Genomic DNA, 72,089 nt, shown 5'->3' on the forward strand with positions numbered 1-72,089 from the left:
GTTGCTGGAAATGACCAGGTTCTCACAAATGTTGCTAATTAGCAAAGGCATTGAAGTTGTTTGACAATGAGTTGTTATCTGCATGATTGTATCACAACTTTTAATACCTACAATGTGATATGCTTTCTAAAATGTTGTTAAACTAATAAGCATTTGAATACATTTACTTCAAAAGAAACAGACTTTACATTTTAACTATTCTGTTTAGGAAAAAAATGTGTGTGTGTTTGGGGGGGGCATTTGAAAAATAGCAACCATACATGATACATAAAAATTTCTATTCATAAATGGTGAATAAATTTTATATATGCTAATTATCCCTTAATTAATTCAATATAACCCAACTAACCCTGTCATAAATGTTACTTTAAGAAGCAGAATAAACTGAGTCATTATCTGCTTACAGCTTATCTTATTATATCTTCATATTATGAAAAATATACATGACAGAAACTATGGGAAATGAATAAAAAAATAAATTTTAAAATAATTGCCCTTCTTCCACCAAGTAAAACAAACCTTTCTAGACATTTTGGATTATCTGTGTCTAGTAATTTTTTGCCCTTAAACTCTATCATGTTGTAACTATCCATTGTATGAAATTTGGTATTTCTGATAACAGTAGGTCACACCCATTTTCTCTCACATATGAAATAACATTTTGTTTGACACAAATTATTCTCAAAGAAAGATATCTTCCATTTTGCTTAACAATTCTCATAAGATTGTAGTAATAAACTTTAAAAAATAATGGCACAGTAAAGTATCAGAAGCAGTTAAATAAGAATTTTAGATTCTAAAGTGTTTTTGTATTTGGATCCTATTTCAAAATTACTTACACCCAACACTGGTAGGTTGTCAGATTTAACAAATAAAAATTTGAATTTGAACTTCAAATAAATAACAATTTTAGCATAGCCATACCCCATGCAATATTTAAGATATACTTATAATCCATAGAAGATGGTTATAACCCTCCCCCCAATATTGCTTATCTGAAATTCAGATTTATTTGAGCATTCTATTAACTGGCAGCTTGCAATCAAGATGCTTTCTATATATGGTAGTAGGCAGAGTAATGGACCCCATGAAAGAAGTTTGTGTCCTAATCCCTAGAACCTGAAAGGAAAACAATGTTGGAGATGAGGTTAAGTTTGCTGATATACTAATTCTGATATGGGAAAATTCTGATTATATATTCTGGATTGCTGGGTGGGCTTCATGTAGTCATAAAAGTCCTGTCTGTGAAAGACTGGGGCAGAAGAGAGAGTCAGACAGATAGCATCATGAGAAGGACTTAGCCCAAAGCTTCTAGATGGAAGAAAGCATCATAAACCAGGGGAAGTTAGTGATGTTTAGAAGCTGGACAAGGAAAGATCACAGATTCTCCTCCAGAGCCTGCAGGGAGGAGTGCAGCACTTCCAACATTTACATTCTAAATCAGTGACACCTCCTTAGACTCTGACCCCTAGAAGTACAATATACTACACTTGAGATGTTGCTAAGACACTTGTTTTGTGGGGACTTTTAATAGTGGCTATAGAAGACATACATATATTTTCATGAAGATATTGATGGCCATGGAAGGTAGACTGAATCCCTTGAATCTTGAAATTTGGTTGTTTTATAGAATAGGGTAAAAAATTCAAACCATGAACTAAAAAGTCTGTTCTTGGAAGCTTTCTGGGTTAAGTATCTTCCTTTGTCACTCCCAGTCATTCCTTATTTAAGCCAAACCTGGAACAGTGCATAGGGTGATTTTAAGTCTTGGAAAGCTAACATTGTTTTGTTCTTTTGTTAGTGATTGCGTGTGAATGGTTTGAGGAGCAAAGAGACTGTAATTCAAGCAATCAGCAGCATCTTAGAGCATTAGTCATGAAATAAACTCAAATCAGAAGATTCCACAGGGAGTCAAGCTACAGATTAAATCAAAGACAGCTGAGATAAGCAGATATTCTTCACAACAAACGAAACTGAGGTGAAGGTAGGGACTATCCAAGACCCTACTTTTAGATGCAGAATATTTACATGTATCGATTATAGTGTGGAATATAACCTGAAAAAAATATTGCTTTCCTGCAGGGCTATGAAATACAAGGGAGGATTCTCACTCAGTCTGTAGTCAGGCTGCTTTTCTGAAAGTGCTTCACAGCTGACAAATGTGTAATTAGGGGAGGGAGGATTTTGCAATGCATTTAAAATGTGCATGTTTCTGATCAGATGTAGCATTGTAGTAATGGTTAAGACAGAGCCCTCAAACTCAAGAGGTTTAAAGTCTACAGGGTGACACAGACTCAGGACCAAATAATGGCTGTATAAGTTATACATGTCCATATAAAGGAAGGCACAAAATGATGGGGAGCCCACTAAGAAGGTAACATTTAACATACAAGTTGAAAAATGAGCTGGCGTTGTTCAGGCACATCTACAGCCTGGGTTAGGAAGTAGGAAATTTTGCGATAGGGCCTGGAGAGTTTCTTCTTTGTTTTTCCAGTTGCTAAGGTTTAGATGTGAGGTGTCACCTAAAAGCTCATGTGTGAAACAATGTAAGAATGTTTAGAGATAAGTGATTAGGTTATAAGAGGTTTAACCTAATTAGTGCATTAATCCCCTGAGAGGGGTTAACTTTGTCATAACTGTAGAAAGGTAGGGTGTGGCTAGAGGAGGTGGGTCCCTGGGGACATGACTTTGGGACTTAAATGTTGTTCTGGTGAGGGGAGTGTTCTCTTTCTCTATCTCTCTCTCTCCCCACCTCCTTGTGCCATTTACCCAGCTGCTTACCTTGCCACACACTTTCACCATGATGTTCTACTTCTTATTAGGCCCCAAGAAAGGGAGTCAGCCATCTAGGAATTGAGATCTCTGAAACCCTGAGCCCCCAAATAAACTTTTTCTCCTCTAACTATTCTTGTATGGTCTTTTGGTCAAAGCAAAGAGAAAGCTGACTAAGACACTAAGAAAAGACTAAGACAGAGCAGCATGATCCTATTTATCTGATATACAAGTTGAATGTTATGCATACCACAATTTCTTAAAATGCGTTTTATTTTTAAAATGGGTATTTATACTGAGAGTGGCAGTAAGAAGGCAACCTATTTATTAAAATTTGGTATAAATTTCATTCCAATAGAACATGTTTTTGTTGCCTGTTCTTTGTGGAATATTGTGGGTCAAGCAGTGTTCTAGGTAATTTCTGTATGCTATTTCATTCTCAGAATAGCCCTGGAAGTTTAATCATCACGGGGATACCAGTATCCAGGTTTGAACACAGGTGGCTTGCGGCATTCTTTGCTGAGATGGAAACAAAGAGAGTAGAGTGAAAATCAGAAAGATTATGCTGAGGTCAGTTTTGTACATGTTGAGTCTGTGGTCTTTTTGTACATGCCTGAGTCTGTGAAATAAGAGGTCTGTTGAAAAAAAATACACACACACACACACAAGAAATATATATATATTTAAATATAGAAAGATAAAAAAATAAATACACGTTTGTGTATATATAGATAAATATTATATATATGTATATACATACATACATATATATATATATATATATATATATATATATATATATATATTTAAAGTCAAGTGTGTGGCAGAAAATATTGGCTTAGAAATTATTAAGACTGTGTGACAAATGGAACCCTGAAAATGCCTGGGATGGCCTAGAGAGAAAGAACTCTTCCAAGTAGAGTGCCACAGGAAGCAATAATATAGAGAGACATAAAGATGAACAACATCCAAGAGAGGGAGACAGTCATCAGAGAGGCACATGGAAAACCAAGTCAGAATACTGTTTGGGTTTTGTGAGAAGAGCTCAATGGTACGGAGTGTGCAAGGCATGCGAGGCTCTGCATTTAGTGCTAGCACCAAAAACAAAAGGGAATTGAGCAAGATCTGAGTAGTGTTCATTTGATTTTCTCACAAGTTCATCAATAATGATTTCAGTAGAAATAACTTCAGAGTTTACCTGTAAACGCACAAGTCAGATCGACATGGAAGTAGCTTTTGGAATGTAGGGGAGTAGACAATAGTGACAAACAGCTTCATCAAAGTGTTAGTGAAAAGGAAGACAGAGAGTAACAGCTCATGGTTGAGGATATGTCTGAGGGAGCCGATTGATTTAGTTTTTAGGAGTCTTGAGCATACCCATGTCATGGAAAGAAGGAGTCGGTAGAATGGGCACGAATTCTGGACTCTTCTGATGCAGGCCATAGTAATTCATAGCAAATGATGTCTAAAAGAAGAGTTTGCCTATAATCCCAGCAGCTCAGGAGACTAAGGCAGGAGGGTTGTGAATTCAAAGCCAGCCTCAGCAAAACCAAGGCATCAGTGAGACCCTGTCTCTAAATAAAATACAAAATAGGGCTGGGAATGAGGCTCAGAGGTTGAATGCCCCTGAATTCAATCCCAGTATCACACAAAAAATAAACAAATAAATAAATACTGACCCAGAATCAGTGATATCCTGAAATGGGGCTGACTCAAATGATTTTGTTTCACAAGTCACATAAATAAAATAAATTCTTTCAGCATCAGCATGTACAATCTCAGAGAAAGACTTTGACCAGATTTGGACTCATTGCCCATTTATGGCCCTTCAATGTTACTAGAGGATTTTAAAACATAACTGACCAGGTCTTCAGTAGCCACTACTAAGGGGACATGCATGACTTGGAATCCCAAGGTGCAATTAGAGATGGTAGCTGAATGGGTCTTAGTAGTGGCTGAGGTTTCCAGAGACGGAAAAGAAAGAGGGTGCACAGCAAAAATAACAGAAGTATAGTGGAGAAGAGGAGTGAAAAGGTGCAACTCAGAAAAAAATAAGCCTATGGATGAAGAGCTCGGATAGAGCTGGAAGAGATCCAATGAACAGGTAGAAGGATCAGCTTTAAATAGGAGGCTGTAAATTCCTCCCACTATCACCTCAGTAAGAGGCCGTCTCTGTCTATCCACCCAATATCCTTACAGCCTTCAGGAACTTTTCCATCCCTTGACTCTTTTATTCTCTTCCCAATACCTAAAATTATCTAAATTTATTGTACCTATAAATTGTTTACTTGTTAAGATTTGAGCTTCTCTGCCTTTCAAATTAAGTTCCATTGTATATCAGGGACCCTATTTGTATTGTTTCTTATTCAAACTCCATCATCTGAAATCTAAATGACTACTAGCACATGCTTAAGGCTCAATTAACTGTTGAGTAAAATGAGAGAGAATGTTTGACACATTTCACTCCTAACAACAGACCTTTGTGTTTTCTTTTATACTTTTGAAATGGCAAATGAGGTATCATATTCCCATGTGTGTATATGTATATTTCTTTTTAATTTAAAATATATATTTGTTTGGGGATCATCGAATACAAAATATCAAAGGTGAGCTAAAATGTATTTCACTGAGTACAGAACACATCCAATGAGATTTTATGTTGTTTGTTGGTCCTGTTTTATTGCCTGTTTACAGTGAAGAATGTAGTAGTAGTAGTAGTAATAGCAAATTTTACTATAAAATGAAGATAAAATAATATGCTCTAAAATTTCATCACAGGCCTAGACCTGAAATATCTAGATTTTATTAGTAAAAAGATTCTCTTAAGTTAAAATATAGATCGCATGAATTGACTTTCAAAAACTTCTTGAATAAAATTGTTCCCCAAATTTCTCCGAAGTGAAATTGAATAAAACTGCCTTCCAGTGACAGCTCTGGCAACTCAATGTGTTCTTGTCTCCAAGTTAGCAGTAAGCTGTAAGTTTAACACATGTGGAAACAATACATTAGGTGAACTTGCAAAAGGCCTTTGACAGCTACTCTCCTTGAATATCTAATAGGAGGAAAACTTTTCTGAAAACCAGAAACGATTGTCTGTTTTCATTTAATTCTCTGTTGATAATGTAGGTCATGCATAGAAATACACAAGAAGCTTTTCCTCACGGACACTGTTTATGTGTCCATATCTTAGGAACTAGTGTGAGTGTGTGTGTGTGTGTGTGTGTATGTGTTTTAACATGCAAGAAAGTTTATATTTTGGAAAAAAATCTGAAATAAAGTTTTGTTACATAATGCATTATCACAGTCATTTTAAAACAAATTAAAATGGTGAAACATTTACCAATCTTGTAATACATGTCTGAACAGTAACATAAAGAAATAACAGCAATATTTCCTTATAAAATAATACAGATTTTCATGCAATATAATATATAGATAGATAAAGGTGAATTCTTAATTATGTATGGCATAGAAATAAAATGTGAATAATAACTTAAACCAAGAAAACAATCTTATCTTGTTAATAGTAAGTGGAGATATCTAAAAATCAGATTTTTGCTGTTGAATGTCAAACAGCTCAATCATAATGGGAAATAATATGGACAGATGGAAGGGTACATTTGATTTAAATCCTAAAAGAAAGACTTTTAGCCTGTATAGAAGTGTTATGTTTGGATATGAGGTGTCACCCAAAAGCACAGTGTGAGAAAATGCAGGAATCTTTATGGTGAAATGATTAGATTATAAGAACTGTAACCTAATCAGTGGATTGACCCATTTGATGGATTAATAATTTGAATGGATTAATGTGTACTGACTGTAGGCTGCTACAGTGTGGCTAGAGAAAGTAGATCACTAGGGACGTTCCCTTGAGGATTATGTTATTCCTGCATGCTTGCACTCAAGCTTTCTGCTTCCTGGCTGTTATGAACTGAGTCCTTTTCCTCTGCTATGCTGTTCAGCTTCTCCTGGGGTCCAGAGCAATGGAGTTACCCAACTATGATTGAACTCTGAAACCATAAGCCAAAAGAAACTTTTCAACCTCTACGTTGTTCCTATCAGGTATATTGGTCACAGTGTTGAAAAGCTGACTAACACTGAAATTGGTACCTAGATGTGGGGTTCTTGTTGTGACTAACCTGACCAAGTGACTCAGAAGCATTTGGAACTGGTTTGCAGGAAGGGTTTGGAAAAGTTTAAACATTCAGGCCAGAGAAGGCTCAGAATGTTGTAAATGGGGCTTAATGAGTGATTCTGGTGGGCGATCAGGAGACCAGAGCGTCAAAAGGATAGTGGATAGTAAACACAGGGCTCATGATATTTTAGAGATCAATTGGCACTCTATTGGAGCAGAGTAATAACTCTCACCTCTTTTACTCTTATGCTCTTGAAGAAAAAAGCAAATGCATCTGAATTCTGTGAATGTTTGTGCCTGTTCTGCTTCTAATGTTTGAGAGGAATGTTACTTTGGAGTCCATGGAGGATTTGACAGTGTGCAGTTTAAATAGAAGTGAAAATAACCTGTTTAACTTGTCAGATTATTTTTCTGAAATAACATGTGTACAACTTATTCTTGAATATAGAAACCTGTTCAATTTCTTTTATATCCAAAGTATCACAGTATGTGGTTCATAAATACTTTTGTACCCATATATAATACATAATATTACTTCAATATCATAATTTTACATAGATTATTAGTCTAATAATTGGATTATATTCTAATGTGAATAGAATTCAAAATTAAATGGAATGTTAACTTTGTTTAATATAAAATTGATATTAATTAGATAAACTTTGTATTTAGCTTTTTAATTTGATAACTTTTTAAATATTTCCAAGGAAAATCTTTTTGGAAAACATAAAACCGTCTGAATTCTTTTTATTTTCAAGACAGTTTATGTTATTTGTGAATATATATATATATATATATATATATATTCTGAATATATATAAACTGAATATATATATATATATATATATATATATATATATGTATGTATTCAGTTTGTAGATATGTTGACACAATTATACTTAATCCATTAAATTATGATCACTAGTTCAATACACATTGTGAGAATATCCTGATAATAGCTACATAATTAGAAATTTCACTGAAATAAAGAAAACACAGGCTACTACATGTGTATATATATTTTCATATGTGTATGTACACATATATGTATATATCTAAATTTCCAATGCTTTTTAATATCATGCTTTTTCAAATATCTACAGACTGTTGGTGGAAGACCAATAAACTTTTAATAATTTATTAATTTTTAGCAGTATTTTAAACTTTGGTTTTGCAAATCTAGAGGTTTAAGTGTATCAAAGTAAGCAAATAGATATTTCTATTAAGATTTGTTAAGGTGAAAAATCAGTCTTATGATTTGAATCTCATGTCCTCCAAAGCTCATGTGGCTTAGTTCTCAGCTGATGGTGCTATTGAGAGGTGGTAAAAACTTCAGGTGTTGGGGCATTATTGGAGAAAATAAGTCATTGTGGATATAGTCTAGAAAAGAACACTGGCACCCCAGTCCTTTCCTTTCTCTGTCTGCTCCCAGCTGTCATGAGGTGGGCATCATTGCTCTCCCATGTGCTCCTTGCCATGGTGCTTTGCCTTGTCAAAGGCCCCAAAGCAATGAAGCCACCCGACTATAGATGGAAACTTCTGAAACTGTGACCCAAATTAAATATCTCCTCTTTTAATACTGTTTATCTCAGGTATTCCTTCACAATAATGTGAAGCTAGCATAGTGACTTCTCTGTTAGTGAGGGTCTTAATTTGAATTTATGTTTGAAGCCATAAGAATGTTGTATGCTACCCCTATAAGATTTATCTATTTTTTTTAAATTTAACAAATAAATATTAAGGGAAATTATTATATTATTCCAGGCAGTGTATTTCAGCACTGAGGATATAATGGAAAAAAATAAATATGGACTCTGCTTTCGAAGTAGTTACTATTTTGCCAGAAGAGGAGGGAAGTAGGTAATTGTAAGTCAATTTGGTGGTGCATTATGGGAAAAAGATAGGGGTACACCATCTGACAAGATTCAGGGCATGCTTTCTAGTGCCAGTTGTTGAGTTGGATAATTGAAGGATGAGTACAAGAGTCAAGAGAAGGAAGGGGGAGGTAAAAATATAGTTCTGGATGGAAAGGAAAAGATATTGGAGTCCTGGATGTAGGAATACTTCTCTCTATATAAGAGGAAATAGAGAATGTCCATTTGTATCTGGGTACTGAATAATATCCATTCAAATTCTTCACCAACCAGGGTTCTCTTTTGCACTGTGTTAGACTGCAATTTAGTAAGAAAAGAATGAAAAATTCAAATAATGACCCTCTGTATTCTAATTAAGAGCAATAGCAGTACTTGGTTGCTCTTAGATGGTATTGCTCTGTGCCAGGCCTTTAAGTATGAATAGATTTTACACCCTAGCCCACTCCATCCATACAGTCTCAGTGCTATTTTTATTCCTATTTAAAGATGATGTATCAAATTTGCAAACGGTTTATCAACTTATATTCTGTAACCAATAAGTTGTAGAGTCAGGATGATTTAGAACTAGAAAGTCTGACTTCAAATAACAAAAATAATGATAAAATAATAGTAACAATATAAGCACCTCAAAATATTATAATTATGCTATTATAATATTCTATGTATCAATTATATAATTTAAATTATTTTTTAATTATTATATTAATAATTATATATGTATTGATATATAATTATCACAATTTACTATTATAAAATTAACAACTTATAACATGCATTTGGTATTTTTTATTTTATTATCAATACTATATAACTGGCACTGTACTAAGTAATTATCATTCCTTAGTGCATTTAATCTTTAAATTGTTATCATCTTTCTACAGATGACAACACTGAGTTTTACAGAGATCAAGCAATTTATTCATTATTACACAGTTACAGTGTGGGATAGCTGGGAATCACACCCTTTTATTCTAATCATAAAAAGCTGATACTTTGCCAGGCAAACTGTCATCTAAGAGAAAAATATTTTTTAAGTATTGTTCACAGTGTTATTATGCAGATTAATAGAATTCTCAGAAAATCAAAAAGGTCTTCTGATTTGCTAATAAGGAAGACTGTGGCATTCCTCTTAATTTTTGTTCCTAAAAAAGTAAAGATAATTTCAAGACAAAAATAAAACTAGATATAGTTTCTTTGGCTTTCTTTTTCATCACATATTGCAGAGCTGAGAGCAAAACAAAGTCTTATCTATGACACAGTTAACTAAGAAAAGAGAAACTGAGTGCCCTGGTGCAGGCCTGCAGTCCTAGCTACTCAGGAGGCTGAGACAGGAGGGTCCTGAGTTCAAAGTCACTCTGGACAATTTAGTGAGGCCCTTTCTCAAAATACATTATAAAAAGGGCTAGGAATGTAGCTCATGGTGAATTGCCCCTGAGTTCATTCTCCAGTAGGAAAACAAAACAAAACAGAGAAAGAATGGAGAAACTGTAGATTTTCCTATTTTATTAGGGACACCATATGTTTTGCTTTTAATAACAATGTTTATTTCAGCTACTGCTATGAAGTCCTGACAGTCAAAAAAATCTCTATGACTCAAGCCTTTCCATTATCCTTTTCATTATAAAATGTAAGCAAGCTAGTGTCATTTCCAGCCTCCCCTTTCCAAATTTCATAATACACTTTTTTTTTTCATTTGAACCATAATCTCTGTTTAATTTCCCATAAGCACAATTGTGGACTGTCATGAATTCTGTAGAAAAGAAGTAACACAAACTATTTTAACGAGTTTTTGGTCAAAGGACTGAATTAATGAAGCTTGGCCTCTTAGAAGCCAAGTCTCAGAACACATCCAATTGTTCCTCCAGAATTGGTTTTATTGGTGGAAAAAAAAATACTCCATAAACAGCCTTCCTACTGTTATGAAATTTATAAGTTTCCACCTCACCTCAATTTTCTCGGTTCTCTGTCAAATCTTGATTGAAACAAGCTGAATGATTCAAATTTGTCTAAGGAAGTATTAAGATTGGCACACAGAAAAATGCATAGGTTATGGCTTTACATTAAAACTAGCTGGTTTATTATTAATGGGTGAATTGCTCAAGTGCAAAAAAAAGAGCAGTTGCAATCTCGACTTCACTATGACAGCATTATGAAAAGTGAACAAGGTTTATGGAGGTATCTATGTGTTAATCACTATGAAAAGGGTATAAGACTACCACTGTCTTTAAAATCCAAAAATGCATTATACAACAGATTTTTATCCCATAATACTAATGAGGGAAAGACCTAGCAAGTATGATAAATGCACTGAAATTCACATATCCAACAAGTATGGTGAGAATTGAAGTCAAAGTCCAGGTCTAAACCATTGGAATTGATGAAGGGAGTATCTGATGTTTCACATTAGTTTTCCATAAGAGTTCCAGAGACAATATTGTCATTTTTTATCTTTGGGATTGTCTATTCCATTCACTAGTCTATCACAAATTACCTATTTGTCCTAGTCAATAAGAATTTTTCAACTAATTAATGTTTGAGACCCAAAAATTAAGTGTACAGGTGAAATTTTAAACTCTATCAAATCCTGCAATAGCAAAATATTTTTCTTTTGCTTGTGCTTTTTTTTTGGTACTGTGAATTTAATTCAGATGTGCTTTATACCTGAGCTCCATCCCCAACTCTATTAATTAATTAATCTATTTATTTATTTATTTATTTATTTATTTATTTGAGACATGTTCCCTCTAAGTTGTTAAAGTCTTTGCTAAGTTGCTGAAGTTGGCCTCCGACTTGTGGTCCTCTTGCCTAAGCCTCCCAAGTCAATGGGATCATGCACACCATGTCTGGCAAGCAAAATATTTTTTGAACAAATAAAGACAGCTATTATTTATAACAGTTACTAGATCATGACTAGTTTTCCAGCACTCTGACCAACTCAGCATCTATTAAATACTTACTTTTTAGAAACACATTCTATATTTCCAATAAAATGGATGATTCATCAAATAAAACTTTACAGATTTGTTAATGACTGCAAAAGCTGATGTCACATAATTATTTTTTTTCAGACTTTCAAAGAAAATATTTATTTTATATACTTTAAAGTAGAGATAAAGAAATAATAATTCCAACAAATTTCAAGGGAAAAATGCTAACTGAAAAAATTTTTGGAACTCAGAAATTAAGGATAGATTTCAGGAAATCAAAATTATTAAAAATAAATCATATCAAATCATCATTTTTCTTTTCATAATATGAATAGGTTATTCAATCAATAGCTGTTTTTCTTTCTCTTTCTTGCTTCCTTTCTTTCTCCCTGATAGTCTCAAGCCTTGCGCTGTCATCTACATACAATTTGCGCTACCCTTGCAAATAGGAAACACCATGTAGGATTAGCTGACAATAGGAAAGAATAATTTTAAGTGCAGATGATTCTGAAATGCATGGGGATTTGAGAAAAGGTTCCTTGGTCCTTGGGTGTTCAGTAGTGGATTTCCTCCAGCAACCTCTTCCTCACTGCCCTGTGTGACCTCTAGCAAGCATGCAAGAGTGGCTTATACTTTGGAAAATTCAAAGCCATCTCAACAGGTTTGATCATTAGATCAGAAAATATAAGATGATATTTAACAAAATAACAATCAAATCACAATATAGTAAAAAATGTCCATGGTATACACTTGTTGGGGAGGAAATATATGAAAAGTTATATGACATGATGGGAATTAGTGGCTTACAAATTAAATATGCTGCATTGATTCATGACATGCTGCTCAGAGAGAAAAGAGAAAGTATGATTCACAGATGCACTAACACTAGTGCATCTAGATTAAAGGAACATCTAGATTAAATGAACAGGTGGAATCGATGTACTCTGTACTGGTTAGATTATATTCAGAATCAGGTATTTATTTTGGACATTGCACTTACAGGAGGATATTCACAAGTTGTGTTGTTAGTCATTTGGGCATTTACTTAGTAGATACGAAGGGCCTTGTATGTCTTAGGAACAGTACTAAGCACTGGGTTTAATAATGAAAAATATGTTTAATGCTTTTCCAATTCCTAATGTTTAGTATATAAGAAAACTTGGCAATAAATATATAAACAAATACATCTATCCATAAAATCCAACAGTTTTTGTATGGATGTTGTGATATTTTTAAAAACAGCTAGGAAAAATTACCACAAAATAGGAGGATATATATTAGATGATATCCTTTTAAATTGAAGATATACAACATATGAAAAATTTTAAGATTTTTCCAGACCTGAAAAATTAAGACATAACAACAGGCCCATACAAGACACTTAACAGACACTCAGATTCCATGAATAAGTAAACTAGAGGCTATTTCTAATGAGATCCCCCAAATTCCTACTGGTTGAATTATAGATGCTGACCTTAATTTACTTATCACACAGAAAACTAACTACACAGCAGGACCAGAATGAAATCCCACCCCCACCCTAAGGACACAAGTTAATCTAGCTAGTGAATATTTAAGAGCAAAAGAGTAGTTAGGAAATCATGCCAGGACTTGATGGGTCATGCCCAGAAATGGAGGATGATGAGCTCTCAGAGCCAATTTCAGGGACAGAAAATGGGATACTTGTAAGCAGCGAGGAAGGAAAGGGGACTAGCTCAAGTCAAAGCCAACGTATGTTCTTCTTTTAACAAAATATGGTTCATTATTTTTGTTTCATGAGCAACTATTATGGGTGGATGATTACCTTCTAATTCAGTAAAGTCACTTTTTAAAAAAGCTGAATTGTGTAGAAAGAAGTCAGCTTGTAGTTTGTAATGGCATAGACGTCCTGTGACTTGAAGATAGAATTCCAGTTCACACTCTCACCAAGGCAGGAAGTACCCAGTACATTTTTTTTTTCTTCAAGTTGATTATATATTTTCTTTCTTTAAAGCTGTAGTTTCTCACTCCATTGCTTTCTTCTGCTTTTATTTTCTCTCTCAAGGACCAAGGTCATGTGGCCTGTAGAGTTTCTCAGAGTCTGCATTTTGTTATTGCATGTCTGCGGTGTGATCCACTGTGGTCCTGTGATCTCTGCATTTACTGCAAAGGGACTGCTGAGTTCAGACACTTGACTCAAGTTCTGGCCTGACTATGAAACGTGAGGTGGCTCTGTCCTTTTGCATCCTAATATCTGGGATTTACTATTATGTGTTGTTAGCAGTTACTGATATTCAATGTCAAAATTCATTCATTTGTCAAGAATTATAAAAGGTTGATAGTATAACTTTTTGATTTAATTTTTATCTTAACAGATAATTTTATAAAAAGTCATTTTACGTAGCCACTATTTGGTTTCGGATTTGTTGTTTTTTCGCACAGTAGACAGGAAAAGTGACTTCCTGACTTCTTTCAAGATAATAAATTGGTGCTCCGTCATCTTCAGAAATTACCAGTTTTGTTAAATGTCATTATTTGTACATAAATTAAAATAGATTTTGTGGATTTCCATCCATTGCCATTCTCATCCTGCCCGAGTTCAATTTTTCCCAGATGATCTGGTGTTGACCTCTTGAAGTTTGCTTCTGACCTACTGATGAGAACTGGGTAGCCTCTGACACCCTGTAGTATATAAAAATGTTCATGTTCACTGCACATTCCTAGCAGCAGTATTGGAATCAACTCGATTTTACAAGCAGCATCTAATTCTTTTAATAAGAAATAGTAGTTCAAGACCAAAATGAGGATGATCTTGATAGGGGGTTATTCGTTGTTGATAAGTAACATATACTCAGTTCAACTGATATTTGTGACTCAAATTCCAGGAACAGTGTTTTTATTTAATCTATTCTGTATTACATCTTTATTTCCCTTCTTCCACACTGAGAAATTCTGTTTCACAAGGGTACAGAGAATAGTGTTTGGAAAAAAATTGTGTTTTAGTAATACTAAAAACTGTTAAAAATCATTTATGTATACTATTCCTGATCCCCCTTTTTAGTATTTGCCTTTACTCTATTGTCAGAAAACAGTCATTGCACTTTTCAAAATCCCCTACTTAATCCTCAATTGTCCTCAATTCTAGAAAATACTACATATTTAATGATCACCAGTAGTCTTAATGTACTTTGCCTCTAATCATCTTGGCCGCTTCTAATCATTCTTGGCTCAGTCGCCAGTGACCAGTGTTATTTTTGTTCAGTTCAACAAACCTATCACAAGTAGAGTTTTAAAGGACTCAGACTTTCCTGGAGATTCACATGCTGACCAAGATTTATTTATGCTCTTTATACAGTTTTGTTAAATATGAACTGTTTGTTTCATTTTTTTATTGAACATTTTACTCTATTATCTTCTGGCATATATTTCTGTCAAGATCTCTTATCTAAACATGTTCTTTGCCTTAAATATCATGGGCCATTTTTGTCTCATTCAGAGGATTTTCTTTGGCTTTATCATGAGTTTACTAGACTGTGTCTTGGAGTTGATTTTTCTAAGTTGATACATAATGTATGCTTTGGACATACGGTGGTGTTCTCTCTCTTTCTCCATCTTTAATTTTAGAAAACTTTTTCTGAACTGTTACAGTCAATATTTCTTCTCTTCTCCTTCCCCTTCTTTTCTCTTTTTTGGGAAACTTTTATTGGGTATAATTTGCATTTTCTTTTTCTACTTTTAATATTTTCTCCTCTCTTGAATACTTTTAGTTCCTTTCTCTTCTTGTTGTTTTCTTTTTAACCTTCCATTTCTCTGGGGTCATTACTTATAGTGTTTTTTTTTCTCCTCCCTAACTTTCATTCTAGTTTTTTTTTTGTTTATTTCTGAAAAGAAAGTTTTATTTTTAATTCGTTTTGACTAAATTCCACTCATTTCTAGGGTTCCTTTTTGTAAAAATTAAGATTCATATTTTTTTTATCCTTGTATGAATTCATAATGTGTTCTAGCTTGTTTTGACACTATACCTTACATTATTGATGTTTTCTAGCATTTTTATCCAATATGCTTTCTTGATTTCTAGAGATGTTATTTTGTTCTTATTCATTTTTCCTCTCATAACTTTGTGTGAGGAATTGAATAGATTGGCTTACACAACCAGAAATTGGATAGTTACACAATTGCCCTCTGCAGATGGGAGAGCTAGAGTAATCAGCAGCTGTGCAGTTCAAGAAGCCAAAGCCTCAGAACAAAAGGGATCAATGCTGAAGCTTCAGTCTGGGACCAGAGGCCTAGAAATGCCCCCTGGAGAATCACAGGACAGAGTAACCTTTGAAAGACTGAAGGAGCTATTTTCTTATGTCCTCAGATGTTTCCAAAAGCAATCAAGAACCCCCTCAAGAAGAATGGAACTTATATCAGCTGCTGCTCTCTTGTCCTTCCAAATTTGTTCCATCCAAGCCTCCAAGCCATTAGACAGTGCTGCCCACACTCAGGTTGGGTCTCTACCTCCGTTTGCTGTCCCACATACCAATCACTCCTAGAAACATCCACTTTGACACACCCAGAAGTCTCTTAATCATAGATGTCCCTTAATCCAATCAAGTTAAGAATTCAGATTAACCATAACCATGGAGTTATAGTTCAGTTAGATTTTCCCCTTTTTGTTTGGTTCATAGATTCATCTAAAATATGATGTCTTGGTTTTCTGAATTTTCTCGGCTCTCTTCCCTTCTTCCACTCTTACATGGGTCATTTATATTTTTCATCTATCTTCATCCCGCCCAGTTCAGGTTTTCTTCACTTCATAGCATGTTCCTCAGTGTAAGGCTGTATCTTGAAACAACTCCCCATCTTCTCAGCATATAGAGGCCACCGGGTAGAGACAACCTCAGTCCACAAATTCTACAACAAAGGATCCTGGTGCTCACCTGTATCTTGAGCAGGCAAAGTGCCTCCTGCACTTAGCTGCTGTGGTCAAGTGCCCTGCCAGTGTGTACAGTCACAACATGAGAGTTTCACAGCTATTGGTGGTTTCTTGGTATCTTCTCATATTTTGAGTTTTATGACAATAACTTATGATTATTTTCTTAAACATTCTAGAGGTTTCTAGATTTTCTATCCATTCAATCTCTTTATTTTATGTGAGGATTTGTGAAAATCTAAAATCTATGCTGCCACCCTAGTGTTCATTAGCACTTAAAAATACACACACACACACACACACACATTTAGGTCAAAACCTTATGCCTTAAGATTTAAAAATTATTTGGGGATTTTTAGAATCATAATTAGTTGTTAGAGATAGATTCTGGGCTTTCTGTTTTAGAACAACAATTTCACGTTGAAATACCCGATCTCCTTTCTGTATTAGCAAGATTAGTCACAGAATAATGGCTTTGACATTTGTAAAATGGCAATCCCTATATCTCTCCATAGAAAGGTTCAATTTAGAAAAGTTAGCATTGGTTATTGTAATCATATCACATCCTAACCAAACAAAATGTCTTACTATGATTTACCAGTCTCTATTATGTAAAATAAACAATGAATTTCAAAGTAATCCAATTATCAGATTTAGGTGAACATTTCTCATCTTAAAAACAAGGACCTCCATCGACAGTCCATGTCAAGAACTCATATTCTTGGACCTAGAACAACGTATGGTTCTGTGTTGCCAAGAGTCCTCCCACTATGTAGGGATATCTTAAGATTTGAGGCACATATGAGTGAGGTGAATATCTGATGGACTCATTCCATTTATCAGACCAAGTTTTTGTAAGACAGAAACAGCCAAGGCCCAGAATATTTCCTGGCCTTGGCCAACATAGCCAGTTTCTTCCCAAACATGAGTTCCATGTGTACTATGAGGCAGCAGAGAGGGGCTTCCGTAGATCACATTTTCTATGTTAGAAACTTCTCTTCCAGATCAAAGGTGTAAGGGCACAGGTTGCTATTCAAATGCCCACAGATATATGGAAGGCACATCCTACATAAACAAGTGAAGTGATCAAGAATAATGAAAGTTTCTATTTTCAGCCTTGACACATTTTGCTTACGAAAGACAACAAACTCTCCTCTTCCATGTATCAGTGTCCTTTCTCACATTTTGTTTGAATCACAAGAACTTTTTGTGCCCACTTTTTACAGAGACACAGGTGACAGCAATATTTGGTGTTCCTCTGACCTCAACCACATAGCAGACAGCATGACTGGACAACACTGCCAACCCCTGATGGCACTGGACACCTGACTTCACAACACAATAGCAGGGGCTATGGGGATGTTTAAAACTCCGCTCCAGCTGACTTCTGTCCTGCATTCATTACAAACCCAATATTGCTAGCTCTTCCATTTTTTTTCAAAAGTAGCAGGAAACACGGATTATTGTGTGAAATGTTCCAGGATTTAAATGTTGACAACTAATTCAATTAATTTTTAAACATCGTGTAGGCAAATATGGCGTGAGCCAAACAAAACACATCTGCAGGCCATGGATATGTGCATTACCTCAGCTCGCGAAGTCCAACGAGGTTTCTGTCCTTCCTTCCTGTATTCTCATTCTCCTATTTCAAGACCAAGCTCCAGACCTAGCTTCCATGTGAACCCTTTTTTGAATTCCCTCCATTGGGCATATGTTTTACTTCTTTTTGTCCCCACTCCTCCCTGAGCAGACAGCTGCCATCGTATACTTACCGTGCTGGTCCACCTGTGTTTGCCTGCTAATCCCTCATATTGCACTGTAAACTTCTTCAGATTAGATACCATCCTGGATTGCTAGTGTGGCATTCCTCCAAAGCACACCAGTTTTCAATCATGTGAAGTGATCTAATTTGGATAGGAAAGGGTTTTTACAGATGCAATTAAGTCAAGATCCAAAGATAAGATCATCCTGAATTATCTGAGTGGTCTCTATACCCAATGAGTCATATCCTTATAACAGACAATGAGAAAAGACACAGAGGAGAAAGCCATTAAAACCAGGGACAGAGATGAGACCAATGTGCCCACAAGCCAAGGAAAGACTGGAGTCCCAAGAAGCTGGGAGAGGAGAGTGGGATCTTTCTCCTGTTGCCTTCAGAGTAAGGTGCTGTTTATACATTGATTTCTGATTTATTTCCTGCAAAACTGGGATAAAAGATGTCTGTGGTTTTAAGCCATATCATGTATGGTGATTTGCTACAGCAGCCTTAGAAAGTTAGCACAGAGTCTCTGTTTATATAATTTAATAGCCCAATACCTAGCATACAGTCTGGCATACTGAAGGCAAGCAGGAAATGGATGTTAATTCTTTGGAATCAAAAGTGTAAGTTGTCACCCCTTCTGAGCTTATGAGTTTCCTTGCACATTCCGTGCACTATAACAGAATAATATCATTTCATGCCTCATAAAAAAAAGATTATTGAATGGACTCATTTAGGCTTAGTAATCAAACCAGTAGCACTTCATTAGTGTTAGGAATCTCTAGGACCTGTTCCTCTTAGCAGAGGTATATAAAGTGCACCTCCATAGATAAGAAAAGGAGAATTACTTCTTCCATCTCAGATGTTGCTGTGCTGCACCCACGTGCAGTAGGAAAGATCATTGTCCCTTTCCTAAGTAGTTCACTGTCATGGAAGGCAGGATAGCAGGCCAGAGCTGGTGGGCTGGCAGTGATGAGAAAAGGACTTGGATTTGAACCACAGTGCTACTGGCTACAAGCTTTAAGACCCTGTGTAAATGACTTCATTCGCCTAACTGAGGGGTAGTGATGGTGGTGGGAGGCCATGAGCACTCTAAGTATTAACAGAATTAAGTCTGTTAAACTTCTTACTGGGTATCTGGACTCAGGGAGAGTTGAAATTGTTACCTGCTTTCCACAGATTTCCAGAATGCTGTTTTCTCTTGATTGAGGAATTAAAGTTTGGGAAAATGGATTCCCTTATACTACTGGTTTGAATTTAAGGGTATTAAGTTGGATTTCCTACTCTTAAAATGCAATCCAGATTTCCCTAATTCCTAAAGAGCTGCTTGGAGGGTGAAACTCTTCGTACCACAGATCCACGAAAACCTGGAATTGTTATTTTCCTTACTGAAAGTGAAAAGGAAAATCCTTGTTCTGCCTTGGCTTTACATTAAACACCTCTCTTGCTGTTGATTATTAATTGATGCTCATCCTCAGCATTATGATTCAGACTAAAAAGGTCACAAGGATGAAGTCATGTACCTGCAACTAGCATCACTTCAATGTCAAGACTTTTTGTGAGAAAGCAGGTCTTGCCAATTATGTTTAGCTTGATCAACTCAATTTTCTCAGTTGGCAAAACATTCAGCATCATACTAGAGATGTTGGAATTATGCAAGCTTGCCTATCATTCTTTGTAAAATAACACCCACCCACAACACAACCTGTTGAGAACAATGGTTTTTATTCCACTTCTTGTGAACCAGTCCAAAGGCTTATGCAAGCAGCAAGCTGCTGGCCAAAGGGAAACGTCTTTGGGCTTGTCAGTTCTGACAAATACGCAAAGAGTAATTAGGTTATGTAAGTAATTTGTTTAAATTGGTGCTTCTCAGTTGGGGGTGATCTTACCTCCTGTCTGTCATTTGAGAATGTCTGGGGAACATTTTTGACTGTCACAAATGGGGGAGGTCTGAAGTTCCTGGCACCTAGTGGGTAGAGGTCCAGGATGCTTTTGAACACCTGGAAGTGCATAGGACAGTCTCCAAGATAGCAAACTACATGCCTGTAATGTGAGTACTGTTATGGATGAGAAATCATGGACAGAGAAACATAAGAGTCAATTAATAAAACGCTCATTTCAATTTAGTGCTGAAATTGGTGTGATGGGGCATACCAACCCCAGAGATAGGAGTAAATCCTAGAGTGAAAGAGGAAGGCAACCCTCTTGAAGAGACTCTCTCAGGTCCTGTTTGGCTTTGGTTTGTGGGTAGGGGTACTTGTCAAAGCCTAAAGATAGACTCTCCTCCTGGACTGTCAACAAGAAGGAAGAAACAACAATTTATCATAAACACATTTAAATACCTCTGAGTCTTTACTACTTCCAGAGAGATATGGACCACCAATAAACAAAAGAAATTGGCAATCTAAAAATTGATTTCATAAAAAATACATAGATATAGACCTCACACGTGATCTATTAACTGTATAAAATATTCATAATAAATGGACATTAGTGAATAATTCTTGAAAGCCCAAATTCTAACATCTGTCTTTCTTTAAATAAAATATGAAAATTATTTTTCACATGAGAGTATTTGGAATATAGATACTGCCTGATATGCAATTTCTTAAGTAATGGCCTTGTAATATTTTGGAGGACTTTTAATAGTTTGTATGCCTACTTGAAATTAAAAAAAATCCTTTAGAGGCTAGAAAATTTGTGGTTTTAGGAATTTTCTTGTTCTAGATTACTACATAATTTTTTTTTTTTTATCAAATTAAGCTAACCTCAAACATTTTTAAAATATAATTAGGGGAATCTTGGAGAAGCTTATGTGCCAATTAGAATAGTTGGGTTCTGTGTTATAAATAACAGGCAGTTGGTATAGGTTATTCAGTTTGTTTTCTTTTCCCTTTTTCTTAACTTTGGTTATTATTATTTTTTTTTCATACTTTCTGCTAACAACCATATTGATCTATGGGATTACCTTTTGATTAAAGCACATTGGACACCCAATCCATGGAATTATAAAATTCATATATAGGATGAAGATTCTCAGAATGTGTAAGATGACATATAATTTTAATATGATAGAATTAGGATTAAAAAATATAGTTTCCTGTGGACTAAATCCTTGGGTACCTATGAAATTCCTGTGTCTAAGCTTTAATTCTCTGTGTGAGGATATTTGGAGATAGGCCTTTGGGAGGTAAATATAATTAGATGAGGTCATGAGAGAGGGATGGGATCAGTGCTCTTATAATAACAGACATGAGACTGCTTAGGCCCTCTCCACCATCTGAGTACACACAAGAAGGTAGCCATCTGCAAGACAAAAGAGAGCCCTGACCAGAAACAAGCCATGCTGATGCCTTGATCTGAAACCCCCAGCCTTCAGAAATGTGAGGAGTTTAAGTTGCTTAAATCTGTGTTTTTTTATGGCATCCTGAGCAAACCAAGACAAATTTCAGTCTAATTGAGCCATATAGCAATTCAGGAGGCTTGGGAATAACAAAAATGAAATATGCAATCTGACTTGGGATCTGGACTACAGTGATATCAGTAGATAAGACTAATATCAAAAAGTGGACATAAGGATAAAACTATAGATGACCAAACTGGAAGCAGGGATGAATGGCATTCAACCTATGGCTATAAAGCATGAGAAGATAATCTCAGACTATCAAAAACTTCCGGGTACTAAGTAGACAAATTCATCTTCCACTGATTATTACTACAGTCAATAGACAATTAACTAAATATTTTTTTTAATTTAGATCACTGTATCTGTTTTGTTGATGTTTTATTTGTCCTATTCAATGGCAAGAGTTGCTTCAGGAGGCAGATGTGTGAGTACTAGTGAATGACTAATTAACAATATCAGTTATAAGCAATGACTCTCCTATCTCATAGTGATGTGGAGACAAGAATCAGAATTTAGGATTTCAAAGGGCATGGTTTCACAAAAAAGCCCAAGTTTCTAGCTGGGATAAGGTAGGAGTAGATAAAACTGGAGATAGACAAGTGCTTGCAAAGAGGACTTATATTTAAATCAGCTCAATTCCAATTTGTGTTAAGATGATCAGCCCTCATTCCAGGTGCCGTGAATTGAAAAGGAAAAAGTTAATCTGTTTTGTTTTTTGGTACTGGTCATTGAACCCAGGGGCACTTAACTACTGAGCCACACCATTAGCCCATTTTTATATTTTATTAGAGACAGGATCTCACTGAGTTGTTAAGGCCTTGCTAATTTGCTGAGGCTGGCTTTGAACTCACAATCCTCCTGCCTCAGCCTCCCGAGTTGCTGGGATTATAGGTGTTCCCCGCTGCACCCAGTGAAAAATTTGAATCTTATATGAAAAACATGATATTATTCAAGGATTAAAATTATTTCTTCCTTTTTTCATAAATGGTGTCCAATGTTCATTAAAAAAAGAAGAAGAAGAGGAATCAGGCATATCAAGAGACCAAGATAAAGAATGAAACAAGAGAAAAAACAGGAAATAGAAGTAGACTTATTATAGATATCAGATCCATAATTAGAAGGGACTGGAGTTAATATATGAATAGAAGATTATCTAGCTAGTATGAAAATAGAAGAAAAGATGAAGAATTGTATTTTACTATGGAATCTATAATAAAGAAACACAATCAATTTCTAGATCTGAAAATATGACTAAAATTAAAAACTCAATTTAGAATATTTGCCTCAGTGGAAGAAAAAACACAAGGATTTGTGAAAAGATAGGTTGGAAAACACAAAAACAAAGCAGTAACAACTAGATAGGTTGAACCACAGAAGAAAAATAGGAAAAATTAATATTGACTTTTGAGTCATGGTAAAAGAATTTAACATTAAAGTAATTCATAAATATTGTTAAAAGGAGAGACTGCAGCAGAAGGAACTTTTGAAAAGATAATAGCCAGAATATTAGCAAAACTTACAGAGAAAGAAACCTGTTGATCTACAAAGTTCTATGAACTCCATGTAGTGTAAAGCATATTTAGATGTATCTTAGTAAATTTCATGGCAATGAAAAGCAGAGGATAAGCAAAAAAAATTGTTTTATTCAAAGAAGCATTAAAAACTGAAACTAAACCAATTTGGCTCACCCTGGAACTGTTGGAAGCCAGAAGCAGTGGTATGATAGTATCAACAAGTTATCAATTAACAGTAGAACACAGTGGTAATGTCTGTCTTCAGATGCTAGCTCTTCTGCCTGCTAGCTAAATGGTATTCAACAAAAGTTTTTTTTTTTTTTTAATTTGTTCTAATTAGTTATCCATAACAGTGGAATGCATTTTAACATATTGTACACATATGGAGTACAATTTCTCCTTCTTCTAATTGAACATGGTGCAGAGTCGCACCAGTCGTATAATCATACATGTATATAGGGTAATAATGTCTATCGGATTGCACTGTACTTCTCATGCCCACACCCTCTCCCTTACTCTCCTCTGCACAATATGAAGTTTCTCCACCACACACCCCCCATTATGATTCAGCATCTGCTTATTAGAGAAAACATTTGGCATTTGGCTTTGGTTTTTTGGGTTTGCCTTATCTCACTGAGCATGATATTTTCCAGCTCCTTTCATTTAACTTTAAATGCCATGATTTCATTATTCTTTAAGACCGTGTAATATTCCATTGTGTATATAAACCACATTTTCTTTATCCATACATCTGTTGAAGGGTATCTAGGTTGGTTCCATAGTTTAGCTATTGTGAATTGAGCTGCTATAAACATGGATTTGGCTGTGTCACTGTAAAGTATGCTGATTTTAAGTTGGCACTACAACAGAGACCTTGCACCTAACAGAAGAAAAAGTATGAACAAATCTCCCCCGTGTTGCCTTAAAAACTAACTTCCTCAACCAGACACCCAATGCATAAGTTAAATCAAGAATCAACAAATGGGATGAATTCGAACCAAAAAGCTTCTTCTCAGCAAAGGAAACAATCAACAATGTGAAGAGAGAGCATACAGAATGGGGGAATGTTTACCACATGCACCTCAGACAGAGCACTAATCTCCAGGATATATAAAGAACTCAAAAAATGTAATACCCCACCAAAAAACCCCACAAATAACCCAATTAATAAGTGGGCCAAGGAACTGAACAGGCTCTTCACAGGAGAAGAATTGCAGTCTATGACCAACATGATAAAATGTTCATGGTCTCTAGTGATCAGAGGTACTTAACAATGTTTTTAAAATCTTTGAATCAGAGTTGCAGGTGTGTAACATATGGAAAATAATGATATATTCTCCAAAGGGGTTTTCTTATTGCATATTAATTATACAGAATAATGGGTTTGTTTTGGTATATTCCTATGTGAATAGAACATGGATACCTGCTCTATTGTTCTTCCCTCTCCCCTTCCTCTTCTTTAATAGTTTCTTCTTAGGGTTGTTATGAGAACTAAAAGAGATAGCATGTGAAACATACTTAGTACAATACGTACAATGTCTGGTTGTTTGTAAGTGTGTGTTAGTGATTTATACATTCGCCTTGTTATGGGACCGACTTCATAGACTCTTGTCCCCAAACTGTAGCTCCACATCTCTCACCTTCTCTCTCCTGCAGCCACATACCTCACATACCTGACTGCTCTAGAAACCTCATACCAGTGTGTGAAGTCTGTGCAGTATCTGCCTTTTTGTGGCTGGGTTTATTTCACTTAGTGTAATGCCTTCAACTTTCATTTGTGCTGTGGCATGTGCCAGGATTCCCTTCCTCAGGTTGAGTAATATTTCATTATATGTATATACCAAATTTTATTTATCTATTCATTTGTTGGTGAACATTTGGGTTGTCTCTACGTTTTGACCATTGTGGGTCATGCTGCTTTGAACGTTTGCGGGCAAATATCTGTTGAACACTTTGGGTACATGCCTGCAAATGACATTAAAAGAGTATAAGGAAGGCCTGTTATTTTTTAAGGAATTACTATTATTAGATTTTCAGTTCTTATTTATAGATGTTTTCACCAATTAGATTGAAAAGACCATGATAAAAAATATAAGGTATTCCAGCATACAATGAAATCCTCTGCACCTGGCCTATACTGTGTATACAACAAATATGTGCAGATGTGTCAATGTTCTTGAGGGCCAGTAGACTATTCAATGAAGGTATGGGAAGAACATGGAGGTTCAAGTCCAAGGAATAACCCAACCTACTCGTTGATCTGACTAGGCACATTAGTTACTTAATTTCCTGAGCTTTCATTTATAAAAAGAAGGAGTAAAAGGCTCTGTTGTGCAAGTAAATATGTGATTTATGTGAAGACAATCTGAAGTACTTTGAGCCAACTATGATACTTCACTCAACTTTTACTATTATTCATCTGAAAATAGCTATTTCAGCATTTTTCCAAAACACATGCATCATGGTGTGACATTCATTACACATTATTTTTGTAAAGTATATTTTTAAATTACTCCTTTGTAAAAATAATGAATCCTGGTTCTATTCACTTACACAACTAAGCACATTAAATTATTCTTAAAGAATCAAAATATTATTTTTAGTTGCAAATTTTTCTGAACATCAGGTTCGAGGTTACACTAATTATGTGAAAATGCTGGGGGAAATCTACATGATAATACAGCCTGAAAAATATATGAGAAGAGAAATAATGAGGGGAGATAATTTCTTGCAATTGTATTAGTACTACAAGATGCTTTCAAATCCATATAACTTCTCTCCTCATTGTTAAGTCTGGCAACCCTCTAATAAAAAAGATAATCTTTTAAAAATAAAAGATAAAAGAAGGGACATAGATACTCCATAGTCAGCTGATTTAATACTTGAAGAGGACAGTCAAGGAGATTTAAAGATCAGAAATTTATCACATCCAGTTTTCTATCTATATGCAGCATAGAGTCTATGAACCCTATCAATACATAACAGAAACTAAACTTTTGAAATCAGTAGGCAGCACGTTTCAATATTCATGAATGATCTTTTGCAGAAACCTGGCATTTTTTTCTAACATTGATGCCAGGACATCGAAGATTGAAAACCCAAGAGAAAACCACATTGAAACAATTATCCAACCCTTGACTTAGGAGAACTGCTGGTGATACTGGAACCAGGCATGTGGACCCTTTTGGGAACATAACACAGAAAAATGAATGACTTGGTGCAGCTAATGTTTAAAAAAAGTTCATGTGCAATTAGGGCCACTTCCAAACCTTGGCAATATCTTTGCTCTCTATTCTCACATGTCATGCACAAGTTAGTTTTCTAAAACCACCCTACACATTTTTCTCCCTGAAATTTCTCTCATACATTATTTTATGTGATTTCATGAATACTCAAATGTTAAAGGTGTGCTGCCTTCCATCTGTCTATCTGGGACTGTGGCAGGATTACAATTTAATTAACCTTAACAAGATAGTGGATGGCAGACTGGTGTTCAATTGCCTGCATGAATCTTAGGATTCAATGGAAGACAATCTGCTAAATAAGAATAAGGCACTGTGTAATCTCGAACAGTATTAGTACTTTTATCTGTGAGTCAAAGCTATTTAATTTTAATGATTTTATTTGAGAAAATGAAGTAGAGGGGATTAGTATTCTGACTCCGAGAATCTTAGTAAGGGTTGAACAAAAAAACTACTGAAAGGTCAGAAATAAATCTGGAGATCAAGAACAACTGGAGCCAGAGACTCAAATGCCACATATCAACCTATGTGTCATGCACGACTTTTATTTTTGGAGATCTATCATCTTCAATTTCTTCCATTCTGGTTTTTCCTCAAAAAGGGACATAAGTGTGCCAACAGCATATGCCACAACCTCTCCCCCCAGAGAGGGGCTGATTTTATTTTCTTTTTAAATTAGTAAACTTCATTTTCAGTTCAGTTTTAAACTCATAGGAAAATGATCAAAACTTTCAAAGTTCCATATACCCTACAAGAAGATGCCCTTCCCATTGCCACTCTTATTAGCTCTTCAATTACTTTGGTATATTTTGATAACTAATACATTGGTACTCACTAACATTCATGGTTTACATTTGGATTTCCTCTTGATGATGTACCTTCTATGGGTTTTGACAAATGTTTAATGACATATATTTACCATATTGACTTATATATACTACATTATAGTACACAGAGTAATTTCATTGTTCTTAAAAGCTACTGGACTCCACATAATCATCATCCCTCCTGAATCCTGAGCAAATCCCTATCAGAAAACACTGATATTTTTACTGTTCCCATAATCTTGCCTTTTCTAAAATGTCATAGAGGTCAAATCATAGATATACAGTATTTTTGTATTGGCCCTGATACTCATGATATGCATGTTAAGACTCCTTCAGATCTTTCTATACTTTAATGCATGTTCTTTTTCTTGATGAATTATATTACATTGTATGGATCTATCATAGTTCTTTTCCCATTCACCTACTGAGGATACAGGAAAGTACATACCAATTTGTGCTGCACCTGAGTCATCTATCCAGGTCTATCTCTTAGCAAATACCATATTCTATACTTCACCTTATAAACATGTGTGTGTGTGTGCGCACATTCCCATGAAAAGGAGAATATACATGTGAGTTTCTAGGATTTGAAGCACCCCTGACCTCCTACTTCAAACTCCTTCCACAGATATAAATGTCAAAATACCCTCCCAATAAAAGAGTGTCCATCCAAAAAAGAAAAAATAAATAAATATTATGAGCTCGTGGGTCTTAGGCAGGGCTAATATCTTCATAACATCTTGGTTGCCTAGAAATACGATTACCTAACTCACTGTTCTATCTATCTGTGCCACTAAGACCAAAAAATAACTTAGATAAAATGTAATCCAGAGTGTTGGGTGAAAAAGAGGAGGAACCAAGACTTAGCAAACCAAAGGCCACAAATATTGGACTCTGTCTGCAGTCTGCCTTGGTCCAGGATTAACTTGGCCCAAGCTTGGGGACAACTATATCTTGCCTCAATCTCACTTGAATAACCTTTCTTTATCAGGCCTCAAAAATTATATCCACAGAATAGCCATCATATTGTTTTATCTATTCCTTTTCTGTATATTTAATGACTAAAACTCTGGCTAATGCTCTAACACTCTATCAATTCTAAATTATATACTACATGGTTTATCCTATACCCTCCATGTTCTGCTTACTCAACCCACAATCTGGAACTGCCAAACTAAACTGCATTGACATACCGTATTCTATACTTCACCTTATAAACGTGTGTGTGTACGTGTGTGTGTGTGTGTGTATTCTCATGCAAAGGAGAATACACATGTAAGTTTCTAGGATTTGAAGCACCCCTGACCTCCTACCTCAAACTCCTGCTACTGATGTAAATGTCAAAATACCCTCCCAATAAAAAAGTGTCCATCCAAGAAGAGGAAAAAAAACTAAATATTATGAGCTCTTTAGGCAGGGCTCCCCATCTTCACAAATATCCATCTTCAAATATATACACAAAGGAATTATGAATTTTAAGAGTTGCAAATAAACTAAAGCTAAACTGCATTGACAGCATCCCATACATAAAAAAAAATTAGATGACCTATTTAATAAAATTTAATAGTTTATTCATTATGAAAATTTAACATACTCTAAATACCTGTGAAACATGTCCATATTGAATCTGCTCAGTATAATTCTATTAGTTTAATTCAACTTCCTGTCATCCCTATTATCCAAAGAATGCTTGGATGTCTTAATTGTTTTCTGTGAAAATTATCTTAATGTGCAGATATTATAAAAAACAGCAGAATTATGAAATACAACTTGCTACACAACAAAGTAATAAGTTTTTTGATGTCATTATGCCCTGCTAAACTTGTAAATAGCTGTAATAACAATAATAATGCTTATTAAATTAACACCCCTGCAACAGATATTAATCCTATTACTAAATCCAACTTTGAAGGGAAAAATTGTATTTAGTTAATTACTGAAAATTTGTTGAAACCAAGTTCCAGGTGATTACATGTGTTTCAACAATTTTAACTACAGATAATTGAGTGTAGGTTATTAGGTTAGTGTATTTGATTGGCTTTATATTTTGAAGTGATGAAAATAGCTCAAGGGCATTTTCACTCCCATTGTTTCCTAGTTAACAAAGGAGAATGGAGGATTTGTCAAGGAAAAAGAGCTTCCAAGAAGAGAGATACTTAGGCAAATCAGAACAGTAGCCCCCTGAGAAAACCCAGGCCCATAAGCAACTCCAACTCCATCAGTAAAACTTCATTGGGAGCCAGAAGTTGTGGCAAGCAGTGTCTTCTTTGACCAGTGTTTGGTACTGTGACTGGTTTCCGAAGAGAAGAAAAGGATTTTAAGAGCAAGGGTTTTTGTTATTGTTGTTTGTTTAACCTATCAGCAACCATATGATGCAGTGATTACAAGTTCATAATACTGCCCAAAAAAACAGCAAAGCAATATTCTTCATTCAACCAATTTATGTTTTAAGGTTTCCTTACTTGTTATTTATTGTGATCATTGTTACCAGAACTTAAGTGTTTCTTACTGTTTTCTAGTAAAACTTCACACTTCTATGATGGATTATGTTGTGGCAATACTTGGTGAAGAGAAAAAATAAACCAAAGGTAAAAGGAACATCTGTGTGTGGGGCGGGTGAGGGAAATGTTACTCTATGGAATCCTGTAACTAAAACATAAACATTACCTTAAATTTACACCAACATGATTGTTTATACTAGGTGTATACGTCTTCTTTGCATTACTACCAAAAAACGTCCAAGACAGGTTAGTGTTTAAATAAAGAGATGTTCATTTTGGCTGATGGTTCTGGAATTTCAAGCCCAAGATTAGGTAGCCCCTTGATTTGGGCCACTATGAAGGTATTACATTATGATAGAAGCACATGTTGGAGCACATACCCACATCTAGAGCTAGGAAGATAGAGCGAGACAAAGAGAGAGAGGGAGGGAAGAAAAATTGAGAGAGTTATCAATGGATGGGGATCCCATTGATCCCACGTTCAAAGGCCTGCAGCACCTCCTGATCACACCACTCTGGGGACCAAGCCTGTACATATGGACCCTTGACAGACACTGACCATATTCAAATCACAGAACAAGTTTTTTTTGGCATTGTGAATTCCAGAAGTATTGGGGTTGTAGGGTACACCTCTGGAAATACTGATTTAATGAATAGGGAATCTCAATTGCATAATGCAATGTATTCTTTCTACTTTGCTTAAGAAATTTTGCCTAAGAAAACTCAGAGCTAGAAAAAGGGGAAGATCTTTGTCTACTTGCATTGGAATTACCTCCAGAAAGAAAAATGATGGTCTCATGATCTAAATGTTTGTAACCCCCCCCAAAAAAAAAATCATTTGAAATTCTGACTTCCATGGCGAAGATAGTAGAAGGGCAGGTCCTTTGGGCTGCCATTACGTGGTAAGGGTTCCTGACTCATAAGAGGGCTTAGTGCCCACGAGAGAGAGAGAGAGAGAGAGAGAGAGAGAGAGAGAGAGAGAGAGAGAGAGAGAGAAAATCTGTTCTATAACATGCTTGAAGAACCCAGAAACCTGGGATTCCAGATTTCAAAGGTTTTATATCCTCTCAAATGGTCTTTCCCATCCTCTTTTTAAGAACAGTCCCAAGGCCAAGTCCCCTGCCAATGTATATACCCATAAGCCACAGAGGAGTCCAAGAGTGGAGTGGGCCCTTTGCTGTGAACTTTAATGAAGGTTTGTCATGGTAATTAGAATGACCACTTATTGTATACATGCCCTATTAAAGTAGGTATATACATGAACCTGGGGATAGGAAGAAGAGAACAATCTGAGGAGACACCAGAGTTTCAAGGAGTTTGAAATCTTTGTTTAAATGTGGCTCATAAGTGATTTTGAAAGCTTGTGAGTCAATATAAGAGAGATAATATATTTTATTTAACAGAATATTAGCTTATGATCTAACATTTGAATTATAAGAGTATAATTTTTTTTCAATACTGGGTATTAAACTTAGGAGCACTCTAACAGTGAACTACATCCCCAGTTTTTTTTTTTTTTTTTTTTTTTTTTTTTTAAGACAGGGTCTTGCTAGATTTCCCAGGCTGGCTTTGAACTTATTATCCTCCTGCCTTGTCTTCCCATACCTGGAAATACAGGTATACTGGGCCAGGTTCAAGAGTATAAAATTTTGAATTTGGTCAACTCATTGAATGAAAGTATTGGATAATAACCCATCCCCATTGGGTGGGGTGATTTTTTTGATTTAAATAAAAAATGTAGATGGTAAAAAAGAAAAAAAGAAACAATTTAAACAGTAAAGAAAGATGTCTCCCTCTCCATTAACTTCTAGTCCCTTTCCTTAAATACAATTAGTGTTAAAAAATATTTATCCCTCAAGAAATTGTTATGGAAATATCAACATATATGTGTATACTCTGGAAAATGTACAAAATACATTATATTAATACTGAAGGTATTTTGAAGCTTTTCTACTTAATAACATTTCTTAGAATCTTTTATATGCAAAATAACATTAGCTTGTATTCTAACTATTTAAACATATGATACATTGGGCTCCATTTGGACAGTGCCTCTGGCCCTGAGAATTGAAACAGTCATCTTTTGGTAGAGATGAGTGTTTTTATTTTTAAATATTTTTTAGTTGTAGATGGACACAATACCTTTATTTACTTATCCTTATAGAATGCTGAGGATTGAACTCAGGACCTCACACATGCTAGGCAAGCGCTCTACCACTGAGTCACAACCCCAGCCCTAGATGAGTGTTTTTATAATTTTTTTAAAATATTTTAATTCTGATTTGTTATATATGACAACAGAATGTATTACAATTCCTATTACATATATAGAGCACATTTTTTTTCATATCTCTGGTTGTACACAAAGTATATTCACACCAATTTGTGTCTTCATACATATACTTTGGATAGTGATGTCCATCACATTCCACCATCATTTTAACCCCATATCCCCTTCTTCTCCCTCCCACCCCTTTTCCCTATCTAGAGTTCCTCTGTTCCTCGAATGCTCTCTCTCCCTATCCCACTATGAAACAGCTTAATTCAGGTTATTTTAATAAATCATAATAATAGCCATTATTTATCAGGTGGTTAGTATGTGCCCAATACTGTTAAAACACTTCATGAACTAAATTTATTTTTAAAGTCATGTTTGTTGAGACATAACTTATATGGGGTACAATTTGCCCTACTTAGTTTTACAGTTGTATGAATTTTGATAACACAAATATAAAAATGACAACATATAAATATGGAGCAATTTTACTTCCACCAATATCTGTATTTCAATCAGTTGCCAAATATTGAGACAGCAGCAACAAGTGAGGAAATAGAATGTATCTTGGGCATCTGACTATATTCTAATATGCCTCATCCAATAATTTATAGAGAGCCAGTAAATCAATCATACATTGAGAATTTTATTGCCTTAGCTACATCTGGCACTCAGTTTATGCCATATTTACCAGTTTTCTATAAGAAAACTTGCAATTCAAATGTGTGTGTGCACACTCATGAAGACACACACGCAAACATATTATATATATATATATATATATATATATATATATATATATATATATACACACACACACACACATTATATGTTAACTGACAGTTCTTAACATTTTTAAAAACCTAAAACACAACTAGATTATTTAAATACATGCAAATTATTATTCAGTTGATTATGCAATCCATCCAGAAAGCGGTAGTTGCACCATACCTTATAATTAATATCAGACTGCCTACACAGAATCAAATTAACTAAGTTTGTACTCTGAGTAATTTTCATCACAGCACTGTCACTAAGGAATTTAAATAACTGCAACAGTAGGTTCTTTGTAATATCCCTCTATTGCAATATTGTAAAGGAAGTATCTGTTTTTTGTAGTATTTTCACTGGACTTGGGGAAAATAAATATTGAAATACCCTGAAAAAATATTTTTAAATGCCATAACAACAGAAAATAACTCCTTCAGCATTAATTGATTTGCCTTATTTCATTGGATTATCTTTACAAATATACTACCAGTTTGCAAGCTGTTCTCATATTAGTATGAGATGTGTAATAAATTATATAAAGCTCCTAAGCCACATGAAGCAATTATTCATAAAGTAAGCAAAAAAGCACTTTCTATTATAATTAAAATTTGCATTTTTGATAGAGTTTAAAATATTGAAGTGAATACTGGTGAATTTTTATTATTCTGTAGTGGTGCCACAGAAGGATTCAAACATGGATTTTTGAGCAGGAAAATTACATGGCAGAGTTTGGCTCAAACAATCACAAATTTGTGATGATTTTCTGTGAAAACTTTAATCAATGGCTAAGTATTTTGAGAGTGTACCTTGGAACAACATTTTAAAAATACAATTAAAAACAAACTATCAAGTAATAAAGGTAAGGTTGTAATGAGTCTGGATTGTCTTAAAGAGAATAAAGTTTAAGTCTAGTTCATTTATAAAATGAAAAGTTCCATCCTCCAAAGGCAGTTTACACTGAGAAATATCCCAGAAATCAGTGGTTTGTGGTGATCAGCAATAAGAATCACTGATAAACAAAATTACACACTGTGTATTTTAAAGGTCCGCAAATAAAAGCTGTGATGTTTTCGTAAATTTATCTAATGTAATAGGCTACATAAAAGTCACCCGAAGGTATCAGTTCCTAATTCCTAGAACTTTTGCATGTTACTTAATGAAAGTAACAGAATGCTGGCAGATGTGGTTAAGGATCTTGAAGTGGGGAGTTTCACCTGAATTTCCACATGAGCAGTAGGTGTAATCACTAGTATTTTCATGAGAGAAAGGCAGAGAGAGGTTTGGTACAGATGAAAGAGGAGCAGAGGTGCACACACAGAGCAGCCCATGTGAAAATGGAGGGGGCTGGAGCAATGCAGATACAGCAAGCAGTGCTGGAATAGCACCTGGCACTGGAAAGAGGCAAGAGATCAAGTTCCCCTAAAACCCAGAGAGAGTGCAATTCTGAGAACACCTTTATTGGTCCCTACAATCCTGATTTTGAACTTCTGGTCTGCAGAACTGTGAAACAACTAACTCCTGATGTTTTAAATCAATAACTTTGTAGTTATTTGTTGCAGAAAACAAAACAACAACAAAAAAACCCTAATATCCATATCTTTGCTTTGGTTTCTTCAACTGTAGAGCTAAGATTATAATATTACTATTTTCACAGATTTATTAGGAGAATTAAGGAGCTCATCATTGCAATCACAGACATTAAGGTCTTAAACATTGAACACAGTATAAATGTCACTGGTATTTCTCTTTCTTTCCTTCTCTACATGTATTCTTATTAATATCTATATCTATTTCTAAATCTGTATATCATCTATATTTATACATATGTGTTTTATCTGTACTCTATCTACATCCTTATCTTCTATATCTATACTACACCTACAGTTGCAGCTATATTTATATCTATTAGGCACAGTTGTACCAATACTTATGACTCTACCTGTATTATATGTCTATAACTGGAATGTCTAATTATTCATTCAGGATAAGATTATGCACAAGTGTTTTAAATATTAAAAATTAGAAGATATTTTTACCAAATTATGTGAAATAGGAAAAAAAAACCCTATGAAATTTACATTACTCAAAGCATTTCTCTCTTACTTATTCCATGCATAATGCTACAAAACAACAAATGACGTGACATGAATTTGCCTACATGTTTTCAATAAAAAGATAGCTGGGAAAGACAAAGAAAATTCTAAGCATGCACACTTTTCCTCTGAGATATCATGTATAAGGTTTAACTGGCTAGCCATCCTTTCTATGTTACTTTCTAATCAAAAAATAATCCTTAGCTCTGGGGGACAGTATTTTGGTGAGGAAGAAGGGGTTTTTAATCATTATTTCACTCTGAAGCTCACATAATAGGAACAGAAGACTGGACTGAAAGCTAGGAAGACCTTTCTTTTTGGCTGTACCCAAAAAACTTGGCCTTGAGGCTTAAATTCCATGAAACTTCGTTCTTTATTCCATTCACACAACTTTACCCAATGATCCCAAAATGACATTCTCATTGTTCTTTTAAGCTTCCATCAATCAATCTATTATGCTTATTATTTTGCACTTTCTTATGATATAATTATTCATTTCTAATGTATCCACTCAACTGTAAGCTCCTAGGAGATAGACGTCATAAATAACATCTATGAATTTGCCCTTCTCTCCACTGGTGCATAAAGCCCCATCTTGTTCTCCAAATCCTGAATGCAAAGAATGCCTAGAAATGTTCTGGGCATTCTTGCACACCTACCTGTAAACACTGATTCATGCATAAACACACACTTTTTTTTTCCCTTTCCTTGACGGAGTAAATAAAAGTTTTTAAAATGGGTTAGAGAAAATGATCCTTAAATTCCCTTGAAATTTCAGCTAAAATTCTTAATCATTTTAGACCTTTCCTGTTTTCTAAATGGAAAGTTCTTCTACTTTGCCTTTCACGTATTTAGGAATATAATACACAAGTTATTGAGGTGAATTACCATACTGTAGATAACAATTTAGCATAAATGTGTTGACTTTTTGTTTAGGAACAGCACTAAAACTGATTTTTTTTATTGAGGGGCAGCTTTGGTGTGGTCAGTCAACTCTGCAGAGAATCGCAACCATTCTAACTGCTCTGGTTCGGTCATTCAGTTGTTGGACAGCCCACCAACACTATTCCTAAGTTTACTTCTCTTTTTTCAGAACTAATATCATTTGTATTTGCCAAGAGACAATTCTTGTGAGGGACATATATCTGTAATCTGTCATACTTTAATCACCTGTTTATTTGACCGTCTCTTCTAAGATGCTGTCAATCTTTTGATGATAATGACTGGGCTTTCCTCTTCTAGAGTCTAGGATTCTCAGCAATGAATAGGCATGTGAAAAACTTATTTCTGAAATACATAAATGAATGAAACACTGACTTCAATTTAAAATTGAGAAGAGTTCTCTCTAGAGAAATTGTGTGTGGTGGAGTGCTGCGTGAAAGTTACTTTAAGTGGCTTTATTACAAACACCTTCCAGGACCTTTGGATCCAAAGACTATATAATTGGATTTTTTTGTATGTATTTGTCTCCCCACATAAGTATGTGATTACTGAGAACTTTAGAAACAATGATACTACTATGTCATTGTATAGAGACTATCATACTTGTGTACAGTAAAAATTCCATCTCAAATGCTATAATAAATATTTCAACTCCAAATTGAATCTTTTATGCTAACTGTTCATTGTGGGCTTATGTTCAGATTTTGCTCTAAAAAGACTAGAGGGAAAATATGAGCTAACATTTTAAAAAGCAAGTTTCAGCATGTCTCAGCATATACATTTGAGCAAGAGAAAGTTTTGCAAGACAAGACTAAATTTTTGCAGCCAAGTATAAACATGGCATTTTTGTATACTCCAAATCAGATTAAAAATTTAATTTAAAATAACTCCAGTGAAATTAGAAATATAAAGGAGATAAAATGCATACAATTCTGACATCCAACCAAACACCATTTATCATGAGAAATCAATGTATGAGTGGAAAGTATTTGCAGTCCTTACAGAAAACAGTTTTATTTGCTTTTTCTAACTATTAACACTGGGTACAACACTCAATATTTAATATTGACTCTGTTTCTATTTATACATGTGTGCACATGTCTGTATAATCTGCATATATGCATTGCATTAATACTTATAGAAATAATATAAATAAAAGGCTTTAGGAAATGCTAAGTATGTAGCAGTTCTGCAATCAATGGAATTCATTACAGGTTTTACAGGTTGCTGCTTTCCCCCTCATCTCCATTCCCACACCAACATACTTTTAGCAATTGCAATAAAAATTCATGTATGTCTTTGATCTATGTTATGATTTGTTTCTCATTTATTATCGAATGACTCAACTCATTTTAAACAAAATTTAGCAGATTATTTGCAATCATTTTGAACACTGCCTCTCCTGATGTACACGGAGGCTGCTGAATCAGATCTTTAGAAGACAGTTTTTGAATAAGGGACACTAAGCCTTCACCAGGAAGAGCTGGTTGTTATTTCCAGCTGCACTTGATGAGGAAGTTGTGGCCTCTTTTTTCACTGATGTGGATTTTACCATCATTATCCACGCCTCTAACCTGTGGCCTTGATTACTATAATACTCCTGGCTCTGGGCTACTTTTGAGCTTCAGCTGGTGAGGAATGCAACAATCTGTTTGCTTGTGGGTAGCCACTGCAGGAAGCATATTGTACCAATGTTCCATCATGAAGTGCAATGGAGCTGCACTTTAATGAAGCCACCATAAGGCTGTGTATATTTGAAGAATCACTTGAATATTTAATAAGTCTAAATGGAAAGGAGATATGCTTTTTTACCTTTGTACTATTTTGCTATCAGTGGTTGAACAAAAGACACTTAATGAAAACATTTTTGCTGAATGTTATCATTTCTAACTCCATATACAGCATTATACAGCAGAAAAGTTAGATTCACAGTAGGACTTAACAGCCCTTGTTTTTAAACCATTGCAAATGATTCTCAAGAAGTCAAGGCCACTCTAAACATAAACATATTTCTGCCTTCAGCCAATGGAATCATTTTCATGGAGACTGAGAAGCCCCAGAGGAGGGGCAGATGATTTGCTAAGTAATCAGGCAAAGAAAAGTAAACAGGCAAAACTCATATCCTGGCATTATCATATCCAACAAATATGCAAAGTATGAGAAGAGATGTGCCTGGTGATGTCATACAAAGGAAAAGAATAAATAATCATCTCACTTCAAGATTTCTTCAGACATATCTATCTACACACAAATATGATAGCTACATCTAGAGTACATACACTATACATACAATTTGTCAGTTTTAATGCTATACAATTACACATGCACAGAGAAATATTTTATATTTGATTTTTCTCAATTGACACCCTCTCATTGTTAGAATGTCCTTAGTCACTGTTGTACTTATTACTGTTATTGTAATTATACTTTTATTGTTGCCTTTCTAATCTGGAAACAGTTCACTAAACCTCATTTTGAATATATATTATATTTTAATAAAATTGATATATCCCAACTCTATCAACCACCTTGTTTCTTCATTTCCTTCTCTGATGCTTGATGCTCTACTGTTATTTGGGCCTGAAAGCAAGGGGGAAAAATTTGTAGAATTAATGTATCTGCCAGTTCATTAACTCAAAAGTAACAAGACCAAGTTTTACTGAATTAAGTTCAGTCCACTTTCAAAAACCTGTGGGCAGGTCATCTTGATTACAGTTAGTTGTGAACAGCTCCTGCTTTCAGGAAGATTGAGACAAAGTGCAGAAAGTAGAAGTAGTGGAGGTCTATAGTCCTAGCTCAGGTGTTGGTTGCAGAGATGATGCTGGGAGGCTGAATTACACAGTGGTTAAACAACAGTTTGGGTATCAGATTGCTAACAAGTTAGACCACATTGCTCACTCTCTGAGAGAATCAAAAAATTTCCAGACTCTTAAACTCAGTTTTCTGGTCTATAAAATGGTGATGTTAATTGTACCCAGAGTACTGTGCATACTAAATGAAATAATTTCATTCATGGTGTCTACTTTAAGGAACCACCTTAGTTATTACTGTTTTTTTTTTTTTTTTTTTTGATCTGTGAGAAATGAGAAGTACTCCCTTAATTTTTAGACCTTTCTAATATTAATATTGGACTTATAAGATGAGGGAAAAAAAAATCTAGGTTCACCACTGCTTGAAGCTGTGATTTCACAGTTGGTGCTATTAAGTCTTTCATTTCATGCTTTCTCCCTTAATTCAACCAGTGACTACTGAAAGGGCTGCTCACAAAGAATTGATGTTCTAATGATGAACAAGACAAAGTCTTTGTAGAAAACAAATCTATGATATATGGAAGTGTCTGTAAGCGAACAGAAATTTCAAAAATATGTCTTGATAGAGGAATCCCCTAACTCAGTCTTGGGAGTGTGAGGGTGGGACACATGGAAGGGAGGTGAAACCTCATCTCATTTTAAGATGAAAAGGTAAGTTCTAACTGAAAGAGTCATTGCATTTTAACCAGTCCATGAAGGCTTTCTTTAGAGTTGAAGTTGAGAGAGATTAGAAGACGTGCCCACAGTCTAAGAGCTGGGAAGTCAGAGCCTTTGGGCCTACTCCAGAGCTGTTCCACAAAGCCATCTTTTCCCAGCCACACACTGTTGGTTTCTCTAGTTCTCAGGGTTAGGAGTTGGACTATGACCTTCAAACTTACATTCGGGGAAACAAGGTCCCTATGTCAGGCAGTCAGCCCATCTGGGGAATGTTGAAACCCTGTAATTTCCACCCATCCCTACAGCAATATTTCCCTTTCATTTGATAGTAAGGTGGCAATTAAAACAAAATGTAATGCAGTGCCCAAGAAGAGGTCAAAGGAAGAACATGAGAGACTCCTAGTGAAAGGGGGAGGAAGCATATGGTCAAGGTAATTAGCTTCTTTCGGTTACAGGCGGGCACATAATTGAGAGTTGCACATAGCAATCTATATATTTCTGAATTTCATGAGAAACTCGCCTTATAGCTAGCACTAACTTTTAGTGAGATTGTCACAAATACTGTGTAGCTCCATGTCCCATCCTGCTTTAGTTTAGATAGTTTCTTCGACCTGACTTCATAGCAAACTCAACAAATTTACATATCTATCACAAATGTACTTGGGTATCATTGTAAGGCAAACTTTAATTGCTTTATTTAATGTTAGGGAATTATTTTTTACAGTGAGTATTGATTTTGCAAGTCCAAACTAGTTAACCTTACTTCTATCAAACACACCTAACTCTATTTGTTTGTTTGTTGGGTCAAATTCTTTTTTCTGTTGTCAGGGTTACAAGAAACAGGAGGCATTCTATGTGAATCGGTGCCACACATATCAAAATATGACTAGATTCTAAGAAATCTCAACTTTTTGATGAATGATCTCAATCAAAGTGGAGTCTGAAAGAATAGGAGGAAAATGCCCGATTCATTACTAGGTAGGGAAGAATTAGAATGCGATTATGCATACTTAGGCCTATACAGACCTTTGTGAATTATGAGTTGCCCCAATGTAATAAAAATTTAGTGAGGCTTTGTCTTACACTGTCAATTAAATAAACTTCTGGCTTACTGACTTCAATTTGATTTATGGTGCCTTCCTCTTACTTTTTTACAAAAGTGAGAAATTACAGAGGTATCTTAATGTTTCAAAAGATTAATTGTCCATAACACCAATTTGGTTTGCATGAAGTCAGAACAGCTGTAATTACGCTCACCTTCCCCAGTGAATATAGCTAAGAAAATATTCCTAGGCTACAAGTTCCATCATGTTACTTTTTAAGAGGCCAAACTAAATACAATGAAACCTGCTTATTTCACTCTTTTCCTGGATGCTCACCTATAGTTTATGTTAAATTTTCAAAGTCTTTGCAAAGTTTCCAAACTGCTAGCTTGCCAACATTCAACGGTTTTTTTTTTTTTATTCTTTTTATCCTCTTTGAAAAATGATAGAAAAAAAGTTTTTCTTTTTTCTGTCCAGACAATTACATTGTGATTGATATCATCCTTTCTATTTCCATAGAGTCCGCTAATGAAAAGACAAGGAAAAGTAAGATAAATTTGAGTTTCAAGTTCTCCTTTTAGTCAGAGCCTTTGAACTGACCTCAGTGATATGTTATCGAGATTTCCCATTTTGTCATAAAAAATTCAATATTATAATCATCCTAAAGTAGCCTCACTGGAAATATGAGCTCAAAGTCAAGGCTAGGAGGACAGTTTTCACCCCATTTCATCAGCAAGTACTTTTCTTCCTTTTTTTAAAAAAAAATTAATTAGAAAGTAAAATTGTATATATTCATCAGGTACAATGTGATATTTTCATATATGATTATAATATGTTTTTTAAATAACTGCAGAGATGTTACTCTATACTTGGAAAAATATTTTAAATTGCTTATAAACATTAGAGAAGGGACTTTTTAAAAACTCTTTATTCTAATGTCTATAACAATTTGGAGAAATTTTTAAAATATTAAATATTCAGTTCCAAAGGCAGCTGCACTCAAAATTTAATTAAAAAACTATGAAGAGTTTTGTTTTGTTTTTGGGTTTTTTTTTCCACCTAATATTCTTTAAACTGCTTTCCTCCTGGGGCCTATGTTCTATGAAGTAGGCTACTTTTAGCTCTGTGGGTGCAAGAGGAAGAAGTAAAGATTTGAAAAAAATAAGGAAGTGAAAACCTAATGTATATAGCTTAATAGAGCAGAATGAGGCATCGGCCAGAGCAAGCCAGAAAGTAGAGAGGTATCTTAGAGATTAATACAGAAAAATTAAGAGACTACAGATCCCAGCATCACTAAATGGGAGACAATCTTAGAGAAAAACCTGCCTGCAAAGGGTCAGAAAGAATGCCCTGGATTCCAGTTGTTACTTCCTGTGTGACTTAAAGCAAGTTCCTCAAACCCCCTAACTTCATTCATCTTATTCTCAAAAGTAAATATTATAATATTGTAATAAGTTCTGATGGCATCATCGCCTGTCCAAAATAATATAAATTTCTCCTAGAACTAGCTGTTCTTCCACCTGCAACATTAAATTTGGAGCTTGGCATTTGTGTTTGTTTAACTGCCTTCCTGGGAACACAATTCCTGGGGGGTCAATCCACTTTCATTCCTGAGGCTGGAATTTAGTTGAAGGCACTACAGTCAGTTTGGCTGGACGGTTGAACGGAGGCATTGCAAGCAGCCATCTTTTGCCATGTGTACAGTTAGGCAGAGGAAGACACCAACAGGCAGAAAAAAAAAATCAAGTGGCCACTCTATGTTTTGAGAGATTTGAAGACATGAGAACAATGGCTACTTGGGTTCCAGATGCTTTTATGTTTCCTGTTTCTAAACCTTTGTGTTGCTCTCTTGGCAAACTTCACCAGGATATATGTCTGTTTTCATGTAATAAATTCTTCCTTACCTTGTTAGCACAAATTGATTTTATTTCCCAGTTAAAAAAAAAGTTTGAATGATGAAAAATACCAACTTCATGTGGTAACTGAGAAATTTAAATTAGACAATTATATAAAGTGTGATGGGGTCCAATGTCTGGAGTGAAGTTTTAACAGTCACTCATTTTTTTGATTGCTTACTAGAGTCAGGTGTTTATATAAATTTTCTACTTCATTCCACACTTTGCTTTCAGGTTGGGTGCTTATGTTTCCATTTTATAGATGGTGAAAATAAGGCTTAGAATGATTTAACAAGTTTTTCCTAGACATAAATCATTTATTAACTATATTTCATATGTTACTAATACAAGGCAGACATATGTCCATCACTTAAGAAATTATAACAAAATATAAATCATCATTAACTTTAAAGTTTCAATAAAGTATGGGCATGGTAGATTTTAAATAAGTGTGTTGTAACACCCAAACTCAGTTGTTTTTAGAAAATCAAAAGCTACTTGTTTTCCTTTGATGCAGCTCCTACATAGAATATAATTCTCTTGAATTCTGAGATTTCCATATTAATAACACATCAGAAAGTATTTTAATCATTTTTTGTAACTTTAGTAAATTTGTTTGGTTGGTTATTTTTCTAAGCTGAAAAGTTTATAATGAAATGTTATAGTTGATTTTCACTAATCTAGATGTTTTATTAAAAAACAACAACAAAAAATTTCCCTGCCCCTATGTTACCAAAAGCTAAAATTCATTGAATTATTTCTATGTGACAAATATTATTAAAAGCAATTCATAGAGTTTCTATTTAATTTTCTTAGTACTTTGATAGATAAATTTTCAATTTTCTCATGTTTCAGTAGAGAAAATGACACCACAGAGGACTAATGGTTTAGTCAATATCAGAAAATTAATAGGAGAGTCAAAATTTGTACCCAGGTAGTACTGAGAGCAAAGCCTGTCCTGTAATCATTATTTGGAAGTCCCTTGAAAAATGTCTCACTAATGATTCCACATAGATCAGTTATCATATTTGGCAAATTTATCATGTGCCAAGTTAGTGTTATCCTTTTATTTGTTATGGTGCCCAGGTTCCAATAATTTAACAGACGTCAACCTCTGTCACTACAAGTTATTTTGAAATAAGTCTTATACAGTAAAACTAACCTTAGACATTCCCATCAAACCACTACATCAAGTTGTATTCCACACATAAAAGTATTTTATGTAAAACATAAGTCATGTTTTAATAAAATAAAAACATTTATTTTATTAAAACATGACTTATTTTCTATCTTTGGCAACAACTCAAATGGAAATCCAAAAATCTTTAAAGAAGATTCCATCAACAGATTAGGTAATATTCCAAAATATTTTAAACTAAAAGGGTATCTAAAGTTTTAGACAACAACTTTCATGTACCCTTTGGTGTGGTATTTTTGAGTCTTCTACAATGAACAACAATCTATAATACCTATGTTTCACTATCATTTTGCAGGTGATTTAGGTCAGATTTCATAGTCTCTCCAAGCCTCTTTTCCATCACCTACACATTAGAGAGGGTTAATATAGTGACCACCAGTTTTCATTTTGTATCATGATTCTATCTGACTGGCATTGACTCTCTGCAATACTGGATTTTGAAGAATTTTGAGCTATATTTAGACTTGAAAGAATAAAGTGACATGATAAATAGTACAGCGCAATGAGAAGATTAGCCATGTAGTTGCAGGGAATTTTTAGAAAATTTGTTTTTCCTCTAGGAAGGCGAACTGATGTTAAAAAATAAATACATATATAAATTAATAAATAACTCCAAAGTATGTGTTGACTAGTACAATTGAATTTTTTTATTAGTCTCTTCAAAGTATGAAGCAATTGGAGAGAAGAGGGTGATGACCCTTCTCATGCAGTCATTCAGGGACTCAGCCTGCTATATATTATTTCAATTCTGGAGGGAATGGAAAGGAGACTTTGAGCATCATCACATGTGAAGTTTTTTTTTTTTTTAATATTCACTTTTTAGTCATAGATGGGCACAATATCTTTATTTTATTCATTTATTTTTATGTTGTGCTGAGGATCAAACCCAGGGCCTAATTGCTCTACTGCTAAACCACAACCCCAGCCTCATCACATGGGAAATTTTGATGAGTCAGTTGTGAAAATGGTTCCATTACTTCTACCCATGTTCTACTGGTTAGGTTTTATTTCACATGGCCAAATCTAATCACATGGGAGGTATGGGAGGTGGGGCTTATTTTTTTGGATGCATAGAAAGCAATTGAAAATATGGACTGTGGTAATCCGCTTTAAGTTTCTTTCACAAGAAACCTTTCTACTCTGTCATTTGATTCCCACTTATGAAATATTCATTTATCATGTTGTGTTACAGATTTAAGTTGAAATTCTACTTTTTTTCACTTTGACAATTTCTTTATCTCTGTCTTTATTTTTTTGGTACCCAGGATTGAACCCAGAGGTGTTAAACAACTGAGCCACATCCCAGCACTTTTTATTTTTTATTTTGAGACAGGGTTACACAAAGTTGCTTAGGGATTCTCAAGTTGCTGAGGTTGGCTTTGAACTTATGCTCCTCCTGCCTCAGCCTCTTGGGACTCTGGGATTATAGGTGTGCACCACCACATAAGGCTAATTTCTTTATTTATCAAGTGCCCAGTTTAGCACAATTGTTTAGCATAGGGCGTTAATCAGTCCTGGATAAATATTTCAATATTGGTGTTAATTTGTCAACTTTGTCTTTGTGAAATTGTTTCCTAATTTTTCATTGGAGTATAAACTTCAGAGAACAGGAACCTTATCTGTTTGGGGTTCAATATGTATTCAGCCACTATGATGGTGCCTGATATATAGAAGAGGCACAACAAATATTTATTGGAGAGAAGCACATTTTGATTATTTGACTGTTGTTATTGTAGTGAGTTCATGGAGAGTTCACTTTAATACTATTACCCACACAGAAAAACATACAATATTTTTATTAACATCAGTAAGATAAACATTATTCTAACCCTTCATATTTCCATTATTTCTCTTCACATTCCACTGTCTATGAGGCAATTCAATGCAAATGAAAAAAATCACGGAGGGCTTACAATGGGATTAATCATGATAACGGGTTAACATTGAGCAGTAAAAACCAGAACACACATTGCCCTGTGCTTGTGACAGCCATGGATTCTGGTAGTTCACTCATGATTTCATCTGCACGTGGCCTTGCTTTCCAGTTTCAATGGTTAACTACGGAACCGAGTTAGATATAATATTTTGCTTTGTCTTACTTTGGATTACACCCTTCCTGATTTTTCTTCATTGAAGCTTTGATGATTTGGATGACCATTTGAAGTAATAAATCCTTAGCTATATTCTGGCCATGCTTTATCAAGAATTGTGTGTATTTTCAAGCATTTGTTAATAGGTAAATCAGCTATTGTCATTAAGAAGTGAAATTCATTTGAATACACCACTAAGCAACATGTTCCTATTTACTTGGCAACAGATTTCTCAAGCATAATTGGTAGCAGCTATATCTGAAATTTCAAACTGGAATCATAATAACCAGTGTACTAGTAATAGATCTCCCAAGTATAATTGAGAATAACCAATAATAACTAATGAATTTTCAATAAATTTCCTAAGCATAATTGGGAATAATGAGTAATAGCTAATGAATTGGAAATGGATTTCTTAAGCACAGGTGTATCTAGTTGTAGCTGTAGCTGACTGTCACAGTTGACATTTCAAAGACGATTCATAACTATAATATTTTAGATCATCTCAAGTGAATATTTTCTACTTTAAACATTTTTTTTTGGAAAACTTTAAAAGATAATCAACTCTGCATGAATTGTAATGATTAAAGAAGTTATGGTTTTATTTAGTCAGATTTCTCTAGTCTTTCAGCCAATTATCCATTCTTTCTATTTCACTGAATAGAAATTACTATTTTTGCTGCTATTGCCACTCCTCCTTATCTTCCTTCTCTACTCAAATGCAGGCTTTCTCTAAATCCAGAATTTTACGACTTACCTACTATTGCAATAAAACTCTTTTAGCCAAGCAAAGTTTACCTAAGCCTCACATCTTCTAAAATAACTTTTATATCTGTATAGTTTTTAGTAATCTTTCCTTTCTTAACCTTTTGTTTAAAGAGGAAGTAGCACACCACTTCATTTTAAACAAAATAATTTATTTAAATATATGAAGAACTATTATATGTCATGCTGCTAAATGTTTTCATATACATTATCTCATTTGTGAGACATGTATTGTGCTCTGCCCCTGAGTTATATACATCTGGTCTTTTCCTAAAGAACAAGCATCACTGAGGTCAGTAACCTAGCATAGGTTTTCTTTGGATACAGTTGGCATATGGCAGTTGCTTCATAAATAACTATTGATTAAAAATCTGACTCAAAACATGATATGTATTAATTATTAATGGCCGCCTCACAATATTATCACACTTTTGTGACTTAAAACAGAGCAAATTCATTGTCTTCTTGTTTCTTGTTTTAGGAACACAGTCAATTCTTTGTGTCCTTGGGTTCTACATCCAGAGATTCAACCAAACTTGTATCAAGTTTTTAAGTGCATCTCTGCATAGGTCATGTGCATTTACTATTCCATTTTATGCAAGTGACTTAAGCATCTGTGTATTTTGGCATTCATAAGGGTCCTGTAGTAAGTCACAGGTCATGCATACACTCAGGGGAGGAAACTTATACAGGTTATTATCTACCAGAAAGTAGGAATCATACAGGACACCTAGGGGATTTCCATCATGCAATTCACCTGCAAGACTTTTAAAAAGCAACATTTTAAAAATAACAGTGTAATATAAGGAAGGAGCTAGGAATGTAACTCAGTGGTAGACCTTTGCATAGTGTGTGTAGAAACAGGGGTGAATCCCCAGCAATGCAATAAAAAAAGAAAAGAAAATTAAAAAAAAATCAAAAATAGTAACAAAAGCAACAACACAGAGAAGAAAAAAATAAGAAATATTAAATTGGCCTGGTCATGAGAATTTAATATATGGTTAGTTTAAGTAGTAGGTAAGGGACTGACTTGAGGTTCAGTTTACTGTACAGAAATTGGCTATTTTCTCTCCATACTCCTTATATTACATGTGCACCCTATTAAAATATTTATACAACTTGCATAACTGCATCTAAAAATTATATGTTTGACGTAATCTGTTCAACCACATTTTATTTTTACCTTTTCTTTTAAAAGCATTTTTGGCAACTCAAGCTCACCTGCCTATCAAGCTCCCAAGCAGACCAGCACTGTGACCTGCCAGGTAGCAATCTAGATGCCAAGTTTGCTTTAAATTATAGCAAGGTAAGTTCAGGGGAGTACCTGTCATAAGGGGAAATCAAATGATTATGACTTAATCTTTATGTGAATTCTCAATTGGCTTCATGGTTTAAATTCCAACTAGTGAAATTTTTCTTGGAGTAATATTAAAAAAAACATGAAATAGCACATGCAGATGCATATAAATTCTCATTTACAATCCTTTATTCTCCCAAATATGGCATTTCCAAGTTAAGTAAATACCATTGCATGTTTAGGCACAGTTTAACTAAAGCAGAAAATTCATTTGAAGTTCCAGTAAAATTCTCTGCATTTCTCTTCATATCTTCTTTTCAATATTGCTAACAGCAAGATATTTATAGTTAAATAAATGTGACTGCCAATTGTCGATTCCAGCTCCTTCACTTACCAGTTGTCAGATCTTGAAAATTCACATGATTATTTGAGCATGTATTTCCTCATCTGTTAAAAAATAAAAAGAAAGAAAATAAAAAGGATGATTATACTTGCCTTACAGGGTGGGTGAAGGATTAAAGAAGATTGAATATCTAAAGTGCTTAATGCAGTTCCCAGCAAGAATTTGGCATAAAGTCCATGTTAATTTCTTCTTTCCATCTTACATTTATATTTCACATTTGCAATTTTAAAACAGTGATTCTGTTTGAGATTTTTCCTTCAAAAGAAGTCCAAGCATCCAGAGAGGAATGGCTCTTCCTTAAACTGAGTCGCTTATCATGACTACAACCATTCAGGTACACAGGCTATAATCTCTATTAAATGCTTTTCAATGTGGTTTTGATAAATCAATCCTAAAGTTTCAAAAGACTTATTGCAGGATTTTATTTTCATTTTTATTTAGTAATTTCCTTTCTACCTAAATGAAATTTGAGTGATTGGTTGCCTATATTTATGGATGTTTGTGCAGTTATAGATTTCTTCCATTACACTTATATAAGAGGAAGCCCTTGAACCATAATGTTGAAGTATTTGGTAAAGTATTTTGGGTCAAACAGCCATTAAATATATTTCTTTTAAATCTGCTATGTTCAAGGCACTGTAGAGTCTACAAAAAAAAAAAAAAACAATTTTAAGAAAACATTATTAAACATGGGACACTTACTGTGTTCAATACTCTTTAAGATAATGCATCTATTAACTCACATCTTATATCATTCTTTAAGGTAGCTATGGTCACCATTATATGTGTGAGAAAACCAAGGTCCAGAGAGGTTAGAGAACTTGTTTTTAGCAACATGAAAATATTGGACAAAGTCACAATTCAAACCAAAGATGTTTAGAGTTATCAGTAGAATAAGGCTTACATCTAGAAACTCGTGATCTAATACTTAATACTGTATTTGAAACATATTTGAATTCATTAGTTCAAGAAACCATTTGTTTTGATGCACGTCAATCCCAAACCACCCCTTCCCGAAGAAATAGAAGAGACTTTGTTGTGGCTCAGTGGTAGAGCATTCACCTAGCATGGGTGAGGCATTGGGTTTGAATCTCAGCACCACATAAAGATAAATAAATAAAGGTATCATGTCCATCTACAACTAAAAAATATTTAAAGGAAAAAAGAAAGGCACGTTGGATGCAGCATGAGTTGCTGAGGTCCTTCTCCAGCAGGCAACTATGCAGACTTCTCTACAGAGGCAGCCTTTATCAAGGTGCTGACGGTGGCCCGATTATTGAGTGGCAGCCATTGTTCCATATTTCTCCGTTGAGGTGAACAAATTATCAAAGGCTCTGATTGTGGAGTGGACATGGGAGGTGGCTTTGGTCCTCTGCTGCATCAACACTGGTGGGAGACACCCACCTGGCATTTGGGCATGCTCTGCAGACTCAATCTTTCTTTGGGAATGACATTTCAAGGTGTTGTATAGGAAGAGGGAGCTTGCATTAATTACATCTGCCTCCGTCTAGGAGAAGGCTAACTCCTTTTTGTTACATCAAAATTGGCTCCAAACTTTGATGAGGGAAAGGGGTACTATTTATTTGCCTTTTAAAAATCCTGTGTATAGTCTACTAGGGCTGCTGTATCAAAATACCACAGACAGCAGGGCTTAAACGACAAAAATTTATTTCCTCTTAGTTTTGTAGGCTGGATACCCTAGATCTCAGTGCTGGCTGGTTTGGCGTCTTCTGAAATCCCTCTTCTTGGCTTCCAGGTGGTCTCCCTCTTTCTTTTTCCTTGAATGGTCTTTCCTCTATACATAGTCATTTCTAGTATATATTTTTCTTACAAGGACACCAGTAGTATGTTTAGGGCCCCTTTATGTCCTGTTTGACTTCAAATCAATCTTTATAAACTTTATATTTTCAAACATATTACATCGGGAATTACAGTTTCAGCTAAGAAATGCGGGGAATAATGCAGTTTAATCCATAACACCTCATCTGTGAATTTATGTCAAAATGAACCATTTTTTTTAAATATATTGTCAGTCATTGCTGAAAAGGATAATTTTGCCTGATTTATGGCCAATAAAAATAAATCTCACATCCTCTAAATTTTCTTTTACAATAAATAGTTATTAAAATAATAATTAACACTTATTTATGTACCTACTTATATATAACAAATTTATTAAATCAGTGAATCTTGATGGCTAATGTGTTTGATTCTTTAAAACAACAACAACAAAAAAACTATTGTATATACAGAGTAAAGGTATAACAGCCTCAAGTATTTTGTCCACATTCTTACAACTAATGAAAGAGCCCAAATTTGAAATCAGACTTGATCTTTAGATACACTCAGGTAATCTGATAGTAAATGTTTTCAAATTCCCTTGACCTATACTGAAAGATTTGTAATAATATGATGGGAAATAGGGGACCTGATATGTTTGTGAAATAACCATTCATGTGGTTGAGTTTGGTTGAAAACTTGCCAAAAGCAGAGATGCTTAATCCAGTTAAGCAGCTCCCCTTGCCCAGGCTGGTAGAGTGCTGTCATCGGACTCTCTCCCATGCTTCTTATTTACCAGCCAAGAAGGCCTGCAATGCAAGCTGCTTGGGTGGAGCCTAGGATTACAGTGGCAGACTCACTGATAGTAAATTTCCTTACTAGGTGAAAAGAGAAACTCTAGCCATCGAGACAGCTCTGGAACAAGTGCACAGGGAAAGGGTGACCCAAGGTGAGCAGATGATGTAATCTGCCCTATGGTAACAAACCTCTAGTCCAGCGCTGCTTCTGACTAGTCATGAGAAGTCCTCCTCTCAAATTCACTCCTAGGGAGACAGGCAGCTATGTCAGAACATATTGTGAGTACTTAAAAATAAATTAGTGAAAAATCTTGAATTCAATTTGTCAAGGACTAATAACAGACCTTTCACTCATTTGGCAAAATTGCAGTTTCCTTACATTTAATGTCTTATATTTTCTAAAAACACTGTAGGATTGTGTTATCAGAAAGATGTTATCTCAAACTTTAAGTATTGACAGGAGTGTGGTCTGATTCTAGATAGTAATCAGATCTTAATAACCTATACTTCCAACTGGCTATAGAGTGGTTTATATAGTTGGTGAATTCTGTTTCCTATTTCAGGTTCATAAATACTTGAATAAAAACTGCTCTAGACTCTTGTGTCAAAATGTAAAGATTAATGCATTTAAATTTCTGTTCTGAAAATGTTTGAAATTTTGTTGGTAGGACAATATTAAAAAATAGTTAAGATTTATTGAGGGCTTACTTGGCACCACACAATGTTTACATAGCTTGCATTTATTATATCAATTAATTATAAAAACTGCTAGATTGGGTTTTTCTTCCCTATTTTATAGATAAGAAAACCAAGTTCCAGAGAGTCATAATATTGTGCTCTTGATTACATAACAAGAAAGTTTGTAAATTAGATTGCAAATCCAGGTATATTGGTTTCCTGGGGCTACTTTATGAATTACCATAAAGTGTGTGGGTTAAAATAACAGAAACTCATTTGCTTATAGTTCTGGAAGCCAGAAGTTTGAAATCAAGGTGTTGGCAGAGCTACACTCCCTCTGGAGGCTCTAGGAGAGAATCCTTGCTTGCCTTTTCCAGCTTCTGGTAATCCTCAGTAATTCTCTCCCCTTGGCTATATGAGCCCAATCAATGCCTTGGGTTCACCTCTCCCTCCCTTCCCTGTCTTCTCTTCTTTCTCTTGTAAGGACACACATCACTGGACTTAGAGCCCACCTAGATAATCCATGACAATGGCATCCTAAACATCCCTAATTTTATTATATGTGCTAAAAGCCTTTTTCATATATGACCACATTCATAGATTCCTGGCCATACCTTCTCATAGGCCACTTAGTGGTAACCTACACTAAGTCTCCTGGCTTCAATGTCCTTGCTATCATCTCTGTATGTAAGTAAATAATTTAAAGGCATAGTAATATACCTCTCAGTGGGATGGCACAGCACAGAAAGCACCAGCATTTCTGTTAGGCAGAAAGGAGTTTGAAATTTGACTTTATTATAATCACAGTTAAGTTTTCCTTGAGCTAAAGGAAAGTTACCTACTAGGTCCAACTTCCCGTGATCATGTCTAAAATATAAATATAAAATGACATCATCATATGTCTACATGGGTGACTCTCAATAGCACACTAGAAGCAGCATATCACTAAAGAACACACACAGCATAATTCCCCTTATTCAAATGCCAATTCAAGGAAAACTAATCCATAGAATTTTAGAATGAATTCATAATTGAGAAAATCACAAATATAAACAATTAACCTTTAAACCCCATTTCACAATAGTAGCTACATTTAGGAGAGAGGAAGTGGGGATTACCTGGGTTTAGGCACCTGTGGCATCCAAGTTACTGGAAACTACTTAATTTTCCCCCTAAAAACTTAGTGGCATTATTTAAATGTGTACTTTATGTACTCATTAAACTGACTGTCTGTCTCTCTTCCTGTAGATATGTGTGTGTCCATGTTTTTGGAAATCCTTTTTAAATGTTTGATATATCTCACAATTTTTAAATTAGAAAAGATATGTAGTCATTTGAACATCTTAGTATTGTGTAATTTTAGAGTTAAACATAAGCAAGTCCTCTTTTTGTAGGTAGTGATTAAGTTCAATAAGAAACTCAGTGACTTTCTTAATGTCACTTAAGAAAGAGTCTCTCTGAATGTGGTGGTATATCCCTGTAATCCTAGCAACTTGTGAGGCTGAGACTGGAGGATCTCAAGTTCAAGGCCAGCCTTCCTAATTTAGCAAGATCTTGTCTCAAAATAAAAATCAATAAAAGGTCTGGGGGTGCAGATTAGTGTTAGAGCACCCCTGAATTAAATCACTAGTGTCTCTCTCTGTCTCTGTCTCTGTCTCTCTCTCTCTCTCTCTCTCTCAGACACACACACACACACACACGCACACAGAATTAAACTTTCATCATATGGTGCTTTGTATTTATCAATTTCAACTATTACAAATGTTATTTTGATTTCATTTTGATGCATTGAAGTTTCCTTGATAAAATAAAATGAAAACATATTTTTATGTGTATAGTGAAAACTTTGTCTCCTCTACCTCCTTTTTTTTCCCCTTTGATTGATTGTATGTACTTGAGCTTTGATTTTCTATGGTAGGTAGGTAGATAGGTAGGTAAGTAGGTAGGTAGGTAGGTAGAAGGAAAGAAAGAAAAAAAGAGAAAGAGAAAGCCTCCACTTTTTTTTTTTCCACCAGAGCTTAAAGGAAATCAAATCAACTTGTACTATAACCAGCAGGGCATTTGTTCATGAGGGTGTGTATAGTTGAGGAAATGAATGAAAGTTCCTGGAATTTTATAAGGTGTGATTCAGATTCAGGAAAATTATTTAAATAACTCTTAAACTACTTAAGTCTTGCTAAGCATGGAATACTTCACAAAACCTTTCAATATTACAATTCTAACATCATACCTGTTAACATGATTAGATTTTACTTCATCATTCTAGAATTCACTTTCTGTGGTATGTCTGGTTATGTGTTTGACAAGATTTTTTTGGCAGCGTGTAGAGAGTTTCATAGCCAAGCATGTGGGAGAGAGATTTTCCGTCTGTTAATTGAGGAGAGCCAAAGGGAGGAACCGCCATTGCGCAAGTACAGAACATGTGGATCACGCAGAACATTTCATAAGGTGGCCCCCATCATATCTGATGTACAAAAAAAAAAAATGTGTCTTCATATCTAGTAAAAACTATATTTCCTTTCTTTTTAAAGAAAGGGTTCTTTTGTTGAAGTTTTCTCCAAGCAAAACAATCTTATTACTCTTGCAGCTATTAGAGAAGTAAATAGCTGATGTTCACATGATGAGCATTGGCTAGGATATAGATTAGCAGGGTGGGGAGTGTGGGAAGAGGAGTGAATGGTAAGGATCCTTGGGTGAAGAACACAATCTGATGAACATGTAATTATGCATCTCCTGTCTACAGTTATCCAGTAAGAAAAAGATAAGATCTAAAAAGGAAAGAATGCTTCACAAGTTTTAAAGAATATTTCACATCCTTTTAGTTGTCTTAAATTTGCCTTGGGTCAAAATACATATAAAGCTAGAGGGAGATGACTTTAGCTTTTTATTTGTAACTAAAGGAGTTGTATCTCATGACGCTAATGCATGCCCCTCAAGCTACAGTCATTGTGTTTCCATTCTCTAGGCGGCTTCACATCTAGCATTTCTTTTAATTCCCCCCATAAATGTTGTTATAAATTATAGGTTATCCCACAACACAAAATAAATAGAAATTAATTTTTATTGTCCATATTGAAATTTGACTGAAAGAAGTGAATCTCAAATGTAACTTTAAAAAAGTGAACTTTAAATCACATTCCCCCCCAAAAAAAGACTCAAAATATACAATTTGAATATTTCTAATATGACAGTGCTCTAGAATGAATTCCCCAAACAACTGGTAGATGTGATAAGGAAGTTTAGAAAGACAAGTGAGCTTATGAAAAATTATATTCAAGGCAGTATCCACAGAACAATAAGAGAGCACCCAGAACACTCAATTAATAAATGTAATATTTCTAACATAGCAGGATCTGAAATGTGTTTTTTGAAGTTATGTAAAATAGAAAAAAATAGAGATTCTCATATGAGGATATCAAGCCCAAAGGGTCTACTACCTCTTAGAGAAAAATATTCAGGAATGTAAGAAGAAGGAAAGCTTAGAAACAGTCAAGGTACAATTGTCAAAAGACAGAATTTGAATCCTGATATTGGTTGAATGGATAAATGTGGACCTGGACAGACCCACTCACCCTCCCTCCCTCCCTTCCTTCCTTCCCTTCTTCCTTCCTTCTATCCTTTCTCCCTTCCCTCCCAGAATTCTATCCCCTGACCCTGACTTAGGTCTGCGTGAATTTCTGTGGATCTGCCGCTTCCTTTTGGCTGTGTTTGTAGGTGAGTTGGATTCTGGGAGAATGTCTTCTACCAGGACTGTAAAGAAATTAGAAAGCATTTCTCCCTGCCCTGTCATAGCCAGCAGCAGTCAGAGAACCAATGAGAAAGGCGATCCCAAGGACTTTGAACTTGAGAAAATTAACTCATAATCCTGAAATGGGAAGAGACGTTGCAGGGCTCAAAAGACCTTATGTACATGAACATGACATAAAATACTGGGCATTAATTATTCTTCAGAACTTATTGCATGCATCTCTTTTTTTCTTTGAAGTTTGACATTGGTGCACACTTCATGATAAAGTAAAATAAATTATGGGTGGCCCCTAGACATTTGAATCCCTGGCGTGGAAATGACCGAAAAATTCAAAGGCATTGGCTCAGTTTCACTGAAGTAAGTTTCTACAATGTCCTGGCTACTTGTATTGCCAAGAAATAGATACTAAAATGGTTCAATTCTGGATCTAACAGATCTGTATGATCCTGAAAACTCATGAGCCACTTTGAAAAGTACCCTTTATGGTGTTCGCTAGTATTTTCAGAAAGGTTACCAGAAACATGCTCCTTGTAATGATCACCTATCACAGGAATATTATAATTTAGCTTCATTTCAGAGTGTAAGTGTTCTCTTTTTCTAACTTACTACGAATCCCCTCACTTCTCTGAATGACTCATTTTAAAGTGTAAAAATATGAGATTTTCATCTAAATTGACCTGAATGTAATTGCTACTAGCATTCTTCTGTGATTCTAATTGTGTTTGTAACACATCAAAAACTTCATGCAACCTCATGTGAAACTCTGAGTAACAAATAGATGCTTCCAAGATAAACACTGTCTCTGAAGGGGTGAATTTTCTCAGTTGGTTTTGATCAACAAATTCAGCCATTCTTTCCTGTCATCACTCATAGGCCTCATAAATATCAACACATTCTCTCATATTTAGGTCATTAGCCATCAAGCATTTATTTAATTTATTTCTCCAACTGAACTTGATTATCACTCCTGCTTTTGAATTTCAGGAAGGCATGGCTTCCCTTACCAGGGTCTGGAACAACTGCACAGTTAGGACAGGTTGAACCACAGCTGGGGGTGAGTGGACTGCCCTTTCCTATTTCTCAAGCTCTGATTATCACACAAATAAGCAGATGCATATTATTCCTCTTCACCTTTAAGGAGACCAAGTTGGAAGCAGTCCACAGCAGGGGGCAAAACTGTAGGCAATGGGGCATGCCATCTGGTAGGAATAGGCTGGAAAATCCTCAACCATCTCATTTCAACAAAAGTAAAAGTAAAAATCTATTAATTCAGCTTCTAGCTTGGCTGAGAAATAAATTCCATGAGTCTCAAATTGCATCTGGTTTACTACATGTCTGGCTCTAATATGTACAATGAAAGCCAGACAATTTGGATGAAAATGTCGTTTCTCTCTAAGCCTTTAGCAATTGGAGGGAATAAGAGTGTTATTCATTTCTTAAATTGAGAGTCCCTCCCTCTCATGGCTCCATGATACTGATACTGATCTGAAATGCCTAGTCTTTGTGGTGGAATAAGGACCAATGTTTCTTCATGAGGAGAAGAAAATGGTTGGAAAAATGGTTCCTCAAATCAACAAATTTGTCAATGAGACCTATGCCAAGATCCTCATGATACTCGCTCTGTGTGTCTTACATTGGCAAGATCTCTGAATTTTCATTTTTGGGTCTACAACCACCTTTGGAAGATATCATGGTAAATAATCATGGTATAATTTGGACCAAATTTTCCTCATAACTTCTTCTTTCTCTACCTATAAAAATACACTGAATGTGTTTTAGGCCACTAGTCCTGCTAACACTCATCTTCCATATAATGCCTTATACTGTGTTAAATGTACATGTAGCATTTTATAGCTGCTCTGTGAATCAACAACACACATATATTCCTCTTTGTCTTTTCTTCCTGTCACAAGATGGCTGCCACTCATCCAGACATCAGACCCACATTCAAAACAGGAAAAGAGGGAATAGCTGGCCATGACAACCTCATTCATTTGCCCTTTTCATCAGGAATAACTAAAGCCTTTCTGGAAGCCCCCCACTGATAAATGTTTATTTAGCTATCTTTGGCCAGAACTATGCTATATCACAAACCAACTTTCAAAGGAGGATAGGAATGTGTTTATAATTCCAATCTATAGCCTGGAGATAGAAAAATGAGTTTAGGAATCAGTGGTGGATGTTTGCTAATCAGGTTTAGGTCCTGCCATATGCACCAAAACCACTTAATAATTGGTAGTAAGGGTTCAATAAATTGTAGGTGCAGCCAGCTACTAATTTGTGGGGAGCAATTTACTTGGTCCATGGAAGTTAAAAATACATATGATTTCATGTCTGTAAAGAGATAGAAAAATGTACATAATTTAACTATCAGGAAGTACTTAACTTAAATTCTGCAGTTCTTACTTGTTATTACTTTCAGAGGACGAAGATATTAAACAACAACCCTGCATATGTGGATTCATAATGTAACTTTCCTTAGGGTTTCTACAATTTAAAATGCCTCAAGAGTATTAATTCAGCAAAACAGACTAACATAATTCATATCTTAAATTATAATTTTAAAAAAATCTAAAGAGATATATTTATAAATTGCCATGATCTTATAGGAACTGATCTGATGCTCAGCAGAGAAAACCAGGCGAACCAGGCCACCTTTTTTTAAGACTCTCACTTCTAACACCAAGCTTTGTCTTAACTGAAGTGACATCTGCCCCACTGTCTAAACCATATCATGTTGGAGTGAGGGCTGCTCTGAGAATATGTGCCATCCTGCTCAGGGTTTAAGAACATCACCCCCCCCCCCCCGGGGAGAATCCATCACAACTGAACACCAGAGATAAAGTAAAGACCAGGCTGGAGTAGGAGACCTGTTGCTGAAATGCCTGGCCAAAAAGTGGATTCGGTACCCTAGAGTGCAGAGAAAAACCATACTCCATTGTGATTAGCCACATGTACGTGGAAGGCTATCATCCTCACCTGAGAGCTATGGGATTTGGGAAAATCTGCTAAGTTTCTCCAGATTCAAGTGTTCATAATGTATAATTGGGGAAAAGTAAAACAACTTTTAGATTGCAGTGAGAATTAGGGGGAAAAAGTTTAAATATTTTACAAATATATAGTTGATTTCCTTATTTTGCAATTACGCTCGAGCAACAAATTGTATTCAGATAGCTCACATGAGAGATGGGTCCAAAGGGAAAAGGAAGAATGTGCATGGATGGAAGGATGAAAGAGAAAAAGAAAACCCCATACAAAGATGAATAGAACACCTCCCACTGATGGCAGCAGGTCTAGCCGTGGCTCATCCTGCCTATAGAGTGGGCAGAATAACTCCCCAGAATGGGGGTCCTAAATGGCAGACGTGTGGAGCGCTCATCAACCAGTGTGAGACTCCGTCGGCTGAGGATTGCTAGTCACCCCCTGCCATTCCAACTGCACCCGTGCTTGGGGACTCTAAGCTGAACATGGACCAAGTAAATTGCTCCCCACAAATTAGTAGTTGGCTGCACCTGCAATTTATTGAACCCTTAATACCTGTTAAGTGTTTTTGATGCATGTGTCAGGACCTAAACCTGATTAGCAAACATCCACCACTGATTTCTAAACTCATTTTTCTATCTCCAGGCTATAGATTGGAATTATAAAAAAAAAAAAAAAAAGAGGCTTCTTTTAAGTAGGACTTCAAGGTTTAGGCTGGAGGTTAAAGGTATAGGGCCCCAGGAGTTTAATCTGCTTAAACTCTGCACCTGAACTCTGAGGCAGGCCATGGGGATGTGAGTGGTGTCAGGGGGATCTGCTACAGTTTCTGAAAGGTAAGATACAGTTTTCAATAATGTTAGTGATGAAACTGGAGGGCATAGACTTCTGCATTCATATCATAAGAGTACTATTTAGAATGACAAGAAGAATTGCAATGAACAGCAAATATTAAGGTGCTGAGGAAACCAAAACTTTGAAATAGAGTGTGCAAATTTTTGCTGGTATAATCTGCCTCTGTTATGACAGTGCCCTCGTCTTCATAAGCAGCAGATTGAGTGAGTTGTCACTCAGTGACCACTTCCTGATAGTACAGTGGGAAGCACCTTCCTGGGCCCCAGCCCATTTCTATCTGGGAGGGTTAAGGGTTCCGTTTCTCTGGGTGCGGAGGAGTAGAACTGTTATTCTACTGTCGTCACCTCCTTTCTTTCTCACATGCCCAGCATGTAGATCTGCTCCTAACCATACCCCAGTATCTCCACTTTGTTCCATGACGACTGAGTGTCACCAGCGAGGTCCCAGGCCTCTGGTAGGGACTGCTTTCTCCAGGACCAACCAATTGTGCTCTGCACAGGGATCCTCGGGGCAATTTTTAAGCATTCAGATAGAGCAAACCCTCCCAAGTCTCACAGGGAGTTTAGTAAATTCCATTTCCTTTTTACTGGCATATAGAACTCTGTATCATTTTCCCCAGATCACCTGTAAAACTACTTTGTACCACTTTCCCTGTCACCTACAACAATTCAGTCACAAAAGCCTTTCTGCTCTTCTAACTCCCCAGAGTTGTTACAGGTTCAGTATCCCTTGTCCAAAATGCTTGAGACTAAAAATGTTTCCGAGTTTTTAAAAAATATTTTCGTTTACTGAAAATGAGATTATCTCAGCCATGGCACCCAAGTCTACACATGAAATTCATTTCCATTTCTCATATACCTTGAAAGGCATTTTATATGACCTTTTTTTAAAAGTAGCTATGTTTTGACTGCTCCCTGTCACATGAGGTCAGATATGGAATTTTCAACCTATGGTGCCCTGTTGGCACTCAAAAAGTTTAGGGCTCTGGAGCACTTTTATTTTGGAATTTCATATTACGGGAGTTCAACCTATACCACCTTGGGAATTTTTCACTTCCTGGCCTTTCTTTCTGGAACGTTTTGCCTATTCATGATTGGTTCCTTCTTATCATTTATACTTCAGCCTAAAAACCAGGTTTACAGCAAGAAAATTTCAACTACAAAAAAAAAAAAAAAAAACTACCAACCTGTCACTATCTATAAATCACATTATTTTAATTCTCTGCATTACACCAGCCACTATCCTATTTTTTTTAACTTTTTTTTATTTGCATGTTTATTTTCCAAGTTTCCTTTTCTATGCTTTATGGTATATAAGCACAAGGAGTTATTCTCAGTAACTAGAACTGTTTCTGGAATACCAGATATATGCAATAACTGCTAAATTAATGAGAAAATAAATAAATATAATGAGCTGCAGCTGTACTTGGAAAGGACACTGAAGAGGTGTGGCCCTCAGTGTCCACAGCCTCTGTGCAGCATAGATGGAAGAGTACTGAAGATGTTCTCCAAGGAATAGGAGGATGGGCTCAGTCCTCAATTCACTAAAGGAATCCGGATGATCCTTAAATTTAAGGGAACCCCCCCACCCCGCTTTTCTCCTTCCAGTGACCTCTAAACCCCATGCTGCAGTGCAGTTATGTTCTTGTCCATAAACTGGCTCCTGAATGCCTCTTGCTTCTGCTGGTCTCCCATGAGGTGAGATCAGAAGTTGAGGGGACACATTTTGAACCTTCTGTAACAATCTGACATGACTGCAACATCCAAATTCGTGACCATTTTTTTAATAATCATTTTATTGATTGTTTTCAAAGAGCAGCGGTTTGATGTATTAGGGAAGAATCAAAACCAATCTTTCATATGAAATAGTTGGAATAGCTGCTATAGAGACAGAGAATGATGAAGCCTGGGGAAGACGCAGGAAGCCGAGTGCCAGCTTAAACCCTTGGGGGCCAGAATCTTTTGATAGTTATCAAGTGTAGGTTTATCAGACTTAAAACTTTAACAGACCTTAAAACTCTGTTAAAGAAAAGAAAGTGACTTACAAATATAATGTGTTTTTAAATTATTTTCAATATTAGAATTTGCACACACAAAAAAATTATAAATGCCACATGTATATGTTTCTTATGTACTTCTAGAACAAAAATACAAACTACAAAAATAACAAAAAATTGAGGAATTATCATTCCATTTATAGGACAAAGTTTCACTGAAATTAAACAGATTTTTTTTTTTTTTTGGAGGGGGGTGGGATGTGAAACCAAAGCCTAAGATGCAGATTTTAGCAGGTGCAGATATTTCCAGAGGCTTGCAAACTTTTCCTGTACAGGGCCAAGTAGAAAATATGTTAGATTTGCTGGCCATATGGTCTCTTGCAACTGCTCCACTCTGCTCCTTTGGTGTGAAAATGGTCATAGTCACAATACAAATAAGTGAATGTGGCTGTGTTCAATAAAACTGTAATTATAAAATTAGCTGATGTCACATCATACTTTGTTTGCCCTGGTTCTAGAGTACTTTGGGGAGATCATGCCTTTTTAGGGAGATAATTATCTTTAATCTGAAATAAATACCCTTGTATTTAAAACTGCCTCTCAATTTTGAGTAATGGCATATAGTGAACAAGAAATCTGAGTATAGCAAGAAGTATCTGGAACAGGGAAGCAGCATCCAGATTAAAGGATGTGAAAGAAAAATTGGGTCACTTGAAAAAACACCAGAGTAACAGCTGCACAATAAAAAGAGATATTTAGGTAACCTTAGGGAGCTGTTCTTCATTATATCTGGCTATAGTTTTTCACCAGGTTCTTAGTATAGTGAAACTGGAAGTTTGCATTAGACTTAATAGCTCCTCAATAATAGTAACAAATGACAATGATTAGCATGCCTTGAGAGTTTCCTTGGTGACAGATGCTCTTCTGGTTTGTGCTGCTAACTGAGTTCGTCTGGCTCTACTGATTATGCCCTTGGTGGGGAGCATTCAGAATTTCATGAAGTTGGAGATATCAGTCAGGAGTTTCTGGAACAGCTCATGGCTATAGTTACAGGTTTGGGAAGCACAAGAACATACAGTCAGCCCTGCATATCTGCAAGTTCCACACTCAGATTCAACTGACCATGGATTGAAAATATTTGAAAAATAATTTGTCTGTACTGAACATATATAGACATTTTTGTCATTATTCCCTGAAAATGTCATACCATGGCTACTTACATACCACTTACATTGTATTAGTTATTAAAAATAATCTAGAATAATTAAATACCTAAAAGGATGTGTGCAGGATATATGTAAATACTATGCCACTGTAGATAAGTGAGGGTCCTGGAACCAATCACTCATGGACACAACTCTAGATTTTACTATGAAAATGCAACATGTAGGAAAAAAAATATAGTGTTTTTCATTTTCTAAAGTGCTCAGAACAAAACTCTTGGACACTAATACTGATAATAGTTACAGGATCAGGGCACAACTTATGGGGTCACCTAACTTCATTCTATGCACCATAAAGAATGATATCACTGCACAAGAGCAGAGCACTTGGAGAGCTGTATACTTTACAGAGAATGCAAAAATAAAGTTTTTCTGAATTTTCATGGAAAGAAATGATTATCACCTATGACCACAGAATACTACCAATCCAATCATGTCAGAGATTCACACTCATGTAAATTATAAAATGAGAAAATGTAGAATTTGGAACAAGGACATTTTTGGAAAAAAATATCCTTTTTGCAAAAATTCTATCTGTACTAAGAGAAGTAATCTTAGAGCATCTGTATCATCATATAATTAGCACCCCAGGTTATATTTATTTAATCTCTTGAAAGCCTGAAGAACATAGCTCTATCTTGCAATGCCATGATGAATAATACTCCTAATGGAGTTATAAATTGAAACTAATTGGTTTATGTGATTGTTATTAGGTTTAATTTAAGTTAGTTAATGGAATTTTGTTTGGCAGGGGGATAGAGTGGATCTTTGCAGATGATATTTTTACTTTTGAAATAAGTTGCTTTATTACCCCATTTGACCATAGATATAAATAAACATAAAGTGACACTGTTCTCCTACACTCCCTGAGTCAATGGTTAATTTTATTGAAATGTTGCAAGAAAATTCATAATACACTGAATATAATAGTGTCTTCATCTAGAGAATTTTCACAGCCAGACTTCATTTTGGGCAGCCTCCATGTAAGATCAAAGCATTTTAATCAGTGTGACACTTCAGTGGAGTTTAAATCCAAATCACAGTTGCTTAAATGGATTTCAATACCATTTAATGAAGAAATAAATGATCTTTCATGAGAAACAGATTTAGCAGGAATACCAGGAAAGCTAGTTAAATAAACAGCATACAACTTAAGCAGTCTTTTGCACTGTTTGCCATTCTTTAAGTATAAATGTTTCTTAGCTGGGCAACAAAATGTAGCCTATGCAGATTTGGAAATGAGAATTCCCATATGTTGTCTATGAGTTGATAATGTTTTAACTTTTGTGTAATGGCGATCTTCCAATATTCCATAATACACTTCTACTGATAACCATATTTTTGTTGTATGATACCAGTTGTCCTAAATGATAAAAAGAGTTTGAGAAAACTTTGAATGGCAATGAAGCTCACTTCCTACTGCTTGATGTTTGGCTTATAGCTTTGTAGACTCTTTAAAGAAAACAAGGGGAAAGAAATGGAAATGGAAAATGGAAGTCCTTCCATTTCTTAATTAGCTTCTGGATGAGTCCTTTTCCAAAATAACTCTCTCCCAAATATTCTGAATTGCAGCTCTGGGATGCATAGTCTTCAGCCAAATTGACAGGAATGAGTCTGTATACGTGAGTCATCTAAAGTTTCATTTGCATGTGTGCATTTGCCATATATGAAGAAGAGCACCCACAGAAATAGTCCAAAAAGAGCAAAGGTTATTCATTATGAGGTCATGTTTTTGATAGTGTTGGGCTTTCCTCACTCTTTTAAAAGTCAGGAGTTAGTTCTGAGACATCCTGCGGACAAGATTTTATAACAATTTGGGCAGCAGTGTTAAATGATTTCACTCCCCTGCTCAAAATAATCACTATTTACAGAAACTTTACAAAAATATTTATCTCACAGATTTCAGTGCTGCAAGAAATATAAGACATGTAACAGATAAGGTCCCTAATTGTTTACATGCCTGCATAGGGTTGTACTGTGAAATTACAAAGCAATTCCAACTTCCTAGATTTCAAGACCAGTAACAAAGGGAGTAGAAACTGAACAAATTAATATTCATTACCCATACACAATAGGCCTACATGTTAATTCTTACCATAACCACATGTGGCCACTACTTAGAATTCCTACTGTTTACAGATAGGTAACTCACAGTCCCAGAGGCTAACTCTCATAGCATAGATTACACAGTTAATTATTGTGTTCTGAGATTTAATCCAGAATCCAGACACCATGTTAACTATCAGGTTGTGAAGAAGAGACTTTGCCCATTTCTAAAGGGAGTTAGAATTTGAAAATGATTGACTTAGTTGATATTATCAGCCATAAAGAAAAAATGGTCCATTTTTCTTAGTGCTTTACATAGGAGAGTAGAATTCAAAAAACCTGAATTCATGACAATTAGCATAATTTAATTTTCTTGATTTCTAAGAGTTAGCCTTGTGGTTTCTAACAATTTTGAAAATATGTCTAGACCAATGCACTAAATTACCTTACCTTACTAACCCTGGTTGTATTTGCACTTAAAAAATATGATACTGTAATAGAGTATGGGGTTGGTATCCAGTGATCTGGTCTAAGATCAAGGTGATACCTATTTAATATGTGATTTAATAAAAATCATTTCAGGACATCATTTGAAAGTCATGCATTTATTTTCCTTTAAATAAGAAAAATAAAAATGTGATCACTAGATTCAAATTCAAGGCATTTAAGGTGGTCAATAGTCAGATTCAAATTCAAGGCATATAAGATAATGCAGAAACTCTTGCCATATTCTTCTAAGTGGTGGGTTAAAAACTAGACACCCTAAAATGCACTTCCATTTTTTAAAGAGTCTGTGATGTCATGTCTTTTATTGGTCACAATATAACAGGTGCATGAAGGTCTTCACACATTTGTATCAATCTGTTCTTCTGCCATTTCTTTCTTCCATATTAGCCACTGATGTTATCCTGACAAAGCTTATGCTGTCCAGAATAACCAAACAACTTGCACCTCAGGCTTTTGTTCATGCCCACCCCGAACTCGAACTGCCTTCTCTCCATCACTGTATGTCCACATTTTACTCTCCTTTATCTCTGCACTCAAAGCTGCCACTATGAAGAACTTTCTGGCCACCCAACTGTGCTAACTTCCCGCTTTCTTAAACCTGCAGGGTGTTAGGAGTATGTTTTGTTACCTCAAATTATATTTAATATTAATCTCCATCATTTGATTAAAGATGCTTGATAAAAGAAACTCATTAATACCTCACAGTTTCTTGAAAAATATCTATAAAGATTTGTACATACAAAACAATATGCCATCTACTATAATCACTCTCTAATTTCTTCGTAATAATTTTTCTAATAGCCCAAATTAGAATTAAAATCATATAAAGTGTTTTTCATTGATTTAACTGGTTAGTATAGGCATAGTATGTTCCTATCTTATTTATTTGTTTATTTCCTTCTTGTTCTTTATTTGACAAATAAAAATGTATATATCCTTGGTGACAAATGTGGTATTTGAAATATGTAATTATTTGCAATATCTTTCTCTTGGATCTTCATAGAAGATGCATTATCTTTCAGCATTAAATATTCTTATCAAGAGAAGTCTGAAACTAGCCTGGTTGTACTTACTTTATGAGCAAGTTACTTTTGTTGTTTTTTCTGTTCAAATGCTTACAGAAAACTGTTTGCATTTGAAGTTCAATCACTTAAACGTAATGCACATTGGTAGTTTTTGTCCCATAATACATTTCACTGAAATGTTGTCTATTCTTCATATCTGCCAATTTCATTTCATATTTCTTTCAAGGAAATGTTGCTTTTTAATTTTTTCTCTACTTCAATTATATCAATTTGTCTTCTCATCTATCTAATCGGTTCAATCTTTTTTGACTTTTCTCTCCAGCAATTGTTTCTGATTGTCTCGAGCCCTGTTTGTATTGTAATTTGATTTTTCAGCTTGCACTGTTTGTTTCCTTGCTGATTTAAATTTATATATCAATTTGGTAATGATGTTGTTTTCTTCCAGTTTTCAATATATCTTTTTGTCTTTTGTTCTTAGTTTATCTTTATGATTTTGGTTGTTAGTTTATCTTCCTGACTTTGAGACTGGCTTATCAAATATGTAAAATAATTATGTTAGTTGTAGTGTGTGACCCTTATGAAGAATTTTTTCCATCATTTCATTTTTTTATATTTTATTTGTTTCTGAAATGCAATGTGGCTGCTATTCTTTCCTCTTTTTTTTGTTTTGGTAGCTGTTTATATATTTGCTATGCCATTTGTGTTTGAAATGCTGCTCACTCTGGGCAGCTCTGTCTGGATCTTGAGTAATCTCTGCTGTACCAAGGGAGCCTACACAAATACTGAATTATTTCCCTACTTATCCATGTAAGTGGCTAGTTTGTTTTTCTTACCAAAGAATGGCTGGACTGTTAGATATGTGTGGTTCTGTCCTCTCCTCTATGACTTGGTGGCATGAGGAAAGCCAGAACCTGGAAGGTATCACATTCATTACAGTCAAGAGAGAAAACACAGAGGAGAATGGGCAGCAGTTTTTGAAGAAGTAAAGAAGTCTTCAAGGAGAAAGTGTAATTTTCAATTTGTAAATGGAAAATATCCAATTGGAGTTTACTGTTTTTGAACAATGAGGAATTCGAACAAGGTTTTAAAGGAGTGGTGGGATGTGGAGTTTTGAAGATAGAAGAACTGGTACTTGTGGGAATGAGTATATTATGAGCAACAGAGAGAGGAGAAAAGTCATGGATTTTATGGGGAACTGCAAATTCACCAGCCTGGCTCTATTTTGATTTGTAAGAAAAGAGAGAGTGTGTGATGATGATGTTTAAAAATGAGAATGAATTCATAGAGAAGCTAAGTGAACCTTAGAGGCTTTAGCCTTGAGAGCTGACCCACAGATTGAAAAGACCTTCCTTGGCTCTCTGTTGAAGCATTTTTTTTTTTCCTTCCCTTCTTTTCTAAAGAAAAAGAAAAGCTTTCCCAGCAAGACAGCCCCAATAATCTCAGTTCAGATTCTAGTGGGCTGACATTAGTAACAAGAGATTAGAGGTGTGAACTTCCTCAATTTATGTTAACAAGGTGCTAAATGGAAGGCCAATTATGGCTACCCCTAACTTCCTGTCTCCTGAATATCCAGTGAATAAGCCTGATCAGGGTAAGGTCCTTATTCTATGGTATTTATGGTATTCTCAGCTGAAGCTTATTGGATTCCTGAAGTGTGGGTTGTGGATTCCTCAGGGTATTGGGGAATTTTGTGGGTTCACTATAAATGCCCCAGATGCTTTCCAGAACACCTGGCAATAAATTCCAGCTTCTTTGACTTCCCCTTTCTTCTGATGCAAGGTTATTAAATATAAAATATTGCATGCTGAAATTCACATAAAACAGCCTAATTAGTAAGAGGAGGAAGTGAGAGCAGGGCACACATGGCAAGAAAGGGATCATGGAGGGGCTAAGGACAGGGGTCTATAATTGCAAAAGTACAGGGTGCACAATCCCCTTGATGGTCCTGCTTGGCAAGCTAATCCCCTCTGCTGACTTTCTTCCCTTTTTCTTTTTTTTTCTTAAAAAAATTTGCATTTTTTCTACTTTAAAAAAAGTACTCATTTTATTCCACAATAGTTTTAGATTTATACTAAATCTGAGAGGATATGGCATACAGCCTTTTCAGGCACCCCCAAAACAAATGTTAACTTATAAGAAAATAACAAGGCACAGACCCCATTTGCTATAGAAAGGAAAGATTTTTTTGTTTTCATTTTCCTAATACCTTCTCTCCTTGATCACATCCAATTTATACAGTAATTAAATTCTCAAGACTTCTGATGGAATAAGCTTAAGAAGAGATATTTGAGTAAGGTCCACTAATACTATTCTTTGTGCTTGTAATGGTTACTCAAAGTCAGTGGAACTCTTCTAGTCTACAGAATGTTCATAATTTTGTCCTCAATGTAATAAGCACCTTGAACTCGAATTTAAATTCTCTACATCACTGGCCAAAATTGATTTGCATTCTGGAGCCATTCTCTGACACCTTCTCTTTGCTTTGTATAGGGAAGAAGTAACATCTTTTGCTAAGTTCATGGCTGAGACCATTAAAATAAAAGACAGATTGAGGAAAGGAAAGCATACAAATTTATTTAATATGGGTTTTATGAGACATGGGAGTCTTCAGAATAAATAACTACAGAAACAGGAAAAATGAGGTTTTTTGTTTTGTTTTGTTTTGTTTTCCTGGACAATCCCGTAGAACTGTGATTGCAGGAAAAGCATATGTGACCTAATGGTAATGAACTGGGGGAGTTTAGCTAGGGCTGTTCAGTTTCTTCTTAGCATCTCCAGTGACCTTTCCTCTGGAAGAAAGGACATTCTTTGGAATAAGTTATTGTAGTAGGTGGTCAGAATTTTTTTGTGACCTGATTCAGTGAAAACAGGTGAGGGGAAAGTCAATCTGACTTTCCTAGTGCCATTGTTTCTTCAAATGCCAAGACACCATACTTGTATGTACCATTTCTTAAACCCCATCATTTCTCTACCTAAAAGACTGCATTCATTATTCTAAGCCATTCCATCCCCTAAGAAATTTCTATAACCCATAATATTATTTTCCATAGTTATGTTTTTAGATCTCAGAAAACCACCACATATATTTCGTTAGTTCTCAGAAAAGTATTGCAAATGCAGAGTCAGGATCCTAAAAATTTATGAAAGAATTAGGCCTATGGAAGATGGTTCATAATATGTGTTGAATTGCATTAATTTCAGCTACTATATTGAGATAAATTTTAAAAGTATTTACTATAGCTAGTCCATGAGAGCCATTGGTAAAATTCACAATGTGATTTAGGATTTGAAAAAAAATATAGTAAATATTGATGTGTTTGGGAATGGAATGCAAAAGAATATTGAATGAGTAGAAACTTGTCTACTTCCACACCTCCTTAGCAGCTTTTTAAGGTTGATCTTACATTACCAATTCTTAGCTTTTAATGTCTATTATTATAATAGCAGTGTTATATTAGCCTTTGAGTATTGACATTTTTGTCAGGAAAGAGAACAATTTGTTTTTTTTTTTTAAATCTGGAAATCCCCTTTGAAATAAGAGATTCTGACGCTAATGCTAAATAGAGTGTTTTGCATGTTACAGTTGTTTGTGTCTTATCAGTAATAGTACTCCCCCACACATGCACACAATCAATCAATCAGTCAATCAATAAAGTGATCTTTCTTGATCCAGGTCAAATTTACTTCAATCACTGTGATCAGTTGGAGGAATTCTTAAGTTCTAGGCTCAGGGTCTATAGCACTGATTCTCAAACAAGGATAATATTTACCCATAGATAATATTTGGTGATATATAGAGATATGTGGAGACATTTTTATTTGTCAAAATAAAATAAAAGAAAGGGTGTGAGATGTTGGCATCCGGTGCACAAAGAGTGAGAATTTTATTAAACATACTATAAAACACAGAAAAAATGATCACAGCAAAGAATTATCTGACCTAGAACGTTAATATTGCCAAATTTTTGTTGTATGATAAATAATAGTAAGTCTATACATAGGGGCAGCTGAAGTCATGAATATTATATGTGACAGATACTATAAAAAATACATAATTCAAATTGAATGTTCATCAAATCATTAAAAAATAAGTCATGAGACAAATCTCAGTAGGAAATGAAAAATTAATGAGGAAAACAAGGTCAAAAGGCTTTATAGTAAGGGTAAATAGGATGTACAAATGTGTGAATACTTCAAAAAGTTTATTTCTGAAGGAAACTTCACAGGTTGGTATTAAATGAATGTGAAACAGGTGAAGATGAGGGTGAGAGGTTGTGGAATGGGTTACAGGTCAATGATGGTTTATCTCTCAGAAGGGAATTGAATAGGATGCTCAGGATTCTCTGTGCACAGGGATCTCACAATCTGAAAAATGGCGGGATATGTAGGATAATACAAAGAAACACTAGGGGCTGGAGATATAGCTCAGTTGGTAGAGTGCTTGCCTCCCATGCACAAGGCCCTGGGTTCAATCCTCAGCACCACACACACACAAAAAAATAAATAAATAAAAATAAAAATAAACAAACAAAAAGTAACACTATGCTATAAGTGTTATCATGGAGTTATGCATAGGACACCCATCCAACATGGGCAATAGGGAAATGATCAATATAGAGAGGGAATATAAAGGTTTTCTGGCTGAGGTGATATGGAGTACATTTAAACATAATCTTAAGAGATGGATCACAGTAAACTAGATGACAATACAAAATGATAAACAACTGGGCACAGTGGTGCATGCCTACAATCCCAGTTACTTGGGAGGATGAAGCAGGAGGTTTGCAAGTTCAATGCCAGTCTGGGCTGAAAATAAAATAAAAATATCCAGGAATGTAGCTCAGTGATAGATGTTCCCATGGAGTCAATTCCAGTACAAAATAAATAAATAGAGTGAAAAAGAAATGGTAATTAAGGAATTTATTCCAGACTAAATCCATTTCTGTCCACTGAATATGAATGATAAAAAGTTAGAAAATTTTTATACTTCAAGTATTGCAGTATAGGAATCATATATTGCACAGGTGAAAAAGTGGTAAAGGATAAGATTAGAAAAGACAGGGTGGGAACAAAAGTTCATGAAGTTTCTTCTATGGCATTGCTAAAGGTTAAACTACCAATGGAAGGTTGTCGAAGCTTACAAAATAAGGGAGTGTCCCATTAGACATGCCTTATAAAATCTCTTTGACCAGGTAGTATGTGTGGACAGGCCAGACTGGAGGCAAAAACCCACAATAAGCAAGAATAGATGGTGACCCACTGGAACATTGTAATGTACATGGAAATGTTATTTGCGTATAACTAACATGTTGGAGGAGATCACATATCCATAGAGCAAATACATTTAAGTAGTTCCCCTAAATATATCATCATTCTGAAAAACTGTGAATGCGGAGGTAAATAAATATGGATATTGATCCTCCAGAAGTTACAAGGGAGACAGAACCTGTGTTTATCAATTGTAACCTTCATTCACAAGTGAGGTCTTCCATGAGAAGGAGGCAGGCCACTTCATCAAAGAAACTCAAAAGACTCTCCCAAGGCCATCCAACCATTGAATGTGAAAAACTGGAATTAATCCAGGTGTAGATGAGGTAAGTAAAACCGAGATGAGGTAAAAAAAAATATAGAAATAACTTGTCCTCCCTATGGAGGAAAGACAATCATCGTGAGTACTGAAGTAAGGCACCCTAGGATTTATAAAAAAGGAAATAGAATACTTTAACATTTTTTTTTTGCCAGAAGTATGAGTTGAATAAAGTATTATCAAATAAGTGGATTTTTCCAAGTCATGTGAAAAACAAACACCCAGAAGTCTCTCATTGAACACTACACTATACACTAAACACTACTCCTAAGGTGAGGTATAGGCACCCTTCATTGATTCATTCCAGCTCTCTGAGGTGGGCCATATTGAATAGTTTAGGGCAATTATTTGATCACACACTTCCTAATTGGCAAAAAAAATGTTAATAGTGTCTTTGAAATCCCTCAGTCCCTAGCTGCCAGTGAAGCATGCATGGAACAGATGCCAAAGACAGCTTGGAAACCTCCAAAAGGACTGGAGACAGCAATTACTATTAGTCCCTCTATCTGCTGCAGCCAGGGTTGGCATCACAAGCTGCCATGGTGCTTGCCAAGGGGCTCAGGTGGCATGCTGAAGGGACTTCTTATTTATAAAGCCATGCAAAGATTTTTATTTCCCTTAAAATTTCAAGACAAATGTAAAGACCAAATACGTAAGTATTTAGCTCCCCGCTGGAGAAGGAAGAGTTCGCATTTCAAGGAGATACTGTCTTCATCTTTACATTTCAACTGCAAAGTTCATATACAAAATTTGTGTACTGGTTAAAGAGATTCTAG

Source organism: Marmota monax, unplaced genomic scaffold, assembly GCF_021218885.2.
Source record: "Marmota monax isolate L192 unplaced genomic scaffold, Marmota_monax_Labrador192_F-V1.1 WCK01_AAM20220418_F8-fsc00009, whole genome shotgun sequence".
Lineage (NCBI taxonomy): Eukaryota > Metazoa > Chordata > Mammalia > Rodentia > Sciuridae > Marmota > Marmota monax.